This window comes from Medicago sativa, chromosome 8 (genome assembly GCF_051527215.1).
Source record: "Medicago sativa cultivar Bolivia chromosome 8, Bolivia_mono, whole genome shotgun sequence".
Classification (NCBI taxonomy): Eukaryota; Viridiplantae; Streptophyta; class Magnoliopsida; order Fabales; family Fabaceae; genus Medicago; species Medicago sativa.
The window spans coordinates 3,826,096-3,896,980 of record NC_140756.1 but is presented as its reverse complement, the minus strand read 5'-3'; the positions used below and the strand labels follow the sequence as shown (position 1 = coordinate 3,896,980).

The 70,885-nt window shown below is 35.0% G+C and overlaps 5 protein-coding genes, 2 long non-coding RNA genes, 1 other non-coding gene and 2 pseudogenes across 47 annotated transcripts; 3 read left to right on the top strand and 7 right to left on the bottom strand.

Annotated features, from left to right (window-relative positions):
* Positions 1-1,701: 1,701 nt before the first annotated feature.
* Positions 1,702-3,358, bottom strand: LOC146896247 (WRKY DNA-binding transcription factor 70-like). Of its 2 annotated transcripts, none has more exons than XM_085731384.1 (3): positions 2,887-3,358; positions 2,460-2,564; positions 1,702-2,311 (listed from the first exon to the last, which is right to left on the bottom strand). In XM_085731384.1, exons 1-3 carry the CDS (start codon positions 3,174-3,176, stop codon positions 1,783-1,785), a joined length of 924 nt encoding a protein of 307 aa, XP_085587510.1. In that variant the 5' UTR covers positions 3,177-3,358; the 3' UTR covers positions 1,702-1,782. The 2 variants fall into 2 exon arrangements, with proteins under 2 accessions (XP_085587510.1, XP_085587511.1); XM_085731385.1 differs by having other exon boundaries at positions 1,702-2,299; positions 2,887-3,310.
* Positions 3,359-11,296: 7,938 nt separating this feature from the next.
* On the top strand, positions 11,297-12,839 carry LOC146896246 (uncharacterized). The gene has a single exon (XM_085732954.1). The coding sequence runs from the start codon at positions 11,355-11,357 to the stop codon at positions 12,837-12,839; it is 1,485 nt and encodes a 494-aa protein (XP_085589080.1). The 5' UTR covers positions 11,297-11,354.
* Positions 12,840-22,075: 9,236 nt separating this feature from the next.
* Positions 22,076-23,171, bottom strand: LOC146896245 (uncharacterized). Its single transcript, XR_015021096.1, has 2 exons — positions 23,000-23,171; positions 22,076-22,539 (listed from the first exon to the last, which is right to left on the bottom strand). It is a non-coding gene; the product is annotated as an uncharacterized LOC146896245 (long non-coding RNA).
* Positions 23,172-23,583: 412 nt separating this feature from the next.
* LOC146896244 (uncharacterized) lies at positions 23,584-26,421 on the bottom strand. The gene is made up of 5 exons (XR_015021095.1): positions 26,305-26,421; positions 26,046-26,176; positions 25,901-25,941; positions 25,539-25,659; positions 23,584-24,040 (listed from the first exon to the last, which is right to left on the bottom strand). It is a non-coding gene; the product is annotated as an uncharacterized LOC146896244 (long non-coding RNA).
* Positions 26,422-28,017: 1,596 nt separating this feature from the next.
* On the bottom strand, positions 28,018-32,159 carry LOC146896243 (uncharacterized). 37 transcript variants are annotated; one of them, XR_015021069.1, is made up of 12 exons: positions 31,743-32,159; positions 31,304-31,554; positions 31,000-31,202; positions 30,813-30,910; positions 30,306-30,367; positions 30,120-30,170; positions 29,871-29,978; positions 29,389-29,445; positions 28,900-28,985; positions 28,706-28,776; positions 28,513-28,583; positions 28,018-28,414 (listed from the first exon to the last, which is right to left on the bottom strand). XR_015021069.1 is itself a non-coding variant. In XM_085731374.1 (12 exons), exons 7-12 carry the CDS (start codon positions 29,878-29,880, stop codon positions 28,238-28,240), a joined length of 378 nt encoding a protein of 125 aa, XP_085587500.1. In that variant the 5' UTR covers positions 29,881-29,978; positions 30,120-30,170; positions 30,306-30,367; positions 30,813-30,910; positions 31,000-31,202; positions 31,304-31,554; positions 31,743-32,159; the 3' UTR covers positions 28,018-28,237. The 37 variants fall into 37 exon arrangements, 10 of the variants coding, with proteins under 10 accessions (XP_085587500.1, XP_085587501.1, XP_085587505.1 ...); XR_015021074.1 differs by having other exon boundaries at positions 28,755-28,776; XR_015021079.1 differs by having other exon boundaries at positions 28,921-28,985.
* A 2,066-nt stretch (positions 32,160-34,225) lies between these two features.
* On the bottom strand, positions 34,226-37,442 carry LOC146896242 (uncharacterized; annotated as a pseudogene).
* Positions 37,443-38,760: 1,318 nt separating this feature from the next.
* On the top strand, positions 38,761-38,867 carry LOC146896241 (small nucleolar RNA R71). Its single transcript, XR_015024358.1, has one exon. It is a non-coding gene; the product is annotated as a small nucleolar RNA R71 (small nucleolar RNA).
* A 2,789-nt stretch (positions 38,868-41,656) lies between these two features.
* On the top strand, positions 41,657-44,413 carry LOC146896240 (serine/threonine-protein kinase STN8, chloroplastic-like; annotated as a pseudogene). Its single transcript, XR_015021604.1, has 4 exons — positions 41,657-42,399; positions 42,977-43,150; positions 43,334-43,738; positions 43,836-44,413. The product of XR_015021604.1 is annotated as a serine/threonine-protein kinase STN8, chloroplastic-like (transcript).
* A 43-nt stretch (positions 44,414-44,456) lies between these two features.
* LOC146896239 (subtilisin-like protease SBT4.4) lies at positions 44,457-48,088 on the bottom strand. Its single transcript, XM_085733000.1, has 2 exons — positions 47,591-48,088; positions 44,457-46,360 (listed from the first exon to the last, which is right to left on the bottom strand). Exons 1-2 carry the CDS (start codon positions 48,060-48,062, stop codon positions 44,628-44,630), a joined length of 2,205 nt encoding a protein of 734 aa, XP_085589126.1. The 5' UTR covers positions 48,063-48,088; the 3' UTR covers positions 44,457-44,627.
* Positions 48,089-61,007: 12,919 nt separating this feature from the next.
* On the bottom strand, positions 61,008-63,823 carry LOC146896238 (mannan endo-1,4-beta-mannosidase 6-like). Of its 2 annotated transcripts, XM_085733003.1 has the most exons (6): positions 63,683-63,823; positions 63,071-63,148; positions 62,518-62,980; positions 62,295-62,417; positions 61,832-62,043; positions 61,008-61,714 (listed from the first exon to the last, which is right to left on the bottom strand). In XM_085733003.1, the coding sequence occupies exons 1-6, from the start codon at positions 63,736-63,738 to the stop codon at positions 61,282-61,284; spliced, it is 1,365 nt and encodes a 454-aa protein (XP_085589129.1). In that variant the 5' UTR covers positions 63,739-63,823; the 3' UTR covers positions 61,008-61,281. The 2 variants fall into 2 exon arrangements, with proteins under 2 accessions (XP_085589129.1, XP_085589128.1); XM_085733002.1 differs by lacking the exon at positions 63,683-63,823 and having other exon boundaries at positions 63,071-63,257.
* Positions 63,824-70,885: the final 7,062 nt, after the last annotated feature.

Sequence of the window (70,885 nt, the reverse complement as noted above, 5' to 3'; positions counted from 1 at the left end):
AAAAAACAAGTAGTTGTCATCTGAGCCGAATCTATCTATCTATCTATGTCTGCATATAGTAACAACGTAGGTAAGTAAGTACCATTTCAATTCACACTGTTTCTTGTTTAAAGTCAATTACAGCTGGGTAAAGCAGGTGTAAAATATCATTAATTTAGCAATACAAAAAAATTTGAAGAAATTCAAAAGATTAAGGCATGAATTCGGAACTATCAATACATATCGCTTCGATAGTAAATATTTAAATGAAATTGTTGGGATGCAAAAAATCTATCAATATTTATAAATGATGATAGATTTAAAAGGGTGTGTTAAATTATTTGCTTCATCATGTGAGATGGTTCATTGATTTTCAAAGTTGTTAAGTTGTTAACTCCTATATATCAATGCATTATAAACATCAACGTTTCCTTCATTTTTAAGTAAATTGCTAAACCCAGAACCATCTGAGGACTAATTGAAATATGAAATAAAATTACTTCAATGATTGTCCAAAGTCCAAACACTTCAAATTCAATGATTCATTTTCCAGAAAGATAACACCCTTTTAAATCTATCATCATTTATATATGCATGCAAAACTATACTGTTAGCAAATCATAGTGCGGGTTAAGCTCTTACTTTATACCTTAAAAAAAAAAAAAAACTACTTGCTCAAATATTCATAATTACCCATAATTTTCTCAAAGAAAATATATAATTTAAGTGGAGATACGTACATAAGAAGTTTTGTCTATAATAAAAAAGAGAGAAAGCATACACATATACCTTGCCACATATACAACCAACTGCCACAATAGTTTGATTTGATGGCATAGATAAAACTTTACTTTTTCATTCTAAGCTTCCCAATTTTCCCCCCTCATATTCTATATACCCATATCACCGTTATTGTAAACAGGTTAACCACACAAAACTCCTTTGAATTGCTTTATCACATGCCACCTTGGTTGTTTATCTTTTGCATCACCTATAATTAACCATATAACAAAACTAGATACTAGAGCTAAAAAAAATGTATTTTTCTTAGATTATTTAAGTAAGAAACTAAAGATTATATATGTTCGATCTGTTTGACTGACTTGTACATTTATTTGTGATGTTTTTACTAATTCAGGGAATGCTTAATTAGCACATATTTTCTTATAATCCTCTTGTTTCTCCAAATGAAAATCCAATTTATGATGACGTATCCAATTATTCATTTTTATTTGATGATCCTATTCAAATTGATAACCCATTTCACATTGTTAACTCCTCAAATGATATTAATATTGAATAGGAAATTGCAGCTGTTGAAGCTAGTCTACTCGGCCCCTAAACCATCATCCATTCCTATGCCAACTTTTACCATATCCATCATCTACCTCAACAACTGAGTCAATACATGACAACTCTAATAACCTCTCAATATCATGCATCATGCAAGCAGCCATTCAAATACTCAGATATCTAAAACTGTTCTTCTACCTAGTTAGTTGTTAGTTAACTCTTGCATAAAAGACATATATATATATTGATCATTGTATGTGAATTCATTCTGTTCCATTTTGAACAAACAAATTACAAGCTATTTATTATTACACAATTACCTCTTTTCTCTCTTTTCTGTTACCATTATATTACCAAAGTCATCACATGCATTGTCCCAATAATGAGGTTACTCAATATATTCTTCTCTAGATTAGCAAGTAATAGCAATTAGATACAAATCCATACTCGTTTTATTATTCTCTTCTCATGTACAATATACAAAATGGCCGGACATGTAAAGGTTATCTACTATAATTGAAAGCCATGAAAAGGGTGAAGGAAATCAGTATCAAGTTCATCAGAATCATACAAGAGACCATACAATATTATCATCATATCCCTGTGATCATCAGATTCAAGTGTAGTTGATGATGATAGAGTACTACGAACATGCCTTGTAGAAATAGAGTTATCTAAAATTGGTTCAGGAGAGAGCAGGTATTCATCCAAGGAAGGTGAGTTCTCCTTGCAATATTCCACTGAATGTGAGGAATTAAAAGACGAAGATGATGATGATGATGATGATGATGTCGACGATGATAAAAAGGGACAATCTTGTTCGGTTGGAGTTGGGAAGGTGTTGTTAAAGCTAAGCAATATGGAGGAAGTAGTATTATCATGAGGAGAAGTGGGTTCAAATATGATACTGTCTAATTTGTTACAAGTGTGGTGGCCGTAATAGGTGGTCTTATACAAGGGAGGCTTCTCTTCAATTCTCTGCACTTGTTTGGTTGCTTTGCATCTTTGATTAAACTTGTGAGTACACCTGTAGTAGTCCCTGCATATATATTAATTCAAATCATTGGATATATATTAGGCCCTGAACAAACTGTGAAAAGTTATTAGGAAACAGATCGATGAGGAGGAATTATATATAGATGAATTAAGTTGGAACTAATTATAATTGATTTGAGACATATACACACCTTGAGTATTTGGAATTGAGGATTGTTTTTTGACCATACTTTCTCCATTCATGCCCATCATCTGTTGGTCTTTCTGACACTTCCTCACACGTTTCTGTAGTTTTTCTGCAAATTAACAAGAAATTAATTCTGTTATCATAATTTTAATTTAATATCCACTCCAAAAACTTAACCATGATTCTATAGAAAATGTTCATATTCCTAGCTAGCAAACAACATGACTGTTTTTAAAGAGTGTTAATTAATTCAACTTAAGTAGTTTGAGTTTTAACAAGGAAGATAGTGCCACACAATGAGAATTTCATGTTAAACTATTATAACAAATAATAAATTTAAATTCATTAGCTAAATTCATGACCATATATATATTAATAATATATTGCAAATTAAAAGAAATGATTGATATATAATTAATCATTATAAGTACCTTCTTTTGTGAGATCCTCTAGCACCACGGATGGAACTAGTCTTGTAACTATCTTGAGATTCCTCTTCAGATTTAATAGTTAAAGAAAAGTTTTGTTCCCTTTGATGATGTTTGTTCAAAAGGAAGAGGGTGTTACTAAATGAGTTGACAACGTTGCTTACAAGATGTTGTGCAAATAATGGGCTTGCTAATAATTTATCATTAATGTTGTTACTAAGATGTTGTTCAAGCTGCTTAGCTAACTCACGCCCTCTCACAAGCTCCTTCATTGCCTCATCTCTATCATCCATATTTTCAACTCTCTCACTTTTCTTTTTAATTTCTATCTTTTTTCAATTAAAGCTAGCTAGATATATACTACTATCTAGCATATTATTATTATTATTATTATTATTCCCTTCCTTCCATCTTCCTAATGCTCTTGTATGTGTGTTTATTTAAATCATTAAGTACTCACATTGCAACTTGCAACATTTTAAACTAAAATACAAGTTCACTTGCTCCTTCATTAATGTTGTTACTAATAATTTATCATTTTAAACTAAGATGATCCACATAGATCTTAGCATCTAACGACTATAGATGAGCCATGTGTGTATGTGTGAATATGGATTAGGTGATGTCATAGTCATTATGTAACTGGATGACGTCAGCAGGAAACAACTAAATGTGCAATGCCAGTGAAATGGTTTGCCCTTCCTAGTAATGCGGATCTATCTTTGATATATTAAGGTCAATAATTAAGATAAGGACAAAAAACAGGTGGTTGTCCTGTCATCTTGAGCTAAACTAGACCGGATCAATCGTGCATATATAGTAAAGAGAAATGATATTTTGACAACCACTTTTTGACAACCTTTGGATAACTTTTTCTTTCATACTCACATGATGTTGTTATCCTCTCTCTTCTTTTTTCTCTCTCCATTGTTTTTGACCAATAAGAAGTGAGAAAAACAAGGTTGTCAACAAAGTTGTCATCAAATGGATGTCAAAATATCATTACTCTATAGTAAATAACGTATAATTCATTTCACACTATTGTTTAAAGTCATTGAGTTGAGTCAATGAACGTCATATATATATATATATATATATATATATATATATAGGGTTTTGTTACAAGCCACCCTTTGGTGGTGTCTTTTAACAAGTCACACCTTAAGGTGTGATTTTCACTTTTTAGTTATAACTTTGCTAAAAGACACCTTCATAAAAGTAAGTTGGTGTCTTTTCGTAAATGCTCATAGAGTAACTTGATAAAAGACACCTTCATAAAAGGTGTCTTCTATCATAACCTATATATATAAGGGATCCATTGACTCCAAGAGTAAGTTTAAACACTTACTCCAAATCATGACCCTTCATTTTAATAATAACTAATGGTTGTGATTAATTCATAGTAATTGTTAAGGTGGGGTGTTTTCCTTTTTTTCTTCTTCTTCTCTCTCTCAATTTTCATAATCGTTCATTTTCCTTTTCTTCTCTCTATCAATCTGCAAAAGTTAATTAATAATAATCTCACATGAACAATAAATTATACTCTCCCATACTAATTATCTACCATACCTTTGTTTTGCTTTCTTCCATTGATGAAAAAATCCGAATTCCCTCTCATGTATCGTTTCACTCTTTCTCGTGTTCACGTTTAAGTTTGTTCTTCTTTTGTTCTTTCCTAATTTTTCTTTTATCAAAGGGATAATAGTATTTTGCCATAAAATTAAGCCGTGAATGTCTTGAAATCTATCATATGCCTTTAAAATATCTCAACAATAATTTTTTATTAGATCCAATTGACGAGTGTGATATTAATTGAATTAGATTTCATTGATAAAAAAACTGAATCAGATTTTTGTTTATACGTCGAACTAATATCATATCTGATTGAAACGTGTAATAAGCATTACTAGTACAAAATTATGAATAAATTATATGTTAGTGATGATTTACGATTCTTTGAAATTGAATGGATACACATGTTCATAGCCATAGGAATACTCATGGTTCTTTGAAATTGAATAAATTATGAATAAACAGTAGTTTTGCTTACTGTTTCTCACCCTTGCATTCTAATGGGTTGTTTAGAGAGAGGGTGTACCATAGGAATTAGTTGCAATTAATCACAATCATTAATTATTATTAAGATTAAGGGTTGAGATTTGGAGTAACTCAAAAGAGTTACTCTTGGAGTCAATGGATCCCTTCTCATATATATATGAAAATTGCTGTTGACACATTAGCTTTGGCTAGGACACACATGTAAAAGACGTTTTTACCCCTTCGGTAGTTAACTGCCGAATTATGAAACCGGCTGCAGTTAACTACCGAGGAAAACTTCGGCAGTTAACTGCTGAGGAAATCTGAAAACTTCGGCAGTTAACTGCCGAAGAAACCTCAAACCTGTTTTTTTTTTGACAAAAACCATTAATTCTTTTTATTCTTTAAACCTAAATTTTCCTTAATTAAATTTAATTCTTTAATCCTTTTAAGGAATTAAACATAATTCTTTTTATGATTTCATTCATGTGATTTTGTTGCCATAAATGAAGAAATACGAGAGATGAATAATATCTGCAATCAGTAGTTAATGGACCTAAAATGATGATTCAATAAAAAAAAATGCAACAACAAAAACGTTACAAATGATAGAATAATTATATTTGTAATTATTAGTAATTAATTATAATATTTCAGATTTTTTTTGTTGTTGACAAATTATAATATTTCAAATATTATTCATCTCTCTTTCAAATAATTATATTTGTAATTATTCTATCAATAATACCTTTTTTTTTGTACAAATAAAACCACTTTTCTATTCTTAAAAAAAAAACCCTCTTTTTAATTAAGAAACGTGATTGAATATGCAGTAATTATAGGATCTCATATTTTTTTATTTATGGCAACAAAATTATATGAATGAAATCAACAACTTTATAAAAAGAATCGTGTATTTAATGACAACAAAATCCATATTTCTTCATTATGGCAACAAAATCACATTAATGAAATCATAAAAAGAATTATGTTAATTCCATAAAATAATTAAAGAATTAAATTTAATTAAGGAAAATTTAGGTTTAAAGAATTAATGGTTTTTGTCAAAAAAAAAAAACAGGTTTGAGGTTTCCTCGGCAGTTAACTGCCGAAGTTTTCCTCGGTAGTTAACTGCAGCCGGTTTTATAATTCGGCAGTTAACTACCGAAGGGGTAAAAACGTCTTTTACATGTGTGTCCTAGCCAAAGCTAATGTGTCAGCAGCAATTTTCTATATATATATATATATATATATATATATATATATATATATATATATATATATATAGGGGAATGTTATAACACACCCACTCACTTTTGTGAAGGTGTGTTTTAGCATTGAACACCTTTAATATTTTGACAAAAAAAGCCCTTATTTTTCCTTTTCAAAAACAAATAAGCTGAAGGGCAATTGTGTAACTCAACAGCCCTTATTATTCCACCTCTTCTCCCGCAATCTATTCACACCATTATTGTTGTGCTTAAAGCTACAACGCATGCCGGCTCTTCAAATCACCACCACATTGTTTAATCTTGTTCCAGAGAAGAAATTCGTTTTTTTTTTTTGTTCTTTCAAAAACATGATGTAGTTTTTCAAATTGATTCCAAACAGCCAAAAAAAATGAAAGCCATCAGAACCACCGGAGTCACCGTCGTCGGCGACGAAGAATTCGTCAGATCACAAATATGTTGTTTTTCATTCTCTCACGGCGGTGAGGTTGAATTTGATAGAAGTTTCATTTTGCAGCATGGAGAAAGGCAATGGAAATGGGAGATGAGATTGTAAACAGAGGAGGGAACATAGATGAGTAGCAAGAACCCACAAGAGAGAATGAGTTGAAAACTAAAAAAAAAAATGTAATGGTGTTAACTTTTTTTTTTTTGACAAATGTAATGGTGTTAACTGTAAAGTAGATCGGGTGGAGAAGATGAGTAGTGGAAAAAAAATTAAAATTAAGGCTGTTGAGTTACACAATTGCCCTTTAGCTTATTTGTTTTTGAAAATGAAAAATAAGGGTATTTTTGTGAAAACATTAAAGGTGTTCAATGCTAAAACACACCTTCACAAAAGTGAGTGGGTGTGTTATAGCATTCCCCATATATATAAAATTGAACTTTTTTGGGTTGTATATTACTTATTGGGTTATGATAGAAGACACTTTTTATGAAGGTGTCTTTTATCAAGTTACTTTATGAGCATTTGCGAAAAGACACCAACTTACTTTTAGGAAGGTGTCCTTTAGCAAAGTTATAACTAAAAAGTGAAAATCAGGTGTGACTTGATAAAAGACACCACCAAAGGGTGGCTTGTAACAAAACCCTTACTTATTTATGTCTACACTTAAATTATACACCCTCCGGTCAATAGTATAAGCAAAAATCAACATTTTAAATTTATTCATATTATAGACCCACATATCATTTAATGAATGAATTTAAAATGTTGGATTTTGTTTATATTAGTGACCGAACGATGAATTCAAATTTTAACAAAACTAGTGATCAAAGTTTGTTTTCAAAAACCTGTATTTTTCAATAAAATCGAGTAATAATTAAGTTATTTAATAATTTTAAGGGGTAACATATAAATGAGCAAAGTGTTTAGAATGAATGAATAGCATTGAAAAATGTTGGCAACAATCAAATAGAGACAAAACATACACAAATCCGGCCACTTATACAACCAAGTGCCACCACCATAATGATTAAAGGTAAACTTGTTGCCTTGACTGCAAATCATCATCTTTTGGATATCCGAAGGCTAAAATTGTTGATATCCTACATTACCACATCATCTATTATAGTGCGTGTCGTACCTATTTGAAGACACAAGTGTGACAAACCAGCAGTTAAGAAAGTTAGGCATACAATCCAACAGAACAAGGCTCCATATATCAATTGAATTATAGGGGAATTGTAGAACAGAACAAGGCTCGGCCAAAATGTGTCGATCATTGCATATTGTAAGCCTCTTTCCTATGACCTCAACCATACAGTTTTTTATGCTGCAAGAGTACTGTCTTGTCTTGTGGCTCAAGTCTTTGTCCAAAACACCAACAAAAATGGTAGGGGCAGATGTGTGGAAAAAGCTGTGCATAATATATACCAGAAGAACACAAGAAAGACACTGCCTTGGAGTCAATCAAAATTTTATAAAGGATGCAATGCAACTATTTCAAAAAGAAAATTTATAGAAAGACATATTAAAATTTGAACAAGGATTTCATCAAGCTGTAAGATCAGTCTATTGTAGAAAGACAATCTGTAGGCAAAAGCTAACATCCAAATATGAATAAAATATTTTTCATATATCTCGATCAAATGCCCGCGATTAGGCAAAAATAATATTAAAAATAACAGTTCAGCTCATGTTTCTGCCTAAAAGCATGAAAAATAACAGTTAACCATATGTACATATTTTACACTGGACAAAAAACCTATAAGAAAAATCAATGAGAGAACAACATCCAAGGAAAACTATACGTACACCATAATAGAATTAAAAAAAGACAGCATTGTGGTAGAAGTTGACAGAACTAAATAACCAACACGCCGATAGAGCTGTTTGGGGCAGTTTATGTGTGTTCGGGACTTTTTGGCCTCGTTTTCGGGTGTTGCAGCCGCAGCTGCATTTTCTGGTCTTCTGACAGGTTCTGTCTATGCCTGTGCAGCAGCTGTTCTTGCTGGTTTTTTATTCGAGTTACCGGTTTTCGGGCCTTTTGTATCTGTCCATGTTCACCTATTTGCACTTGTATGTTTGGTGTTTCTAATAAATAAGCTGTTTCAAAAGAAAAAAAACACGCGCTGATAATCAAAAATCAAAATTGTCCCATAGCCAAATCTGATGCCAACACGCTATTCAACCATTTGGATAATTGACATATCATTTGCCCTTTTCCAAAGTAGTCAATTACAAACAGGAGAGATCATAATGTTAGCGGCCAACACTCGGGTGGGATTTAGTTCCACATCGGATAGATAGGATTCTTGAGAAGAATTTATAACCGTACAAGTCGGTTTTGTAAGGATGAGTTAGGTCTCGATATTTGTTACACATAAGTCTCATTTTGAAAATCACTGGTCAGCCCCCAAAACAAAGTACAAATATATACTATTTATGAAGAACGTGATTATGAAGAACTACAAATATATACTATTTATGAAGAACGTGATTATGAAGAACTCACCATATGACTCTTTACCAGATCAACAATTACTGCTTTTTGTAAGACTCTTTACCAGATCAACAATTACTGCTTTTTGTAAGGTCAAACAAAAAATATTTCAAACTCAGATGTGATTATGAAGAACTCACCATATGACTCTTTACCAGATCAACAATTAGTGCTTTTTGTAAGGTCAAACAAAAAATATTTCAAACAGTTGAATATGCACCTAAATTAGCCCAAGCATTAGTTTTCCAAAACATAAAAATATTTCAAACAAAAATTTCATATAAACAAGGATAATATTGCCTGATTCCAGTTCTTTCTCCAAGATATAGACCAAACTGTTTCCATCAATAATGAGTGCCAATTGAGTCGTGTTTTTTTGCTTCTTATTTTCCTAAATTCCACTTGGGCATGCTCGATGACTTTGTATCATTGGGAATATCAAGATCACCATGTCTAGCATTGGTTTTATGCGATTATGATGTTATCCACTTGAAGATCTCACACCAAATTTGTCTCTAGCATAAGCCAAAATATTTCTGCATTCAACCTCTGAGGTACCATTTATAATTATCTGCTGCGTATTTGCGCACAGAAGTTTGCAGGAAAGACCAATTGAAATTGCAGTCTCTAGCTTATCACCTTCTTGCATCTTGTCCTCGACTCTAATTGCCCCAAGTAGGTTTAATTTGAATTCTACAAGAGCTTCTTTTTGACGTAGTTTTGTAGTTCGGTCAATCAATGATCAATGAAGTGCTAGCCTCTTCATAAATGCTTTGCCAATCCTTAAATTCTGCATCTGAAAGTTCCCTTGAGGCAATCTCATTCTCACCACTTCTTTAGCTTTCTGGATATCCGAAGGCCAAAACTTTTGATAAACAACTTTGCAAATAAAGCAAGGAAGCAAAGAATCGACTGTTATAAGCAAAATTGTTATTCGATATGTAATACTCCTGAAAAATAGGTATAGAATCCAATATCATAATGCAACCATATGTAGTGAGTATAGATCCTCATACACGACCTGATTGACTATAACAACTATAATAGTCCACATCCTGCCCTTTCTCCATATACCAATTGAACTGAACCATACAGTTTGGATGCTGCAAAAGTTGGTAGGGACTGATGCGCACTGCATATCACAGAATAGAATACACCACTCCAATTTGTCAGTGCAGAAGTTGCGGGAAAAGAAGTGCATAATATACACCTACAGACAAGAAAGGCACTGCATTAGAATCAATTAAAGTTTTATAAAGCCTGCAACTATTTCAAAAACAAATAACTTCTACCATTGAACCCAAAAATTGGATACAACCTACAACATATCACAATTTAAACAAGGATTGCAAGCTGGAAGACCAGTCTACTCTAAAGGGCCTATTTTGTACACATGGTTAACATCCAAATATGGATAAAATCTTTTTCAATTATCTCAATCAAATGTGTACGATTAGAAAAGTAATATTATAAATAACAGTTCAGCTCATGTCTCTGTCTAAAGGCATGAAAACCCAGATAACAGAATTAACCACATGAACATCAATAATTTACACCAGGCAAAGAAGTTAAAACAAAGATAATTGAGACAATAGTGTCCAAAGAAAACTGTGTGCCCATGAACCAAAAGTTATTTTTTTCAAAAACTGTGTTGACTGGATGACTATGAAACTACTGTTTTAAGTTCCTAATTTTTAGGATCTATTATCTTTTTATGTTATTGTTAGGAACTATTTGTTACCAATTTTTTAGGAATTTAGTTTTCAAATAATAGTTTCTTTATGCATTATTTTAAGCTTTTCTTTATGTATAAATATGATGGTTATCATTCAATAAAAATATCCCTTTCATGTTGTTCACATAACATATTCTTTTCCACGTTAAACCTTTCTATATCCAACAAATTGGTATCTAGAGTCTTCTTCTTGGAGGGACTTGTGAGTGAAGTGAGTGAAACCCACCATAATAGCTTAAACACTATTTTCAATTCATCAAACAGATGGATTCTGATACATCCTACAAAGCCCTACCACTACCTGTGTTTGATGGTGAAAACTATCATATATGGGCAGCAAGGATGAAGGCGTATTTAGAGGAAAATGACCTCTGGGAAGCTGTTGAGGAGGACTACGAAGTTCTTCCTTTGTTAGACAATCCAACAATGGCTCAGATAAAAAATCACAAGGGAAGGAAAACAAGAAAGTCAAAAGCAAGGGCTACTTTGTTTGCTGCTGTCTCAGAAGAAATCTTCACCAGAATTATGGCCATCAAATCAGCATTTGAAATATGGAATTTCCTCAAAACTGAATATGAAGGAGATGAAAGAATTAGGGGGATGCAAGCACTTAATTTGATTCGAGAATTTGAGATGCAAAAGATGAAGGAGTCTGAAACAATTAAAGAGTATGCAAATAAACTTATTAGCATTGCTAACAAAGTAAGATTGCTTGGTTCTGAATTATCTGATTCAAGAATAGTTCAGAAAATACTCGTGACTGTCCTTGAAAGATTTGAAGCAACTATCACTTCCTTGGAAAATACCAAGGACATGTTAAAGCTTACCGTGGCAGAGCTTGTAAATGTTATGCAGGCCCAAGAACAAAGAAGAATGATAAGGTCTGAAGGTTTAGTGGAAGGAGCATTACAAGCTAAATTAAAGAACTACAATGGTGGAAGGAATGAGAAAAGAAACCAGAGCAGCAATACAAGTCTCTTTTCACCTTGTCCATACTGCAAAAAAAATAACCATCCACCAAATAGATGTTGGTGGAGACCAGACATAAAATGTCACAAGTGTGGTCAGTTAGGACATGTGGAAAGAATATGCAAGGCTCAACATCAGGGAGAAGCTAAGGCTGCTGAAGATCAAACTTTGGAGGAGCAACTCTTTGTAGCATCATGCTTTGCCACCAACACCACCCGAGAGAGTTGGCTTATAGATAGTGGTTGCACAAACCACATGACTTATGATCGTGAGCTCTTTAATGATCTGGACGAGACAACTATTTCCAAAGTCAGAATTGGAAATGGTGCACTTATCGAAGTAAAAGGCAAGGGAACGGTTGAAATTGAAAGCCTTTCAGGTTTGAAACTAATTTCTGATGTCTTATATGTTCCTAAAATTAATCAAAACCTTTTGAGTGTTACTAAACTGCTAGAGAATGGTTATAAGGTGTTGTTTGAGGATAAAAAATGTGTGATTAAAGATGCAAACAACATAGAAATGGTCAATGTTCAAATGAAAGGCAAGAGCTTTGCCTTGGATTTGATGAATGAGGAACAACATGCAGCTGTACACAAGGAAGGAAGGATTCAGGTTGGTGTTGCGTTCCTCCACCATCCATCTATCGTGAACGCTGCGGGAGTGATGAGTTCCGTCGATACAATCAATGGAAACTCTGCAAAATCTGTCAAAGAACCTGTTCCAGGGGAAAGCCTAGAACCAAAACAAGGTGTTACTGAAGTAAAAGCACAAGTTGATGTCATATGGGAACAATTGAATAAAGGAGTGTCCAATAACTTTATTAGCAGTTTTAAAAGCAAGCCTAAATCTTTTGTTGTGGATGCTGTCCTTGAACAAATCAAGAAGAAAGCAGAACCTGAAATTTTTGTAGGCTATAGCTCATCTTCAAAAGTCTATAGAATCTATCTTCCACAAAGCAACAAAGTAATTGTTAGTAGAGATGTCAAATTTCTTGAGTCAGATAGTTGGAATTGGGAAGATTGTGAGAAGTTTGAATTTTAGGAGGAGAATGAAGATGTTGATGATTAACCTGTTAGAGGAACTAGATCACTTTCAGACATCTACCAAATGTGCAACGTTCCTGTCATGGAACCAGAAGGATATGACAAAGCTAGATATGAATTCTTGTCACAAATGCTTGGTGTATGCAGTTTCAGAGTCAAGGAGGAGTGTTGACTGGATGACTATGAATCTACTGTTTTAAGTTCCTAATTTTTAGGATATATTATCTTTTTATGTTATTGTTAGGAACTCTCTAATATGCTCTATTTGTTACCAATTTTTTAGGCATTTAGTTTTCAAATAGTAGTTTCTTTATGCATTATTTTAGGCTTTTCTTTATGTATAAATATAATGGTTATCATTCAATAAAAATATCCCTTTCATTCTGTTCACATAACATATTCTTTTCCACGTTAAACCTTTCTATATCCAACAAACTGATATTGCCCCACGAAGCTGTTGAAAGGAAATGGGAAACCAATTAGTATTCAATCTAAAACAATTGTTTATGTACCTAAATTAACCCAGGCATTAGTCTTCAACACATAAAAATATTCCAAACCAGAACTTCATATGAGGAAGGATAATCTTACCTCTAACTCTAGTTCCTTCTCCAAGATACAGACCAAACTGGTTCCATCAATTATGAGCGCCAATGGAGTGGTGTTTCTTTCTTCCTTTCTTAGATTCCATTTGGGCCTGCTTGATGACTTTTTGTCTTTGGGAATATCAAGATCACCATGTTTACCATTGATTTTGTGCTTTAGATTCTGATGTTCTCCACTTGAAGATCTCACACCAAATTTGTCTCTAGCATCTGCCAAAAGGTTTCTGCATTCAACCTCTTAGGTACCATTTATAATTATCTGCGGCATATCTGCACTGAGAAGTTTACAGGAAAGACCAATTGAAACTATAGTCTCTTGCTTATCACCAGTAAGAACCCAGACCTTAAAATTCGAGCTATTCGTAGAGACTTAATGGCTTCTGTTTCACCCTCTTGCAGCTTGTCCTCAACTCCAGTTTCTCAAAGTAGGTTTAGTTTGCATTCTACATGTGCTGCTTTTTTACATAGTTTTGCAGCTCGGTCAATCAATAAAGTGCCGGCCTCTTCATACATGCTTTGTCAATCCTTAAGTTCTGCATCTAAAAGATCACTTGAGGCAATTACAAGAGTCCTTAAACCTTGAAGAATATTCACTCAAATGACTCTGAGTTGGATGCATAATGCTAATGTCGCTTGCATAGTCATTTGCTAAAATGCAAAACTTTGAAGTATTAACACTTTTAAACATTGTCGGGAAATCCAAAAGCAGTAGACATCCTCTTTTGCACACTATCAAACTCATGCAGGCCCAATACATCAACCTATATATATGTAAACAACTTAAAAAGTCCAACATTCATTACAAATAATAGTATAACATGTTATTTACTTGACCTTCTCACCATTGACGTCAAAAAGGACGCCGTTTGATAAAAAATGTGTGCATCTGTAAGCAGAGGCGGTAGAAACTAGAGCTTGTCCATCAAGAGATTATTCCTAGTAAACAATACTTTCTATATGTTCATTTGATTCGCTTGTTCCAGAATATGACAAGTTTCTGCCAATAAGAATAGAGATCACAGTACTACAAGCAGCTAATATAAGGAAAAATTCACAAGCAACTAATGTAAAGAAAAACTCATATGCAGCAATTCTTTCATTTGTATTTGGTTCTTTCTGAAACAATGCTATCAATTCAGAATCAACATCAGTTTCAGATTTGAGCCACCTACACTGACCACAAACATCCGTGGCAAAACATCACAAACATCTGTAAACATATGCATCAGAATATTTGACAAAACATCATAAGTTCGACAATGATTTATGATGAGTACTCATGCAGCCAATGACTTGGATGGTGATATATAATTTTTTTTTGCAAAGGAACTCTGATATATAGCTGAAAAATGAGATTCATAATAGAAATATTATTGAAGAACATGGAGATAATGTCAGGAACTTCTAAGAGGAGACAGAAAAATGAAGACTAAAAGGAAGCTATTCACACCTACAATAGAAACAAAGCTTTAGGTATAGTGAACTAAACATAATAAATAGGTCAATAACATCATTGATTTCAATCGTTGCGTTACATGATATCATAGCTTGTACGTTTCCACACTACATCACCCCAAGTTTAACCTCAAGGACAAGAGGTCCAGTTTTCGATACTGACAAAATGTTGGATGACATTTCAAGAGATCTTTCCATTAAGGGCAGTCTTAAGTGCTTTCAATCTTGAGTGGATCTGGTATGGAGTCGTCGTAAACCCCTTGAAGGCCAAAATCTCAGGCTGACCTTCACAGAATGAGTTACCAACAGCAGTCAGTTGTGCCCAATCATCTGGTGCATTCTTTCCAAACTTCCAAACTACCCATGGTTGTTGGGGAATTTCTTCCTTGGCTGCCTCCTCAACAGCATGGTGCACACGAAATGTGAAGGCAGAGGCAGGAAAACAAATATCACCAGGAATGAAGTGCGAGCTCGTTAGGGTCTCATGGTCATCTTCAATGATAGTCAAGCAAATTTGACCTACGGTTGTTTTATCTTGGTTTTCGGGTGTCAAACATTGATTACGTTTGAACCTTTCTAACCGGTGATATCTTATTTTTTCTTGGGAAGGGAAAAAGTAAGCAAAACCCTTGAGAATCGAGGTTCGGGAGTTGTTTTCGCTACGGGAAGGTGTTAGGCACCCATAACGACTATAGTATCCTATAGGAACCGTCTTTAATTTCTACGCGCGCGCTTTATTTTTAAATGCTATTTTGAAATGTGATGTTAAGCCTAAGAGTTTTCTAAGTGAAGAATTGGGGAAGAATGTTTTTGGATTTTTATTTTAGTTGAATTGAAGGAATTTTGTTCCTTGCCTACGTACCCGTTTAAGGGATCAAATCCACCGTAGTTCTCTTCCAAAAAATGTTTTTTGTTTTTGTTGGTTGATTTTAAGTTTGAAAATGGGATTTTGAAGAATGAGAGAGAGAGGCCTCAAGGGCATAAGATTTGGAAAATGTGAGGTTTGATTAGTTATTTGCAAAATGTGGTCTAAGTATGATTAAAGTTTATTGAAATTTGATTAAGAAAAAGAAAGGAAAAATTCAATGGGATTTTGATCCCAAGGTTTATTAAGAAAATGGTTTGAGTGATATTGTTCATATTTTTTTGGAAAATGATTTTTCTAAGTATAAAGCCTAAACATTCATCTAAACATACAATCCTAAACATACATCTAAACATGCATATTCTAGCTGTATACCCAAAGTGATGTGTGTGCATGTGTCGGTGCTTGTGTCGGTGTACATTATTAGAGTCCATTGTCCTTATTACATCATGCCCTAGATACATTCTATGGTCTTGCAAGAAATTTAAATTGCATGAAAGTAAAATATTACAAGAACTCCTAAATCTTTACATTCTAAGTCTTGGTACAAAATAATTTGCAAGAAATAAAGTGGAGGGGAAAGTGAAGTGTGAGATGCTTATGGATGTATGAAACATAAAGTGAAAATGGGTTAGTAATACCAATGATATAGAAACAAAATGACAAGTGCATGGTGAAACAAATATAACTTGCAAGTAAAGTAAACTAACAATTTTAGTAAAAAGTGACAAAAGGACTTGAAATTCAATATACTTCTAAAGCAAGTTTGAGACCTAAATTCTCACAACATTGGAAATTTTAGGTGACTTATTTCAAGGAAAGAAATATGAGAATCAAGGAAAATCGACATGCCAAAGATTATAAGATTTTCAAGTCCTTTATGCACTTTATTTCACAAGAACATTTCACATTATTTACAACACAAAGTCCACAAAAATCTAACTCAAAACAGCAAGCACATGCCACATTTAATAGGCAAATTCACTCCAAGAAATCACATGTTCAAAGCCACAATTATGTAACAAAATTTCAAGTTCAAAACCACATCAAAACTTCACAAAAATGTTAACAAAAAGTGGCAAAAATGGCAAAAACAAGCACACATTATTTTTGAAGTAGGTTTGAACACGTAATTACATTCCAAAGAACAAGTATCAAGTGCTGAAAATTGACCACATCAACATTCCAAAACACTTAGAAATTCTTATCAAGATTCGAGTAAAAATGAATGCAAAGTACTAATCAAGAATCAAGATAAAAATTATATATTGTGATCAAGATTTGGCATGTAAGATACATCAAGAATTATCAAAAATGCGTCAAGAAACTACTAGAATCTTTGTGGAACTTTTCAAGAAGCTTTTGAACATGAGAAGAGGTGTGAAAATCATTTTGCAGTGTACGAATAGCAGGAAAATTCACCAAAACTGAAATTGGTAACATACAAGGGCCCAAGCCCATATCCAAGGGACAAAACCAGGTTAGGAATATGGGTATGGATCAGGGTCATGGGTTATGGACATGGGTTAAGAAAAGAAAAATAAAATAAAATTGGAAAAGGTACAAAAGATGATTTTGGCACAGGTTCACGTTTTCTACTTGTGTTCTTCTTTCTAAAAAACACTCTCCCTTCTCTTTTTAAAACAGTTCCAGCGGTCATCTTCTTCAGTGAACAAAGCATTTTCCGACGCGGTGGCCGGCGGTGGCACCACCGCGTCGGAGTTTTTTAAACTTATCTTTTTCTAAATTTTTTTACATCAAATTAAAGCTCTTTCACTCCTCTATTCAAATCTTCACACAAAATTGCCAAAAACTAAGCATCAAAGCCTGGATCTATGTATTGCTAATCGAAAATTTTGAGCAAAAGACATGAACAAACGAACACTACAACAAATGGTGAGAAAGAAGGGACGAAATACCTCCGTTTCGCGAAGCTTCACCTTCGTCCACTCCAATTCCGAACTGGTTGTTGCTGTTCTTCTTCCTTGATTTAGTTTGTTCACTCCTTCTTCTTGTTCTTGCTCGAAACCACCTTCACCAAGCTTCTCGAGAAAATCCAGATTTTCGAACAGCTTTCCTTCATTGAATTCTTCGTCTGGATCTGTTGTGCAGTTTAGGTGTTTGAAAGTTTGAGTCGGATGGTTGTGTTTCACCGTTTGAGTTCGATTTTGCTATCGCCGGTGGTGCTTGAATCCGATTCGGTGATGATTTTCCGGTGATGGTTTTGAACTCGTAATTGGTGTGGTCGATGAGTGCTGGAAAATTCAGTGGTGAATTGTGTGAGTTTGTGACGGATTATGATGATGATGATGGTGGTTATGGAGGAGGTTGAAGGTGGTTATGGTGGAGATGTGGTGGTTATGGAGGTTGTTGAAGCTTTTGGTTATGGTGGAAGTTAGTTAGAGGAGAGAGAAAGTGGGGAAAAATAATTAGGAATTTTGTGTAAAAATGATTGAAAAATAAAATTGGTGAAAAAAGAAAAATGATTAGTGTAAAAAATGATTAGTTGAATGAACCTTGACCAACTTTGACCTATTTATAGGTGATGTGGGAATGCTTGGACCAATGACGTGATGCCATGTGGCACTTGACTTGTAACAAACATTGACTTTGACTCTAACAAACTTAAAAAAGGATTAAAATGCAAATAGCAAAAGTACGAGGACTAAAATGAAAATTAAACTAAGATTGAATTAAGAAAGTAAATTGAAAATTAACGTAAAGCGAGACGATTAAAAACAACGAAGCAAATAAGAGATTTTATGTGAAATGACCAAAATGCCCCTGAGGGCTAAAACGATTCAAAATGACTCAGATGCAATTTTTAAATGGATTTTTAACAGGGAATTAGAACAAAACCTTATACAAACAAAGTTAAAAGACTCAGAGACAATTTTTAGAATTAAACAGAGCTTTAACACATGAAAAGACCAAAATGCCCCTAGGGGCAAAACTGACTCAAAATGACTTCAAATGCAATTTTAAAATGGATTTTGACATAGAATTGAAATGAAGACTTATTCAAACTATTTGAAAGGACTCAAACAAATTTTTGAAGACTGAAGGAAATTTTGACATAGGAAATGACTAAAATGCCCTTCTATGTGAATTTTGCAAGTAATATTGAAATAGAATGCAGAGAAAGATGGAATTGATCAGAGACAGTTCAAATGACTTGAAATGCAAGAAAAGAAGAATTGAGTTAGTATTTTTAGGTCCAAAATTAGGGTATGACAACGGTGCCGACGAATGTTTCATGAAGGGGGAGTAGCTGGAACCCACTTTGAGCGTAGAGCATTGTGCAGATACCAAAGAGGAGACTGATATTGAGAGGAAGACAACAATTGGAAGAAGGAAACAGCTCGCCAATGCGCACCCCATTAGCGTCAAGTAAATAGTGCTGATCGCGTGAGAGATTTTCACAGGGGCCATAGACTATACAGACAAGCGAAGGACATAAACCACCAGCTATGATAGGTTGAATTTCAGCAGGAAATTCCACCAAATGTCTTTGCCACCCTCAAGGCTTGCGAACATCCTCGCCACATAAACTGCCAAGCAAGGATAGTTTTGGTAAAACGGTTGAGTATCAACTGAAACACGGCCAAACCAACCGGTAGTATTACCGGCACATTGTTGTCAAAATCCCAACTTAAATCCTAAAATCTAGGATTTTGCGACTTTCTTCACCTTCAACGACTTAAATCCATAGTAGAATCCCAAAATAGACAAAATCCATCGATTTTGATTGCGATTTTACGATTTCTTATAAATTAAGTCATTTATGACTATATCATTTATAACATATATTTAGTATTATTTTTTTTGGTAAAATCCATCGATTTTGATTGCGATTTTTCAATTTCCTCTATCGATTCTAAAAGTCCTTGAGTAAAATCCTTCGATTTTGATTGCGATTTTATGAGTCCCGATTTTTCTATTCCCTTTCGACCTGAAGTTTGACAACCTTGCCCGACATTGCAATATGAAGGAACCTTCCGCATCCGAAACATGATATTAAGACTAGAAGGAATGGTAGTGTTTCCAAAACCAGCTAGATAATGTGCAATCGACGGTGGAACCTCTAAGTTCAATGATTTAACCTGATGCATGAAAGATAATAAATCAAAATCGGTGACCTCTATTCCGTTGTTAATATAGAGATACAAGAGCCTCCAGTAACAAGCCATTGCACAGTAGTATCCAAAGGCACATTTAGGCAAAGCTACTAGAATAGCCAGAGTTGGCCATAAAGGTGGTGTAGCAGACAGAGTGATGAGTCATTAATTAGTCTATTTTATTGCATTATTTAGTTTAGTTTTATTTAAGATTTGATTTTATTTTATTGCATTTTATTTCCTTTTTGAATATTTTACTTTAAATTGCTTTTTATTATATTTTAGGAACGAATATATGGTGGAAGGTGTCTTGGAGCAAAAGAAAGAGGACTGGAGCAAATACAGTCCGAAAATACGAAGATACGGGAAAAAAATATATTCCCACATAGTCAGAAGCTTGGCACGGCCCGTGCCAACATGTGGCACGACCGTGCCACCTCCCAGAAGCCTCTTTTACTGCTTTTATTCGAGCCCAAGTTACTCTGTTGTAGTTTTACTTCTTTTCTCTTGTAGTTGCTTAGATTTTAAGTCAATTGTAAAGCTAGAAATAGAGTAGCACTCCATCATAAACATTCATCTTTTGTTCTTGGAATAAAAGTTCACTTTTATATTATTGTTCTTTTACTTTATTGCTTTCTCTCTTCTTCCTCCATGTCTACAATGAACGTTAGTGAGTAGACTCTTCTTTGTCTTGGGATTGTTGGAAAAGTCTAATGACATAATCCTAAACAAACCAAGCTTAAACCCTAATTTCTATGTAACCCTAATTTCTAATTTAGATTCACCGTTTTAACGTGGATTAACAATTATCAAACTGTGGAAGCGAAAGCGGAGGGTTTGATAATTGTTAATCCATCATCCCAAACATCAAAGTATAAAGCGTGAGCGAAGCTTTGATGTTGGAACAAGTGAATCTAGACAATAATTGCAAAGGCAGCGAAATAGTCTTTGCAATTATTGAGACACAAGTAGTTTCAATCCTTATAAGCATCTTCTAGTAATCAAGTCAGCGAAATAGGCTTGGTTACTAGAGGTAAACTCTCACCGGACTTTCATCGGAAAGGTGAGGGGCTAAAGGGAAACCGGTCTTTAGAAATTAAGGTGTAAACCATGGAATTAGAAGTTAAAGTATTGTCTAGTGAAAGATTTGTTATTATGATGAACCAATAATCCCAAGGCTCTTTTATATTATTGTTATTTACCTTCATCAAATAAACCTCCCCTTTATAAACTTTCTTCTCTTCTAATCATTCTCTAAAAGTTAATCGAATTCATAACTCCCTAGTGGAACGATACTCTTTTACTACTATTACTTCGATAGACCGTGCACTTGCGGTTTGGCTCTATCACAGAGATAATCTCGGTAAGAGCTTCACAACTTGGTTGAAAATATAGGATGCCTAGACAGGGTTGCAATGTAATATCAGTCATCCCTGGGATCCACAATGGATCATTGCGTTCAGATGACGATGAACCGTTGAGAGGAGGAGATGCCACAACAGTCCACTGATTTCTGTTTCGGCGTCACCGACGTCTACTGCATTTGGCGCCTTGTTGGTCTGACATGGTTGAGGAGAAGAGAGATGAGAAAACTTGGAAGAATGGGGGGATTTTATGGAAGGGGAAGACCAAGAGATGGAAGGAGTGGAAGGGTTTTAACTTTTTAACTAGACTTTTGACCCGTTCGACGCACGGGTCCTATCGACTGTAATGGAGACCAGTACGAAACACAGGTGAATTATATGTAAAATGCATTTTATTTTCGGAACAAAAGTTTTATTGTTTTGAATTTATATTTAAAATGAATAAAATTTTAGCTATGAATTCAATTAAAAAACAATCACACACTTAAATATTTTGTATTGGTTCTAATTTATTTTTTTTTCTCATAAAGTTATAACGCCCTTGTTTTATCCTCGGAGCAAAAGTTCAACCAAGAACAACAACATCATCATGAACTTCCATACATACAAATACATATTCACTAATCACAATTGGAATACCGACTGAGGGCTCATGCGATGTGCGTCTACGTAAAGAACCTAAAAAGAATTTACCTTAATATACACCACATCAAGGCATTTGGGTCTTTTCAAAACTTAGCTTCCATTTTAGTTCCAATGAATTCCAAGAGTTTTTATTCAACTTAAAAAAGAGAAAGTATATACTAAAATAATTTTAAAATGAGCAATTATAACTATGGAAATCCATTTGTTAAGGAGAATTATATTTACATTTGCTAAAAAAAGGAGAATTATATTTACATAGAAGTTAAAAGACAAATCTAAATTACAAAAATAACAATGACTAATGTTCAAGCCACTTTCCCAGCTACTTTGTTACTGAAATTACACCAAAACCAACACCTGTTACCAATAAGCCATATGCCAGGTATCCCACAACAGCAGATTCATGTCCATCACAACTGCTTGGAGAGCAACCAACTTATAGCTAAACATGTTAATTTATATAGTTCAAGTTTCAGTATTGGTATAACGGTATAACCAGCCAATTACCTTTCCTAATTGCAATGCTGCTCAAAAGCTGTGTTTAAATTATATAAATTCAATGATCTTAGAAAATTTTACTCCATTCTATTGTGTCTTAGGTGTGACTTGAGTTAGTTCGTTCCTTTCCTTTTTTTCCACTGCCGAGCTGAAAGATGCAGTGAACAGTTACAACATTCAATGATAATGGCCTTTGGTGAAGATCATAATATTGAGATTTAGAGTAGCCATATTTGCCATAGTTTTTATGTTAGGATGTGAGTAATTTGTTCTGGATCCAACTGTTTAGATTGCTTGATTGTAGGAAATATTGGCTGCAATTAATAAAGATCTTTGGTTTTTGTGGAGATTATTTGGGAAAAAAAATCTAATTTGTCACAATATTGTTAGTTTAAAGAAGCAAAATTGATCATTTACATATGACCGACCTTCCAAAAACTGACATAGATTAGGCAGAAGTTTAAGGATGTGCCTATTCGTTTTGGTTAAAAAATCACAATTTTGTAAACCGAAAACAAATATGAACGGAAAACTCATAAATGATTTCGGATATGTGAACAAAAGTCAAAAATATGAAACCCTCAAAATCTTACTGTGACTACACATACCTTTGATTGGTTGAATAGTCTCTGTAAGTACACCACTGAACTTCAGACACCATCATAAGCCTCTATAGTCATCCAAACTACAATTCCTTCAATTTTTCTTATGCACATCACAGAAAAAAAAAAAAAGTCTACACAATAGCAAACAAAATATTGGTATTATCTATCAAACTTGTTGCAAGGAAGCTTAGGAATCCATTCAAACAATAACCAATTTCCTTATTATTTTTCTTGTTTAGATTATATTTTGATAAAATAAAAAATATCAATAAAAAACTACTCAAACATCAATTTTCAATAAAGAAGGAAATCCTATTAGATTTGTGACAGTGAGTGATGAAGTTAAACTCAAGAGTGAAAGATAAAGTTAAATAGACACACATATTCCAAACAAAAAAAAAATCACGAGTGAAAGATAAAGTTAAACTCAAGCATTAATTTTCTGAAATCATCTATCAATGGAATACTTCGATTTTTAGTCATTATAATACAGAATTGTAAAATCTGTTTTAAATATATGATGTAATAGTATAGTTAAAAAAAAGTTACATTAACAACATCATAATAGTTATGGATTTATGATCAAATCTACAATAGCATCTCTCCTTACATGTAAATCAAATGAGAAACCAATTAACCTTGCATTCATAATCCACATAGACGATTGCTTTTCTCTATCTAACAATCGCATTCCATATAGTGGATTTGATCATAAATTTGAAACGGGATCACTGCAATGACAACTGATATAGTGGATTTAGCAGTAAAATCAAGGGAACCTAATATATCTAGATACATGAGATAGCCTATAAAATAGGTTAGTGCTCATTTAGAAAATTTATTCTTAACATGGATCTCTTATCGGTTAGTGCTCCACAACAATTGACATAAATACCTTGCTGTAGTAGTGACAGCAGCAGGCTGAAGCCGCTATACGATGACGATGTCCGAACATAAGTAACAACACTACTGACAGTAAGAATTGCTAATGAATTGATTTTCACAACAGAAGACAAACCACGGGAAGAAGAATTACCGCAATAGCTGTAATGAAAAAAATGTAAATCATGGAAGAGGACAATTCATGAGAAAAAGAATAAACTAATTCAGGAGAATTGTGACTATATTTTGAAGGTGAGAAAAACACAAGAAGGTGGGGTTGAATTGTATCAGCTTTTTCTTCGTTTTCTCCTAAGCTGAAAACACTGGCCAGAAGCAAATAGAGACTGCTTCTGAAGTGATGTTCATAACTAACTTGCAGCGGATAAAAACAGAGAGAGAGAGAGAAGAAAGACACAAAGCAATTATACAGGTTCCTTCCACAAACCGGAAGTAGTCCTATCCCCCTTGCACTTCCAAGCACTTCCAAGGAGAGTTCACTATAATGTAATATCTGATTACAACTGCTCACTGCTACAACTAGCAAGAGACTTCAAATTGCTCAAGCACAACTGCAAGAGACTTCCTATGCTCCTGAACACAATCAAGAGACTTCTAATGCTCAAGCACAACTTCAAGAGACTTCTAATCAAATAGAATTACAAAGAAAAATGTTTGAGGTTGAACACTTGATATACAATCATTGGTGTTCACAATACAAATCAGATACAGACTCTTAAGACTCTAGAATTTCTAAGATATGAACTTTAAAACAGAAATTCTAAGTGAACTTTGAATGCAGAACAATTTCAGCAGAGTTTTGGCACTTGTAAATTGTTGTTGAGTCCACACCAATCTCTAAGTCTTCACTCCTTTATACAGAGGTGTGAAAGAGACGTTGTGAAATTGTCAGCACATCAAAAAGAGTCGTTTGAAGCTTTGATCAATCACCAATGATCTTTTGCCTGATATGGTTGTTGTCCTATGAAGGATCAATTTCAAATCCATTCCCATTGTGAAGGAACATTGTTGCAGGCAGAGCTGTTTTTCTTGTCTTGTAGCAGAGACAGAAACAGAGTAGTGGAGGTAGTGGTTGTACACTTTGTCAACGCTTTTTGAAGATAAGCATCCAATGCCTTCAAATCCTCTCAAATTGACCGTTGCTTTACATTTCCAGTCTTCTGCAATGCTTAGATGAGTTTAAAACCATTGAACATCCCTTGAAGCTTTAAGTCTTGCATCTCCTGATGAACTTCAGCTTCTGATGATCTTCAGCTTCTGATGAGATGCTTCTCATGAACTTGCTTCTGATGACGTCATCACTTCAGGAGCACTTTGTCTTCAGAAGCACTTTTAACTTCAGGAGCACTTCTCTTCAGACGCTTTAAGCTTCCTTTTTGTTGATTCCTTAGCTCTCTTTTGTTCATCCAGAACCTATTTAAGATGTCAAATTTTGTCTATGGTCCTATACACTTGAACAAATATTAGCTAGTCCAATTGACAATTTTTAATACCATGTTATCATCAAAACTCTCAAAGGTTTATTGTTAAACACATTTTGTTCCAACATATTTGAACATCAATATATTTATACTTGCAAATGATCATATCATAGTAAGATAGCTTTGAAAATACAGTAAAAATAGAGGTAGAATAAGCATACCTATTCAAAGTTGAAAACTTGTCTGCATGTTTGTTAGCAATAGTCTTCAATAATAATCACTTCCCTTTTACACGACACCACCTTCAGAACATGCCACCTCTGTTCTTCATCTATTAATGGCCTAAAAATTGAAAATAAATTAATCTTTCAATCGTTGAATATACTCAGAAATATATATCCAACAATAAACTGAAGAAAAATTGCAATTCAAGTATTCAACAATACACATATCACAAACAACACACAAAGCTTTAAATTATTATAAATCATTATAAAAAACAAATAGAAATAAATATTTTTAGATGAAACCTAAAAACAATCTAAAGCAAAAGCATTAGAGTAAAAGAATAAGCTGCATTGACCTATTTTCGTTGAGATTCAGTTTTCATCCTTTCCATCTTTACTGAAAATGAAAACCAATTTTTAGTAAATTTGATCAAGAATATAGAACAAAAAATGGGAAAGAAGAAAAAATCTCAATAACCGTAGATTAGTAGCTTTTAGTACCGACACTGTTGTCCACTACGGATCTGCCTCCTGTGTGATAACCTAAATCTCAATCACCATATTTCTGTTTTGTTTTTCAATATGATAACTTAAATCAAAAATAGGGGAATTCAGATATGAGATGAAGAAACCTGAAAGAGTAAACAGAAAATGAATCAAAAGAGAATCTGGAAGCATAGAGAAGATTTGGAACAACAATAGAACTGTCATTCTTGTTGCGTTTTTCACTGGTTCGTTGATGTTGCATATTGTTCCTTACCAAGAAGAATTTATTCACATGAGCAAAAGGGTTTCACGCTGAAGAGATATGGCGGTGGTTGCGATGGAGGTTTGGTCGGAAGTGGTGGTGTGGCTGCAATCTGAAAACCTCATCTGAACAAAAGGGAAATAGAAATTAGGGAAAAGAGGAGAGAGAGAGAGAGAGAGAGAGAGAGAGAGAGAGAGAGAGAGAGAGAGAGAGAGAGAGTGATATCGAAAAGGCATGGAGAAAGAACACATGAGCAAATATGGACATGGGAAACAACATGGATTTAAATTTGCATAGAGAAAACGAAAAGGCATGTTGGGAACAGAGAAATGCATATATATAAAAAAAAAGTATTACCAGAGAAGAAGCGAGTTTTTTGTAGGAGGTATTGAAGCAGTAATTGCCAAAGATCCTGAAATGAAAAGAAAAAGGAGTGATTGTGAATTTATATGGAAAGCGGTGAAGAAAAAACAAAGAAGGAAGAGAGAAAGGTTTAATGGGAACGAACCTCGAGAAAAATATGGATAGGTAAAGAAAAAAAGAGGAAAATATTAGGGTTTTTGTTGATGTAGCATGGATAATCACAAGCTAATGCAAATTTAGAGGCAAAATTTTAGGGTTAAGGATTAGCGTTTAATGATGACAAATTTAGAGCCAAAATTTTAGGATTGAGTTGTTGCAAACCTAATAAGGGATTAGTGGAGGGGAAAAAATTAGGTTAAGTTGCTGCAGACTTAACAAAACTAGATCGCCGCCCCGTGCACCGCACGGGTCTTATGAGCAGAAATAATTTGAGACTGAATAAAAGTAATATTTAGGAATGGATAATTTAAATAATTAAAATTCGTAAACAACAATTATCATAGTCATTAAAAGTATGGTTCGGTGAAATATCATATAGCGACCCAAGTAGGGATGTCAATGGGTACCCATGGGTACGGATAGTATGATACCCGTCCCCGCCCCGTTGGATAAATATGATACCCGTACCCGCCCCATACCCTCGTGGGTACCCACTATGCGGGTACCCACGGGTATTGAGGTATCCATGGGTATTCATGGGTACCCATGGATTTTTGAATTTTTTTTTTTTTTGTACAAATAATAACTTTTATTAATTACCTACCAAAAACTTCAACTTTTAAACATTCATACATAATCCATTCAAAATTTCATAAATCATACATAATCCATAGAAAATTTATGATTCTTATATAATCCATAGAATATGTTTTATGATGTGAATGAAGTGAAAATGGTGAACTTAATAAGATGAATTAAAAAAATTAAAAATAAAAATAGGTTATTAATGAGAAATCTTAGGTGGGCGGTAAAATTTCCTTCAATAAGGTAACAACTTTAAGTAATAACATAAGATATATAAAGATAATTTAGTAATTTACTTAACTCATTATCGGGTATGGGTACCCGTGGGTATGGATACAATCAAATCCATGTCCATATCCATATAATAATGGGTAGTCAAATACCCGTTATTATACCCGTGGATACCCGTTTAGCTACCCGCCCCATGCCCGTGACGGATTTTACCCATGGGTACCCGTGGGCATGGGTATTTTTGCCACCCCTAGACCCAAGCATGTTGCAACAAATACATAAACGGATTTCTCTATAGTTAGATGAATTAAACCAATATCAGGTAGCCACAACTATAAGCTACAATTCCAAAGTAGTCTAAGCCTAAAGAGGAATGTAGAAATAATATGAGAATAAAGCATTGTTTACTGTATCCACAAAATGATAGAAACATGTGGTTCCCAAGTAGTAGATTCTACATGGAGCAATTGTAAATCTCAACTATCTATATTCATCTATTCAATACATTAATGCAACGATATTTGGGTTGCTTCATACATAGCTTGGATAGAGAATCAAAGCTAACATGTCTACATAGTGAAAATACAGGAAGATAGTAATTTTCCTCTTATAAATGAACCAAATACTCCTTGCTAGAAAATTTTCTGCTATAGTAAATAATATACATGTCTACATAGGGAAGAAACATGTATTGTCTACTATATTTATTTTCCTCGTGTATATACAACCCATGCTTGAGTCTACTCTCCTCTCCCTTGAAGCAAAATAAAATGGAAAATGGTACCTGTAATAGAGAAAAGATATTAAAACATTAAGGGATTTTAATTGAGACAAACAAAACATAGTTTTTGATGCATAAGTGTAAACTTTATGGAGTGTAACATTCAACTGCAGAATACGACAAAACCACAATAAAGACCACAGAAAAATGTATAAGAATGTCCAACCTTCATCTACAATCAGTAAAAATAGCAGACACTTCTAAAGAACCAAATCATTATGAGTAAAAGATAAAAGCAAAATGAAATGGTCTCAAAGCTTTATTAAATTGTAAAAAGACGAAGGAACGACATACTGCAAAATCAAATCAACACAACACTTCCAGTTCTTGATACTATCCATACCTTGAGCTTTTCAATATCATTCCTAAATTCAAATAGAAGTAATTAGTAAACCAAATAACATAATATGATAGTTAGCATCACAAACAAATTACGTAAAGAAATAAAATCAATCATTGAGAGATTCCAATGGAAAGAACTTCACTACCTGGCTCCCTACATCACTCACCTACCAGCTGTTGAAGCACTGCCACAATGTCCCCATCTCCCAAATACATACCAGCCACTTAGAATCTAAAAAGAATCACTACATAATTAGTGTCCAATTCTTTACAACTAATTCAATAACTAAGAAGAAAATGAATGAAACTGAATCATGGCTTAGTCATGGACATAGCAAATAAACATCAAATTATTGTCAAATCATAGTAAATTCACATTAGATTTTCTATACTCTACACAATATGCCAAGGAAGAGACTTCTGATCTAAGTGGTACTATAGTCCCATAAACATAATATGCATCCTCCATTATAGACCACCAAAAAAGAGTGATAAACAAAGAAAAATCAAAACAGCAAAACCTGTTATGGGCTAAAAAAAAATCAAAGGATCCCCAATTTAAATAGGGAATAGAAAAATTTAAGAAAATTCATGTAAAATCATAAGGTGAAACCGATATCTGTGGCCAAACATACCTCTCTACTTGGGCGGATAGGAATTTCAGTTTCACCATTAATCTCAACAACAGCCAACTGCGATACAAAGAAAAATTCAGATCTACCAAAACAACATATACACCTCATTTCATTAAAGGGGAAAAAAATCGACATGCCCAGTTCACAATCAACCTTAAATCATGCAAATTATCCCACATATGGCAAAATTAACACTTACCCATCACAAACTAACCCATAAAACGCTCTAAAAGCCAATTACAAAAATCATACCTAGCCTATAATTCTTGCGATACGAATTTTCAACATAGTGGAAACATATCCATTAACAAAGTCCAAAATCACCCACAAAGTAGTGGAATTCGTTGATGCTGCATATGTTCCTTACCAAGAAGAATTTATTCACAGAAGCAAAAGATCCAGCGCTAATTTTTGCAATGATTTTTGAAATCGAAACCCTAGCTTAAAGATCCAGCGCTAACAGTGATGTCTCAAGAAGTTACCTCTCACCATAGACTAAGTCACTCAACATGAAAGGGCTGTCAATTTTTGAAGAAGACATTGAGCCAAAGCAGTAAATCACCAGTGCGTAAGCTATCACAACGAGTTTTCTGCCAACAATAAAGATTTTTTAGAAAATTCATTTCAGAAAGAAAAGAATAAAAACCAAGATAGATGGAACAATCAAGAAGATGGATTAAAGAAGCAAACAAAATGCACAGTTTTTCAATTCAAAACTTAAAACCCATTACCATAAAGATACTCTTGCTCATTTTGCATGTTCACTTTCTCTGCCTCAAATTCTGAAAATAAAATCCCCAACAAAAAATACACAACATAATGAGATAAAAACTATAAAAAACTAAATCAAAACAACAAAAAGGAAAGAGGAAAATGTGAAATAGCTGAAGGAGAAATAAACATGTCATAGGTGTCACCTTCCCATCAAAGCATCATTCTCCATCATCTTCAATGTTTGAACTAAAACCAAGCAGCAGCACTATCCATAAATTAAGGAAAAAAACAAAATTCTTAAAACTAAAAGAGAGAACAAATAAGATGAAATAAATGGTGGAGGAGATTTTGAGGGAAAGTGATTAAAACGGTAAAAAAGAAGATAATAGAGAGAGAGAGAGAGAGAGAGAGAGAGAGAGAGAGAGAGGAGGAACAAAGTTCAGAGTGAAAAGAGAGTTTTTTTGCGAATCAGAGAGAGAGAGTTAAATATTAATGTTAAGGATATAAGCCAAATCAATGAGGAAATCACTTCTTTGTAATTTCAATGCATTTGCTTCAAATAACTATACCGAAATGCTGTCAAAAAGTATTCCGACTCTTGTACAAATTGTTATTTACGTGTACAAATCGTGCAAGAAAATATCGAACCAAAATATGACGGGGATTAAGTGAAACAAAACAGAAATAAATATAAACATGTCCTATAATACCTCTTCAGGATGGTACTCCACATGATAAGTGCGCCAATTAAGTCTCAAAAGTTGAGTATAGGCTGGATTGGATCGTGCATATTCCTATTGTACAACATCTGTAATATAGAAAGATTTACACACGGTTAAAAATTTCATAAGCACTGGAATTGAAACTAAGAGGATAGATGGTGTGAAACATATCAACCTCTGCAGCTGTGAAGGGCCAAGTCTGTCAAATTTCTTGCTGTTAAGATATCCATGGTGACAGTCTCTTATAAAATTGTGGAACCTTTATGATAAAGGTAAAACAATCTGTTTTCACATATATACATAATCGAGATTTGAAACTAATAAGAGCGGAGATTTCTTATTTCCTTCATGGATTCCAATTGGCATGTTCAATGAAAACTGAAATTTACATAACATATCAGTACCTTCTATTTTAACATAATAGCAATAACAATATCTCAAACTAAAAATCAAAGTCAACAAATCAGTAGCTAAATCACCTGTTATATTTACAATCACATACTTTAAAAACCAAAACTGAATCGTCATAGTTATAGTCTCTTTAGTTTTTTGAGAATCCAAAGGCACATTATCATGATAAAAGTGCGGCTTACTTCACATTGACGCTGACGCTGACGCCGACAGTGTTTAGATGACGAAGTTGTTGAAGAGGACGACCAATTCACACCTTTCGTTGCTCCAATCGATCCCAATCGTTTCTATTTAGCTACTTGTTTCGATGCCATTTACACTTCTCACCGAACCAACAAAATTCAACAAAATAATTAAAAAAAATAATAATAATCAAAACAATTGAGTGTGATTTCATTGAATTCAACTATAATCGCAAGCGTGAAATTTATTAGAGTGACAAAAAATTGATGAAAAATACATAAGGAATATTATTAGCGTAAGATAAGATAAGAATGGAAAACTGACCTGAAAATGATGACGGGGCGATTTCATGAATCCGAAGTTGGCAGAATCGGGAAAACCGGACCACATCTTAGAGGTGGTGGTTCTCTTCAGGGTATGGTCACTCTCAACTCACGGTTCTCGCAGCGGATTCCGTGATGTGGCCGTAACTGGAGGCGATGAGGATGAAGAAAAGCAGCGAAATCACTGATTGAGAGAGGAGAAGAGCAACGGTTGAGTGAGAAGAGCGATAATGAGAGAGAAGATCAGAGGTTCTGATTTAAGAGTAAGTGTTGGTCGGAATCAGAACGGCTGCGGCGGAGATGAAATGGCAATAGGTGATGGTAGGGAAACGGCGGATGAAATTGCATGAGATAGGAAAAGGGTTGAGAGAGAAGTGAGGATGGGAATGGTTTCTCATAAGCCGAGATATGCAACCGTAAGCATTGGAAAAGAGAATGGGGTGTTAAATGGTCAATTGCATTGGAACAATAATAGCGCCAATTTGTTTCGGAAGTAGAGATAAATACGAAATAGTTGTTTCAGAAAACAGAAGAGATAAATATAAAATAGTTGTTTCGGAAAAATAGGGCTATAGATAAATATGAAATCGTTTTTTCGAAAAACAAAATAGATAAATATGAAATAGTTGTTTTGGAAAAACATGGCTATAGATAAATATGAAATAGTTGTAGGACCAATTTGTTTCGGAAGTATAGATAAATATGAAATAGTTGTTTCGGAAAATAGAAGAGATAAATATGAAATAGTTGTTTTGAAAAAGAGAAGAGATAAATATGAAATAGTTGTTTCGGAAAATAGAAGAGATAAATATGAAATATGATCAATGGCTAAAATTGAATGGCGCCTAAATGCGCAAGATCCAATGGCTTAGAAAAGTGGAGGAAAAAATGGGGGGAAAAAATTAGGTTTAGGGTTAGCTTTACGGGTTAAGCTTTAGTAAATAAGATTAATAAATAAAAATTAGGTTAAGTTGTTGCAGACTTAACAAAATTAATAAATAAGGATAAGGATTCCTTCAATGCATTGGTACCCAACATAAGGAAATAAATGTATTTTACACCAATTACTTGTCTTTACTCTTTACTACTCTTATCAGTCTAAAATCCCACACTTAAATAAATTTGTTGGAATACTAAATTATTCATTTGTTTGTAAATGCATTTAATATTAACTTTTTGAGAAAGGTTTACCTGTGTTTTTGTGACACTAATTAAAGAAACGAATATAAAAATATTTATGGATAACTAATTTTTTTTTTGTAACAATTTGTGGATAGACGGGTATTCCTCTCTATTCACTTTTCAGTTGTACATAAATATTGTATATAAAAAGAGAATAAAATATTTTTGACAAATAATATTAAAATAATTGTTTTATAGTGTTTAATATTGTTTTTAATATTGTGAATTATTCTTCCTGTTGAGCTGTCGATTATCTTATTTTATTGAGATTTTACTAAAGTTTTAATTAATAATTCAAATAATACCATAAAAATGATAAAAATAGTTTACAAGAAAGGGTAAAATCAGAAAGAAAAAAGTGCATTCCAAAAATATTATAGAAGAAAGAGAATAAAATATTTTTGATAAATAAGATTAAAATAAAGTTTTTTATAGTGTTTAATATTGTTCATATTATTGTCAATTGTTCTTTCTATTGTGTTGTGGAGTGGTCCTATTTTATTAGGATTTATCTAATTTTTTAATATATAATTCAAATAATATCATAAAAAAGATAAAATAGTTTAAATAAAGGGATAAAACTAAAAAGGAAAAGTCAACCCAAAATGGTGTATTATCTCTTTTTTGTTCAAGAGTAGTGTATCATCTTTATATATTATTATAGATATAGATAAAAAAAATGGATGCATTAATTTAGACTGTATTTTTAAAAGGAAATTTTGACTAGTTTTTATTTTTTTTCTTCGTTTTTATCCTTTATTTAGACTATTTTATGAGGAATACTACCAACACACATGTTAATACATGATAGGCCAAACCGCAAGCGCACGGTCTATCGAAGTAATAGTAGTAAAAGAGAGTATCGTTCCGCTAGTGATTTGTTCAATTTAACTAACCTTTAAAGAATGATTAGAGGAGAAAAAGAGATTATAAAGTTGGAGGTTCAGTTGTTGAAAGTAAATAACAATTAATAAAAAGAGCCTTGGGATCGTTGGTTCGTCACAATAACAAGTCTTTCACTAGCCAAGACTTTAACTTCTAATTTCATGTTTTACACCTAATTTCTAAAGACCGGTTTCCCTTTAGCCCCTCACCTTTCCGATCAAGTCCAGTGAGAGTTTACCCCTAGCAACCAAGCCTATTTCGCTGACTTGATTACTAGAAGAAGCTTATAAGGATCGAAACTACACATGTCTCAAGAATTGCAAAGACTATTTCACTGCCTTTGCAATTCTTGTCTAAATTCACTTGTTCCAACATCAAAGCTCCGCTTTCGCATTATGAATTGATGTTTGATATGATGGATTAACAATTATCAAACCCTCCACTTTCGTTTCCACAGTTTGATAATGGTTAATTCATGTTAAAACGGTGAATTTAGATTAGAAATTAGAGTCACATGAAATTAGGGTTAAAGCTTGGTTCGATTAGGATTATGTCATTAGACTTATCCAACAATCCCAAGACAAAGAAGTCTACTCACTCATGTTCATCGTAGACATGGGGGAGAAGAGAGAAAGCATAAAATAAATAACAAGAAAGTAAATAAAAAGATGAACTTTATTTAGAAACCAATTGTCACTATTGAATTCCAAGAATAAAGATGAATATTTGTGATGGAATGCTACTCTATTTATAGCTTACAATTGACTTAAAATCTAAGCACCTATAAGGGTTAATCAGTAAAACTAAAACAGAGTAACTTGGGCCCGAAGAAAAAGCAGCAAAAGGCATCCTGGAGGGTGGCACGGCCGTGCCACACGTTGGCACGGGCCGTGCCAAGCTTCTGACTTGTGGGAGACATATTTTTGTCTCCGTATCTTCGTATTTTTGTACCGAATTTGCTCTAGACTCCTTTCTTTTGCTCCAAGACTCCTTCCATCATATATTCGTTCCTGAAATAAAATAAAATGCAATTTGAAGTAAAACATTCAAAAAGGAAATAATATTGCAATAAAATAAAATCAAATCTAAATAAAACGATACTAAATAATATTTTAAAATAGACTAATTAATGACTCACAAACTCCTCCACACTTGAATCTTTGCTTGTCCTCAAGCAAAAGACAATAGACATAGCAGCAACAAACAGATTTAACATGGCAATACAATTGAAAAACTCAAGTCTCTCTTAAGGATTAATTTCAAAGTACACTAATCACAATCTCAAGCATTCCTTATGAACCTATTCAACCCAACATCAAGTCTCAAGTGAGTGTGTGTGTGCAGTCCAACCCTTTTCTTGCTCCTGTATAAGACATATATTATGAGGAACAGGTTCTATCCTTAATGCTAAAGTAACCGAGAAAAGTCTTTTCTTCATTTCATATAAGAGAGATGGGAATTCAGTTAAAATTAAACTATATTAACAATTTAAGCACAAGGGGTTGCAGATTGCTTAGGGGCTATCTATCCTCGTAGGAAGTCTTTTTGGAGGGGATGTCCTTTCCCCCTAGATTCAAGATCTCCCTAAGTAGTGCTGCAAAATTTTTATTCATCTCCGCGCAGGAAGTCTTTTTGGAGAGGGTGTCCTTTCCCCCTAGCTTTGATCAATTTATTTCCTCTTTTGAGGGATTTGGAACTTAAGCTCAATTAGGGAGTCACCACCACATTTAGGAAGTCAGAGAGGGAGTGTCCTTTCCTCCACATGTTGGTGCCATTCTCCCGCCCCATTTAAGTTTAACACATTATAAAAGAATAAAACAATAAGGCACATTAATTATTTCCCACACAAACTTATACTTCTTTTACTCTGAAGACTTTTAAGGGTCTAAGTTATTACTAAAGATAGAACGTGCTCCTTAAAATACCTACTCATACACTTACTCAAAGATTGCAACCGAGTGCTTTTCTCATTGGAGAATTTTCACAATAAAACAAGATGTGGGTATAGCAAGAACACTAAAAAAACACAAGAAATCATTTTCATGTACAAGAAACAACCTTTTTAAGAGCAGACAAACAAAAAATTTTATGCCACAATTTCCATTAAAAACAAGCTACTTAATCATGCCTTTCACCATAAAAACAATACAAAAGAATAAAGTTCAAGGGAGTTTGAAAACACTACGACTCTAGACACTTTATTAGGCCCCCCCACACTTAGGGGAAGCATTGTCCTCAATGATTCAAAAGAAAATTAAAAGAAAAGAGAAGGAGGAGAAGAATAAGAAGAAGAAGAGGGAGTAGAAGAGAGAGTAGGAGAAGGAGAGAAGATAGAAGGGAAGAGAGGAAGAGGAAAGCTCACAATTTATTGAGGTCCATAAGGAGGACCTTGTAGATTGAAGTGGTTCATCATCCTTCGGAGCATTTCATTATTTTCTTCCGTCATGCGGTTGCCCCTTTGGACATCATTTCTTAGCCCCAAAAGTTCAATATCTTGCCTTTGTTGCTCGGTGCTTATCCTCTCAACCTCGGTGTGCATCCATGCCCATCTTTCATTGTCATTTAGCTCTCCGGCTTCTTGGTCATGGTGCTCTCCCTCATGGTTCAAGTTAGCATCTTCTCCTTCATCAAGATTTTGCTCTTCATGTACTTGGTCATCATCAATATACAACAAATTTGCTTCCACCTCGATGCTAGTCCGAGATGGGTTAGGAAGTAGTAATAAAATAGGCACATTGAGCTTGAGTCGGTATTGCATGGGTGGACGAAGTTTAATGAAATTCATAGCAATGAGGGTGTCAATGTTCAGCCTATTATTTCCCTCAATTGGTTTGATCCCCTTATCCTCACCCACTCCAAATTGCCTAGCTATGTATGTGATGATTCCTCCCACCACTATGTCTCTTTTACCGGTTGGTCTAGTACCGACGAAGTCTAGGTAATCAAGCAAGTAAAAACACGTGTTGATGGGGTGGTTATAAAGCATTGTCCATAACATGAATTGCTCATCGGTTCTAGTGTTCCCTAGCTCGGTTCTACCCCAAATAGTGCAAGCCATTACCCTCTGAAGGTACCTAAGTACGGGGTTGTGAATATTGCTAGCTTTATTGGCTCTAGTGACGAAGGTTGTAAGACCGGTGATACGTTCCCAAAAGGAAGCGGGATGATAGGCATCCGGCTTTAGACTAGGATCCCAATGATCATGGATATACCCCTCGTTTGCAAAGCCTAAGGCATCACAAAAGTGTTGTAGAGACATATCATATTCAATATTCATGAGCCGGAAGGAGACTCTATGGTTAGGGTTATCAAAATTCAACCTATCTTTAGTACAAATAATAGAACTCAAAAACTCATAGGTGAAATTCTCATAACCCCTCATAGGGCTCAACATATCAGTCCATCCTAGTCTTCCTATCAACCTATAAACATCATCTCTAAGCTCTAGCACATTCAAAGTTTGAGAATCAGGATATCTAGAAGGATGCAAGGGTTTAGTGATTATAACTTTATACCTATCCCTTTGTGAGTTGTCCTTAAACTGGATTCCATGATTCTTGGCTTGTGCTTGCTTCTTTGGTGGAGGTCCGCCTGAAGACCTTGCCGGTTCCTTGCCACTTCTCCTTGAAGCCATTGACCTTAGGATGAATTTGTGAGGGTTGGGGGAAGGTTAAGGTTTTGAAAGATTTTTAGAGGGTTTGGCGAATTATGGGTTTGGGTGGATGAAAGTTGTTTTTGATGGAAGTGTTTTGATTAGAATGAAGTTTAGAATGATTTGGTGAAAGAATTGAGTGAATTGGTGGAGTTTTGAGGGATATATGAAGGTATGAAGGTGGATGGTTATGGAGGTTTTAGAGAGAAGTTTAAAAGATGAAAGATGTTGGTGTTTGAGAATGAGGAAGAAGAAAGAAAAAAAAAATTTGTGTTATAATGGGGTAGAGATCGGGCACGGCCGTGCCAACCTTGGCACGGGCCGTGCCAAGCTTCTGGAAGTTTGGCTGGGTTTTGTGTTGTACAGTCTGGCACGGCCATGCCAACCTTCTGGTCACGGGGGCTTCAAAATTTTCAGTTTTTCTCGAATCATATTTGGACAATTTTCAGTTTGATTTTTAAGCTCTTGGAGCTGCTCGGATTGATTTATACAATAATTTTCTAAAAAAAGTTCCAAGCTGGATTTTTGAGGGACTCTTTGGTTGTTTGCATAACTGGGTGGTGCTGTTTGTTGTCCAAAAAGATTTTGAGGGGTTTGAAAAAAAATTTGGTTGTTTCTAAACCCTTGATTATATTGAGCATAGTTTACTTGCTCAGGACTTCTAACAACACTACCTAGTTGGCAATCAATGTCAATATGGTCAAATATACCACAAACTTCACAAAGAGGTGATATAGGGGCATGTGTGACGGCACTGGTATTTATTTTATCAAATTTTTGTGTGAGTGCGTCAACCTTAGCAGCTAGATGATCAAGGGAAGAAATTTCATACTCCCTCCGTTTCAAAATACATGTCCAATTTTTGCAATGTGCACTATTCACTTGACTTACTTTGACCATACTTTTTTACTAATGTATAAATATAAATATTAGCATGTAAGATGTTGTTTGATTTGTCTTGACAAATATTTTCAAAATATTAAATTTTTATAATTTTTTACTTTAGATAATTAAAGATATTAACGGTCAAAATTGTGCATTGACATATGTGAAGTGGTTGACTTGGACATGTATTTTGAAACGGAGGGAGTACATACCTGCCTCTTTTTTAGAGGGTGAAGAAGCAATGATGTCTCTCTCACTTGTCCACTGATAGTGGTTTTGTGCCATATTCTCGATCAAAGCATATGCTGCTGTGTAAGTTTTATTCATCAAAGCTCCACCTGCAGCTGCATCAACATAAATTTTTGTGGTATACAAAAGACCATTATAAAAAGTGTGAATAATAAGCCAATTCTCTAAACCATGATGGGGACAAAGTCTAAGCCTTTCTTTGAAACGCTCCCACGCATCGTAAAGAGATTCTCCATCTTTTTGAGTGAATTGTGTGATTCGATTCCTTAATTGAACAGTTTTAAAATAGGGAAAGAATCAGGCAAGAAAAGCTTGCTTCAATTGTTGCCATGAAGTGATAGAACCAAATTCCAATGAATGAAACCAAGCACTAGCTCTATCCCTCAAGGAAAAAGGAAAGAGGTGCAGCCTTACAGCCTCTTGGTTTGCATTCAAGGTTCCACTAAGTCTTAAAAAAGTTGAAATATGAAAATTCGGATCCTCAGTGGGTGATCCGAAAAATTGATGTTGCTGCACTAAGTGAATAAGTGCAGGTTTTATTTCAAAATTCTTACCAACAGTTGGGTACACAATAACATCGTATGACTCATCTGAAGATGGGATTGCATACTCTTTGAGAGTGCGTTCCTCGGCCATATCGTTATTATTTTGTGTTTCCAAGAAGTTACCGGTAAAAAGAAAGAAATATATAAAAAGAAAAAAAATAAAAATAAAAATAAAAAAATAAAATAAAGAAAAAGAAAAAGAATTTTTTTTTTCAGTCTAATTGTTAAAAAAAATTAATCAAATTGCAATAACTCCCCGGCAACGGCGCCAAAAACTTGATAGGCCAAACCGCAAGTGCACGGTCTATCGAAGTAATAGTAGTAAAAGAGAGTATCGTTCCGCTAGGGAGTTGTTCAATTTAACTAACCTTTAAAGAATGATTAGAGGAGAAAAAGAGATTATAAAGTTGGAGATTCAGTTGTTGAAAGTAAATAACAATTAATAAAAAGAGCCTTGGGATCGTTGGTTCGTCACAATAACAAGTCCTTCACTAGCCAAGACTTTAACTTCTAATTTCATGTTTTACACCTAATTTCTAAAGACCAGTTTCCCTTTAGCCCCTCACCTTTCCGATCAAGTTCGGTGAGAGTTTACCCCTAGCAACCAAGCCTATTTCGCTGACTTGATTACTAGAAGAAGCTTATAAGGATTGAAACTACACATGTCTCAAGAATTGCAAAGACTATTTCACTGCCTTTGCAATTCTTGTCTAAATTCACTTGTTCCAACATCAAAGCTCCGCTTTCGCATTATGAATTGATGTTTGAGATGATGGATTAACAATTATCAAACCCTCCACTTTCGTTTTCACAGTTTGATAATGGTTAATTCATGTTAAAACGGTGAATTTAGATTAGAAATTAGAGTCACATGAAATTAGGGTTAAAGCTTGGTTCGATTAGGATTATATCATTAGACTTATCCAACAATCCCAAGACAAAGAAGTCTACTCACTCATGTTCATCGTAGACATGGGGGAGAAGAGAGAAAGCATAAAATAAATAACAAGAAAGTAAATAAAAAGATGAACTTTATTTAGAAACCAATTGTCACTATTGAATTCCAAGAATAAAGATGAATATTTGTGATGGAATGCTACTCTATTTATAGCTTACAATTGACTTAAAATCTAAGCAACTATAAGGGCTAATCAGTAAAACTAAAACAGAGTAACTTGGGCCCGAAGAAAAAGCAGCAAAAGGCATCCTGGAGGGTGGCACGGCCGTGCCACATGTTGGCACGGGCCGTGCCAAGCTTCTGACTTGTGGGAGACATATTTTTGTCTCCGTATCTTCGTATTTTTGTACCGAATTTGCTCTAGACTCCTTTCTTTTGCTCCAAGACTCCTTCCATCATATATTCGTTCCTGAAATAAAATAAAATGCAATTTGAAGTAAAAGATTCAAAAAGGAAATAATATTGCAATAAAATCAAATCAAATCTAAATAAAACGATACTAAATAATATATTAAAATAGACTAATTAATGACTCATCAATACACACTTTTCAACACACTTTTTATCCTTTGAAGGAAACTAAAAGTTACTGCTAGTAGTAATTTATTTAGAGGAATGCTTGCAACCCTCCTTTTTCAACACACTCTCAAACATCCACTCTCTTATCGGGTGAAATCAACGTATCCCACCACTTTAAGTGAGTTTCATTTTCAAAATGTAGGACCCACATTAATTTAAGTCAATTAGAGAGTGAGTATTAGAGAGAGTGTTCAAAAGAGAATGTTGCTAGCAGTACTCATTTATTTATGTATATGATGTACTCTCTCCGGTCACTATTATAAGTAAAAATCAACTTTTTAGGTTCATTCATTAAAGGGTTTAATATGTGATTCGTCCCTGGGGGTCGCTTAAAATTTCGTCCATCCAATCACTAATCCTTTTTTTTTGCCCCTGCAAAATTTAATCAGTTAAAAATTCGTCCTTTGACCCAATTTAATCACTGCCACGTCAGCAAATGACCAAAAGGGCACGCGAAAGGACGAAAATACCCCTGGCTTATTTTTTTTTGTTTTTTCCTTCAAAAAATTTTTTTTTCCAGATTTTTCCCCATTTTTTTTTTACGATTTTTTCTCGGAAAAATTTCAGTTTTTTTCAGTTTTAATTTTAAAATTTTTTTCCGAAATTTTTTATGATTTTTTCAGATTTTTTTAAATTTAAAAAAAGAATTTTCAAAATTTTGAATTTTTTTTTTAAGGAAAAAAAATAAGCCAGGGGTATTTTCGTCCTTCGCGTGCCATTTTGGTGATTTGCTGACGTGGCAGTGATTAAACTGGGTCAAAGGACGAATTTTTAACTGATTAAACTTTGCAGGGGCAAAAAAAAAGGATTAGCGATTGCAGGGACGAAATTTTAAGCGAGCCCTATTTGCAGGGACGAATCACATATTAAACCCTTCATTAAATGATGTATTTGGTCAATAATATAGACCAAATACATTATTTAATGAATGAATTTAAAAAATTATTTTTTGCTTATAATAGTGATCGGAGAGAGGAAGTATGTATCCTGCTAAGGTTGAGGCCTTATAATTTTGGACCAAGCAAAGAAAGATAAAGTAAAATAGGAAGACGTGGCAAGAGAGGTGCCTATGATGATGTTACTATGTTTTGAACTTGAAATGAGTGAGTGAATGAATGAGCATCATATCATAACAAAAACAATAATGGTTTCTTTGCTTCATCCAACTCCAACTGTTACAACTATACTTAAGCAGCGAACATCAACAATCTGTTTCTTCTGTCCCTTAAAACATACAAATGTTTCTTTCTTAACTAACACAAACACAAACCGTGTCAATACCAACACTACAAAGTGTAATGCATTTTTTGATAATAATTTCACCAATGGTTTGTTGGATGTTGGTGGGGACCACATTCCTTCTTTGCTTCGATCAGGACTACTTCAGTTTCAAGAATTATCAGACATGCAAAGATGGGAGTTTCTTCTTTTTGGTGGACTCATATGGATATACTTAACTGCAAGACCAGGTGTTCTTATTGGTGCCATTGATGCTTACCTTTTTGCTCCTCTTCAACTTGGTTTTGCTAATTTATCTGGAAGGAGAAATTTGAAGACCGGTGATTTTCTTGTTGGAGATAAAATCGGTGAAGGGTCATTTGGTGTTGTTTATTCTGGTGTTTTGGTCTCAAAGAATGTGGTGGATGTTGAGGTGGACAAGAGAGGAAAATCCAAGGCAACAAGGTTGGAACCCAAAACTAAGGATAAAGTTATTCTCAAAAAGGTATGTATCATTCATTAACCCCTTATTTCTTGTCTAAATAAAATTGAATTTTAGTATAAGGTAGGATTCTGCAATGTGAATGCTTAAAACAACCAAAACAGGCTATAGCATTAGGAGCTATGTACCACAGACACCTCGGATTGAAGATGTGTCCACGGCTTGGCATGACACATATGATTACATTCAATTATTTGGCCACGACACATGTCCTTTACATTCAATTATTACCGGCATGTTAATGTCAGCGTAGTGTCTCTTAGAATTTGGGTTGGACGTAACTCAACCCTACAAAATCGGCTTGTAAGGTGACGATTGTCTGTCACTTATTAACTCATGTTCATGTTCATGTCATATCTCTTTCAATGTGGGTCCCTTCACAATGTCTATCGGGAGCATTTTTGTCTTAAATTTTAACCATCCATGCGGCTTTACTTTACAAGCAACAACTTTAGCTTCCGGAAGAATTGTTGATTTCTGATTTGTTACGTATTCTGCATTCTTATAAAATTCTGTTTTTAATGATTAAGGAGATAAAAAATTAGAAAGTCTATTTGCAGCTAACTAATTGAATATGCAGGTTAAGGTTGGAATTCAAGGGGCTGAAGAATTTGGTGAATTTGAGGAATGGTTCAATTACCGGCTATCTAGAGCAGCACCTGAAACATGTGCTGACTTCCTTGGAAGTTTTGTGGCTGATAAAACAAACTCACAGTTCACAAAAGGTGGAAAATGGCTTGTTTAGAAATTTGAGGTGCCTTGACTCATATTTCGATTGCATTATTTAAAATTAATAGCCTTAAATTACCTAGACATGTCTAAAGTTTTATTGCTTGTACTTCATTTAGGTGGTTTTAAATGTTATCTTAATTTATCATCTGAATCTGGTTTGTTCATTCCTTAACATACACTAATTGGAGAGTTATCCGTATCACAGGGAGATCGTACTCTTGCCGATTACATGAAAGAGCGCAACTTCCCTTCAAACTTAGAATCTGTCATGTTTGGACGTGTGTTGCAAGGCGTAGATTCTTCTAGACGAAATGCATTGATCATCAAGCAAATCATGCGCCAGATAATTACTTCTCTTAAGAAAATTCATGATACAGGCATTGTTCACAGAGATATAAAGCCAGCCAACTTAGTGGTCACCAAACAGGGACAGATTAAACTCATTGATTTTGGTGCAGCAACAGACCTTCGGATCGGAAAGAATTACGTTCCTGACCGCACCCTTTTGGATCCCGACTATTGCCCCCCAGAACTCTATGTACTCCCAGAAGAAACACCAAGTCCTCCACCAGCGCCAATTGCTGCGTTCTTTTCACCAATCTTATGGCAGGTTTATTTTCATATACCCTAATTATGTCGTGAAAATATGATTATTTCATATATTGCATTGGAAGTGCTAAAGTTGTGTTATGTAATTATTGCTGCAGTTAAACAGCCCTGATCTGTTTGATACTTATTCGGCTGGGATTGTACTACTTCAAATGGCAATACCAACCTTAAGGTCTCCTGCTGCTTTGAAGAATTTTAATTTGGAAATAAAAACCTGTGGATATGATTTGAAAAAATGGAGGGAGTATACTCGCCTCAGGCCCGACCTCCAAATTCTTGATAGTGAATCTGGTAGAGGCTGGGACTTGGCAACAAAGCTTATATCTGAAAGAGGTCCCCTAAGAAGAGGACGTTTATCTGCTGCTTCAGCTTTGAGACATCCTTATTTTCTTCTAGGAGGTGATCAGGCAGCTGCAGTTCTTTCAAAATTAAGCTTAAGTAGAAAGTAACCAGCATGATAATGTCAGTATATCATCCTTTTCTAATTCATTTATTTTTTCAGAATTATTGTTGAAGGAATTTTATATCTCAAAGAAGGAACTTTTTTCCTGCCATGTAGATTTATATTTTTCACTAGACAACAAACTCAAACACTAGCAAGAGCACTTGGTGGTTATAGGGCTTAATCAGCCTTCTCTCATCATTTCATTCTGCAAGTAAAACTGCCCTTCTTCAATGTTCTTGTTTTTTTGTTTTATATATATATATATATATATATATATATATATATATATATATATATATATATATATATATATATATATATATAATGTATTTTGAATTATTATGAAATCAAAAAGTCAAGAACAACTATAGAGATACAAAGCATCATAATTTTTTGGAGACTCATTAGTCATACATTTATTTTCTATAATATAGCAATAACATGTTTAGGATAGTCTTTGCACGATGATTGGGCTGTTCACCCTATGGGTGCCATCTGACCAAACAAGTGAGGAGGAAGACACCATTTGTTTTGATTCTGCTCCCCCAACAACATTGACAACAAATGATTGTTTCTCATTCAATGATCTGAATGAGAGAATTTTTGGCTCCACACTAATCTTTATATTTTGAATTGGGATGACAGTAGCAGTGTAGCTTGAGTTGGGAGAGCCAACATTTGTAACTGTTCTATGAATCTTGACATTGAAATTTTTATGAGACTCAACAGGAATCACCAGTGCTGGATAGTTTATATCTTTCACAAAGGATCTATTGGAAGCTCCATGGCAACTTGAGTTTTCTCCACTAATATATTTAATTTTGTTAGTATCATAACCATAATTACAAAGCATCCGAACATAATCTTCCTTAGTGATGTCATAAACAAGTCCAGGGTCAACAGCTTGTTTTGGATTGACATTCCCAGATCCATAAGCAAACTCACCTGCCAAATCATTATAAGTACCATTAACCGGTTTTGCCGTGGTCATGATGGCAGATTTGATAGATGCTGGCGACCAATCTGGATGAAATGATTTCACATATGCAGCAACTCCAGCAATGTGAGGACATGCCATAGAGGTTCCAGATTCTATGCTGTATTTGACCTGTCTTTTGTCATTTATATCATCTGAGGGTGGCGCTAGAGGTGAATATGCGGCCAAGATATCCACTCCTGGGGCACTTATATCTGGTTTCATAATTTCTAGAATCAACGGATTTGGGCCACGAGAAGAGAAAGAAGCAACTGTAGGAGCATTGTTGTCATGGAAGATTTCACTCTTCAAAATTTCAGCTACAGGGTATTTTGTGGAATTTGAGTAAGATTGAACTAGAACATAGTCCTTTGTATCCAAGTTAAGTGTAGGCTTTAGAGAGACCTGAGGAGCATCATTTTTAGAATGTGTAACATTAAGGATTGAACCAATTGCACCATTCGCATAAGCCAATACTTCACCCCCTGGTGTTCCACACAAAACAAGCTTACCGTTCACCATATTTTTGTCTATACACTCACACATTTCAGGTGATCCATATCCTCTTGGGCAAGCTTGAGCATTACGGACAGCTATTGGGAATTTTGTGCCATTTGAGGGGACAATATTAATTGACTTACCAATAAAAGTCTTTCCATTTCCAAGAATGAGCTTATCAATGAATTGACGATCTACGGTAGTTGCAGCAATACTAAATAACCAAGGTGCTACGCTAGAAACACTACTTGGTTTAGGACCGCTGTTTCCTGCGGCCTGCACCGTGAGTATTTCCTTTTCCATGGCATGAAAAGAACCAATGGCAATAGGATCTTTTAGAAATTCTACAGCAATTTGGCTTCCAATTGAGATTGTGATAATGTCAACTCCATCAGCAATGGCATCATCAAATGCAGCTAAAATATCCTTTCCATTGCAGTTACCATCTTTGTCGCATACCCTGTATACGGCAATCTTTGAAGACGGGACACCACCTCTTGCGGTGCCTTTTGCAAGATCATAAAAGCTCACTCCCTCCACCTCTCTTCCACTTGCCGTTGATGCCGTGTGGGTTCCATGACCACCATAGTCTCTTGCACTCTGATCACCGCCGTACGACCTTGCTCCAATAATCTTCTTGTTGCAAGTGAAATTACCACCGCCTGCACAAACTCCCCTCCACTTTTTCGGAATGGGACCAAGGCCTGATCGATCATAGAAAATAAATCTCTTTAACCAATTAAAACACTCAACATATATGGATATCGTCAATCTTTCTAATCATATTGTCTTTTCTTTTGTAAAAAAAAAAAATCATATTGTCTTTTGTTCCTACGATAAAAATGATAAGATTGGTCAATATCCTATAATAATTAGGGTTAATTAAGTAAATGGTCCCTGTAAATATTCAAAATTTTGTTTTTAGTCCCTATAAAATAAAATCACATTTTTTAGTCCCTATAAAATTTTCCATCTGCATTTTTTTATTCCCTATAAATTTTTTCCATCAGTATTTTTAGTCTCTATCAAAAATTTCCATCAACGTTTTTTGTCCTTAAAATGCTTAAGGAAAATGACACAGGGACTAAAATGTGTGATTTTATTTTGTAGGGACTAAAAACAAAACTGTGAATATTTATAGGGATTAAAAACTTAATTAACCCTAATAATTATGACCAACCCCATTTATAAATATAGAGATGTGTGCTGGTTTGATGGTTGAGGTGAGAGGTGGAGATGTGTGATAAGGAGTTCAATGGTTTGATATTCGATATAATAATAATAATAATAATAATAATAATAATAATAATAATAATAATAATAATAATAATAATAATAATAATAATAATAATAATAATAATAATAATAATAATAATAATAATAATAATAATAATAATAATAATAATAATAATAATAATAATAATAATAATAATAATAATAATAATAATAATAATAATAATAATAATAATAATAATAATAATAATAATAATAATAATAATAATAATAATAATAATAATAATAATAATAATAATAATAATAATAATAATAATAATAATAATAATAATAATAATAATAATAATAATAATAATAATAATAATAATAATAATAATAATAATAATAATAATAATAATAATAATAATAATAATAATAATAATAATAATAATAATAATAATAATAATAATAATAATAATAATAATAATAATAATAATAATAATAATAGAAAACAACTAAAGTTTGTCTTTTAAGAAATATCATTTATTAATAAATCTTCATAAAAGAGGAAATTAGTTAGATTTAATAATAATAAGAAATTGTTCTAATTAATTGAACATGTATCATTTTATGAGATGAATATTTCGTACATATGACGATTAAAAAAAAGTACGATGATTACACTAAGATATCATGACCATGACTAAAACTAACATTTATACCTTTATCCGTAAAACTTTCAGATTCTGGCCATATTCCGCCATCTATGACTCCAACCACCAAACCACTCTCAATGAATTGATCTCTTTTGATTGATTGAGGAAATCCAAGGAAGTCCCACGACCTTGTAGTTTTTAGATGATAATTTTGGCATTGAAAAACTGAGACCACACCTCTCATGCCAATAAGCTTTTCCCTTTGTTGGTCATTAAGTATGGCAGCAAAACCATTGAAGCTCCTGCTGTAACTTCGAACTAAGCGATTTTCTGCGTTGCTACCATCAATGATTTGTTGCAACATGCTGAGATGATGAGAGGTTGGATAATATGATGTTCTTTTAGGAAGTGAGCCCATGTACACTATGTAAGTTTTACTGCTTTCATCATCACTTTCTATGGCATCGCACACCAAGAAAATTATTGATAACAAAACAACAGATACAAATATGAATAAAATAGCATTATATTTGACCATTGTTTGCTGTTGTGAAATAGTGAATAGTTTGCTCAAACCCAAACAATGTGTGTATACTATATACACACAAGAAAGTCCAAATTATATCATTTAGTCAATGATATTAAATTTCACTTTCAAAACAAAATCATGAACAAAACCCTCTAAATCAATTTTTTTTTTTTGGAAATGGAAATATTTTTAATTATTAAGAAAAGAGTAGCTTTAATAACAAATATTTTGACCGAAATAATATTAAAATTATATTATTAAATAGACATATAATAACTACTCCTTCCCTACTTTTAAGATTCATTGAATAAATAATATATTTGGTCTATAATATAGACCAAATACATTAAATATTCAATGAATCTAAAAAGTTATTTTTTGCTTATAAATGTGACTGTAGGGTGTAAATGGTAAAAAAACAATAGTGATTCATAAAGTAATATATCATTTGATATATGTATGATAATGAAAAGGATAAATACTTGACAAAAAAAAAATCAAAAGGATAGATAAAGTGTTTAGAATATTTAATTTATAGTTGTATTTGGATAGAAAATTTATTGTTCGCTAGCGAAAAGACTGGCACTCGCGTGCACGTCTTTCCGCTATTTTTATTACACTAACATTTGAAAATTATGAATGATGTTTTTTTAATGAAATTTTTATTTTGATTAAAATTAAAAATAAATATGTTTGTTGCTTTCAAGTTATAACAAACCAAATTAACCATGATTATCTTTTTTTAATACTTAAATTTATTCTTATCTATTTGTTACATGTGTTATTTGTATTGAAAATTGAAAGAATTTTTGAAAAGAGAAAAAGTCAGCCCAAAAGAGCTGAAATAGGTTATTTTCTTTATATATAGTATAGATTACTAATTCAAATAGAACAATTGAAATACATTATGGTATTTTTTTTTTTGTTTTCTTTTTAAGAAGGCAAACCAGTCCATCAAAATTAGTACCGGGAAAAATGGAACCTAAAACATATTAACCATAAATTTACAAATCATATTAAGTATGTTGTAGACAAGACCGGTTGAGTTATCCCAGCTCTATTAGAATGCGAAAAATAGTTTTTATTTTTTTATTTTTATGGATATGCATTGAAGAGCTAGGAGATTCTTTAATCCACTAACTTTTGTTTGTTACTAGTTCCTAAAAGAAGTTAAAAATTTGAGTATCTCAATATTTATAAACGTATATAAGGTGATAGTTATGAATCATTATACAAATCATGTATACTATTTATATATTTTATGCATTAACTGAATGGATATATTTTATGTCCGCAAGAGTCGAAATTGACCTTGCTTGATGATTTTTTTTATCAAAAGTTTATGGGGTAGCACACCTTGTGGGTATTCTTATCAGGCATTTAATGGGGCGTCGGGAGGCTTAGTAACTATTTGGGATACTTCGGTGGTGGTGGTTTGGTGTACATACAGTTTCAGACATGTTATGATTATTGAAGGAAGGGTCATTGCTACTGGTCAAGAATTTTTTATTGCAAATGTGTATGTTCCGTGCGATACGTCGGCTAAACATGATTTGTGGAACAACATTACAAATTTTATTTTAAATATTGGAGATGTAAGCCTATGCATTTGTGGTGATTTTAACTCTGTTCGATCGGAAGCAGAGAGGAAGGGTAAAAGTGCAGTGTTTCGACAACTGGATACTGATATCTTTAATAATTTCATTGATGACAGTTTCTTGATCGATTTACCGTTATGTGGCAGTATGTTTACTTGGTATCGCGATGACAGTATTTCTATGAGTAGATTGGATAGATTTTTGGTGTCTGTTAAATGGTGTGATTCATGGCCAAACTGTATCCAGGTGGCTCATCAGAGGGGACTATCTGATCATGTTCCGTTATTGCTGCATGTTGATGATACAAATTGGGGACCTCGTCCTTTGAGATTGATGAAATGCTAGGCGGAATATCATGGTTATGAAGAGTTTGTCCGAGCTAATTTAAATTCTTTCAGCATGGATGGATGGGGATGTCATGTTTTGAGAATGAAGTTAAAAATGATTAAAGCTTGTTTAAAAGATTGGCATATGCAACATACAAAAAACATTGAAGGTAGGATTACAGATGCTAAGAACCGAATGGATTCTCTAGACTCTAAAGGGGAGGAAGCCGAGCTTGCTGAAGAGGAAATTAGGGAACTCCATGATTTATCGATTAATTTGCACTCTTTGTCTCGTGTACATACAAGTATGAATTGGTAGAAGGCGAGAATGAATTGGGTTAAAGAAGGGGATGCTAATTCAAAGTTCTTTCATAATATTATGTCAAGCAGACAGAGAAGAAATTATATTCATTTGATACAAGTTGATGGCGTTCCTGTATAAGGGGTTCAGAATATTCGGACGGCGGTATATAATCATTTTGCAACGCATTACCGTGCATCGACAGCTGATCGGCCTGGTGTGGAGGGTTTAAATTTCCGAAAATTAACCCTTTCTCAAGCAAGTAGTTTGGTGCATCCATTTACTTTGGAAGAGGTGAAACAGACAGTCTAGGATTGCAATAGTTTTAATAGTCCTGGTCCAGATGGCATAAACTTCGGCTTTATTAAAGATTTTTGGCAGGAGTTAAAGGATGATTTTATGAGATTTTTATTGGAATTTCATAGAAATGGGAAATTGTCAAAGGGGGTCAATTCGACGTTTATAACATTGATTCCAAAGGTGGATTGTCCCCAAAAGCTAGCTGATTTTCGCCCCATAACTTTAGTTGGATGCATGTACAAGGTTTTGGCTAAAGTCCTCGCGAACAGGTTACGAACAGTCCTGGATTTTGTGGTGTCAGCCACTCGATCAGCCTTTGTTCGTGGAAAACAGATTCTTGACGGTGTTCTTATTGCTAATGAGGTGGTGGATGAAGCTAAACGGTTGAAGAAAGAGTTGTTATTGTTTAAAGTAGATTTTGAGAAAGCTTACGACTCAAGAGACAAACTCTATACAAACCCTAGTGTTTGCTCCCAAGAGACAAACTCTATACAAACCCTAGTTTTGTTGTTGCCTTTCTAAACCCTTGTTTCAGCACCCTTTGTCTCAAGATTTACTCTGATACAAGGTCTATATATATAGTAAAAGTATCACTTAAAATTTGGTACAAATCTGCACTGAAAAATACGTTTCTGTTTTTCGTTGCCAGCGCACCATCGTGCCACGATTTTTCTAGTGACTTGCCTCAGAACTGAAACATCTAATCGTGCCACGTTGCCCTTCAATCGTGCCACGATTCCTGGAGAACCTGATTTTAAGTTAACTCTCACAATTCTCCACCTTGACTTCAAATCAGTGATGATGCCACTTTAACATCAACCACCATTGCTGCTCTTTCCCTTGCTTCCCACTACACCATGTAGCTCCACAAGTTTACTCCCTAACCTCTTCAACCATCGGAATGCCTTCCGCCCTTTTGAAGATCCTTGTATCCAAACTACTCAAGGAATTTTAGGTAGTTCCACAAGTACACACCTTAACCTCCTCAGCCATCGGAATGTCTTCCGCCTTCTCGAAGATCCTTGTATCCAAACTACACTAGGAATTTCAGGTAGTTCTACAAGACTATACCATACCTCTTCAATACGGAACATCTCCCGCTTCCTTGAAGATCTACTTGTGCCCAATCACCCTTGGCTTTTAGAGTAATCCACAAGTATACACCTTAATCCCTTCAGCCATCGGAACGTCTTCCGCCTTCTCGAAGGTCCTTGCAGTCCAACTACACTAGGAATTTTAGGTAGCTCCACAAGCATTCACCATAGCATCTTCAACACAGGACATCTCCCGCTTCCTTGAAGATAACCTTGCATCCAATCACCCTTGGCCTTTTTTTTAGGGTAATCCCTTAAGCCGTGCTATACATTCTTCAACCTCCGGAATGCCTTCCGTCTTCATGAAGAAATCCATTGCTCACCACTAGAGCATAGCACCCAAGGTCCTCCATAGTTGTACCATTACAGGTGACTTCGACTCCACCTCAAGTTGAGCGTACTCTATCTCAACTAGCAAATGCGTACATCCCACTATGTCTTCAACCTTGAAACTCCACCTTAATAGGTAGATCATGAGTATTGTTGTCTCCGCCTCTCCAGACCGATCATGAGTATTCTTACCACCGCCTCTCTAAGATGATGTTGAGTGTTTAACGTCTCTCCAGACAATCACCGCTCCACTAGGCATCACTCCCAAGGTGAGACACATCACCTTCTTCATCCTCCAAACAACATCACACCGTCAGAGCACTTGCATCCTCAAGACGCACCTCAATGTTCTCCAAATCACCAATGATTTTGTTGAACTCCACAAGTAGCTCTATGTTGTACTTTGACTTTACCATCTTGAATGAGTAAAGTTATTGCTTTAGGACTTGTCGATGAGCCAAAGACTTTGTCATAGACAAATATTCAAACTTTGACCACATCGATGTCGCGATTGTTTCCTTCACTACTTCTCTCTAAACTTTATTCCCGAGGCACAAGACAATGGCACTCCTAGCCTTGTTCACCATCTCGGTCTTCTCCGCTCGTGACATGGTGACCGGTAACGAACCTTCACCCTTCAAAGCTTTCTCACACTTCTGCTGTATTAACATCGCTTCCATCTTTACCTTCCATAACCCAAAATCGTTATCTCCGGTAAATTTCTCAATATCCCACTTCGAACCCATGGTACTTGATTATCCTTTGACCCTTGCCCCACGGTGGGCGCCAATTGTTGTGAATTCGTTGTGAAAACTCACACCAATAAATACTTGATGTGTGGAGCAAGGGATAGTCAAGCAACCAAAACAAAGTGTATGGAAGTTATAATCACAAACAAAAGTAGAAAACAGAGAGAGAAAAGAAGAGAGAACACAAAAGAATTTGTTGACCCAGTTCGGTCCAAATTGACCTAGTCTGGGGGAGAGAGCAGCCATCCGTTTCACTATAATGATGAGTAACTTTACAAAAGAGATATCAATGAGTTACAAGAATAAGTCTCCCGTCTAATTCTACCCAAAGCCCCAATCTCTTCTCGTGACCAAGAAACTCAATCCTAATAGTGTTTCCCAAGGTGAATCAACCCTCAAACCCTAGTGTTTGTTCCCAAGAGACAAACTCTATACAAAACCTAGTTTTGTTGTTGCCTTTCTAAACCCTTGTTTCAGCCCCCTCTGTCTCAAGATTTACTCTGATACAAGGTCTATATTAATAGTAAAAGTATCGCTTAAAATTTGGAACAAATCTGCACTGAAAAATACGTTTCTGTTTTTCGCTGCCAGCGCACCATCGTGCCATGTTGCGATCCCATCGTGCCACGATTTTTCCAGTGACTTGCCTCAGAACTGAAACATCTAATCGTACCACGTTGCCCTTCAATCGTGCCACGATTCCTGCAGAACCTGATTTTAAGTTAACTCTCACACATATTTTCCTTGTAATTTCTCGTTGTGAGTTTCTTTTTGAAGTATAAAAAAATAAATAAAATGTCTCAAAAAATCGAAAATTCAATTCAATATTTTGATAAATTATGGAGAGAGACCAGGATTGAGGATATGAAGATAATATCAAGTCCTTCTTGTGCTCTTAGAGAGTTTCAAAGAAAAAGGAGAGAGGAAATGATGGAAAGGATTGATAGAGGAATTGCTGATATCTCTAAAATACTAGAGGAAAACCTCCTTCAAATCTAAAATGATTATAAAAAAGAGATAGAAAAAAAGGAGAGTGACAAAGAGAAAAGGAAAAAAGAGATAGAAGGAGAAAATGAGAAAGAAAGAAAAGAAAAATTAAGTCATGAGGAAGAATGCGAGAAGGAAAGAGAAGAGACAAAAGAATGTGATGAAACAGAAGTAGAGAAAAAAGATAAAAAATGAGACGAACATGAAGAGAAAAATGTTGGGAAGTATTGGTCCACTATTACATTAGTACATTCTTCTAAGTTGGTTTGGGTTTTCAAATGTTGGGATTCTCCTTCTAATATTTTTCAATTTCCTAACATTTATTTATGCCATGAAGGAAAGAAAGTGAATGAAGAACACATTTCTAAACAAATGGAAGAAAGTTATGTGCTCTGGAATGTCAACAAATCACAGGGGGGAGAAAATCCAACAAATTATTCCAATGAGAATGAAGAGTTCTTGATAGACGTTTGGCAAGTGCACCAAATACTATCGAAGTAGTAAAAATATCGATCCCACGAGGACTGTTTTTAACTTCAATAATTCAATCGCGTTATAAAAATAGGATGTATAAAAGTTTATTTTAGTTTGCCACTAGGCAGTAGATTTGGTTTGATTTTATGAAATCAAATAAAAGAATTAGATTTGATTAAGAAAATATGGAGAGAGATGAGATCAGGCCTTCGAATCCTCTATGTTTCCCCTAATTGGTTACTGCACCTATTGTTACTAATAATTTTCTAGTTTCATGATAGTTAACAAATTAGCCCTAATCAATCCCTTGAGTTAGGACCCTTTTCTTGAACTATAGCCCTTAATTCCTTAGGTGGTCTAATAATCTTTGAAGGTTTTATGAACGTTAACCTAATATCACTAATAAACGATTATCCATTCCTAGACTAACCATGTTTATTAGAACAATTCAATTAGGTCTAAGTCGAAAGCTATGGTCAGTAGTCATTCGTTCTCACAAAATCATGTTTATATTTGATCAGGATATAAAAAGCATTAAGAACAATTGAATTGAATAAAGACTAGAAATTCATTAATAAACAATAGAGTTTCACAGCAACATATGATCAATTAGGGTTACATAGATTCATCTCCGACCTAATATCTAAGAGATTTAGCTACTCGTAATTGAGTTTACAAATAGCATAATCAATGAAAGAATTAAAACATACATAAACTGGGTTAGAGATGATGAAATCCTCTCCGCTGCAGCCTTCTGGGTGTTAAAATCGCACTTTAGCTCTCCAAAATCGTAATCCCCTTTGTTTGAGACTGACTTCAGCTTAAATAGGCAAGTTCTGATCGCCCAAAATCATACCACGATTAGAGAAATCGTACCACGATTGCATCTTTGAACCCTAATTTCCTTTAAAGCCCTTCTTGAAATCGTATTGTGATTGTATGGATCGTATTACGATCCAACTCCTTCAAAAACATGCCTTCTGACTTCAATAAATCGTATTGCGATTGCAAAATTGCAGTACGATTGGCTTCATTCCAGTTCTTCCAAATTTGTTGCTTTTAACTGCTCCTGGACACTTAATGTTGCTTAGAACTCTATCAAAAAGTCAAAATAAGTCCTAAAAATTACGTAATGACAGCATGTCATCACAACCCCAAACTTAAACCAGTCCTTGTCCTCAAGGAATTTGCTTGCAACAGTGACAAACGACAGTAAAATAACAGTTACTTGACAAAACGATAGTACCCAAAAGTTCATTCTCCTTCTAGCTAAAGATGAGCTAGTTTGACTTGTTCGCATCCACCAATTCACAACTCCTCGCATCAAATTGAAATAGGGTTCTACCAGTCGACATGCAGGTCTACATATTACCATACGCTTGAAAAGTTTCTAAACATCAATCAAAGTCAATATCATTACACACTTTTGAGGTCTTTAGGGTTATAACGGGGCTTAGGTGAAAGGTGGGATATATTTGGATAAGTTGGCTACACAAAATTTGAGTTAGGCATTCCTACGGAAGTTAAAGCACAAAATTCAATCCTTCATTCATTCACCTTGTGGAAATGCAATCAATGCAAAGGTACTAGAGAATATTTTTAACATTTAGGGACAATCGAGTTTGAAGTTACTCGGATTTTCAATGTTTTGTCCCTTTTTCAGCATTCATTTTCATTTTTTTTTTCATACACCATTTTTGTGTATATTTTACATGGCAATTTCATATTTCTTTCATCTTTCATTTTTGTTCTCTTATTCTCTAGTACCCCCACCCCAAACTTAGTTGGTTGCAAATTCCAATAGCAACCCCAAACTTAATCTTTAGCAACATTCTACAATGCCTTAACTCAGAAAATACATTAAGGGACAAGTCCTAAAAGTCTCTAGGCTTGTAATGTAGTTTGTCACCGAACAAAAAGTTCTAATCCTACCGGCTCACAATTGGTTAAGAAAGGATAAATTAAACAAATTAAAACAGGGTAGACTTCAAAAAGGCTCACAGGACCAAGCACTTTTGCATCAGTGTGTAATTAACAAAGACCAATCAATAATAGAGAAACAATGCAAGTTCTAGAAACGTAGATGCATGGAAAACTAATCTAAATATAAGTAAATTGAAAAACAAAATTTGGCAATGAACCTTATGGCTGAGATTTCTAGGAGTATGTGACTACCTAGCAACGCCGTACACTTCGCCTTTGAATCAAGTCACCCCTCCTTTAGAACTTTTGGAATACCGTTTCATCAAACAACTGTTACTAAACTGGAATAGGTCACATGAAACAAAACAAATTCATTAATAATAAACAAGTGCAGGAATAATTACATAAACGGGGGGTATAACCGAGTTAAACCAAAATAAAAATTAAAGACAAAATGTTTGACTCAACAATAGAAATAAAATACTGAAAATAAAGACATAATAAAAAGGATGGGTTGCCTCCCACCAAGCGCTTTCTTTTACGTCATTGAGCTTGACGTTTCAACCACTGTTAGGGTGGCAAATATGTCAGAAAGAACACATCATCCTTCTTCTTCCTCTTGTTTGGTAGGAATTCCATGAATTTGTAACAAAGAAGTAGATGCTCCCATGTGCTCACAGTTAAACCTTTGGAATTTAAGCTCTCCCACCTTAGAGAAGGACATGCATCCATTTGCACACGAGTGATTTCCTTAACCCCTGTTGGTTCAGACTTCGGGAAAATATCAACACTCCTCACTTTGGGATTTTCTTCCACCCCAACCTTGTGACACTCAATCTCCATCTGAACCAGCTTCCTCTGAGACTCATGTGCTTTCTCAACAAGATCACCACACTGAACATCAAACTTTTCAAATAAAACTTGATTTGACACCAAGAAATCATCTAAAATATTCTGAAGTTGAGTATTGTAATCGATGTTGATCACCTCTTTCTTCCCTTCACCATCACTACCTGGTTGATTCGCCTCATAATGACCACAACTCGAGATTTTGTTGTCCAAAATTTTGATCTTAAAAGATAGCATATATTTTTCATACTGCAACTTAGCAATCTCTTCTGTGTCATAGAGGAGTACCCTGTCTATCATAGCTGCAAAACTTGGATAAACTTTTCAGTAGCACAGTACAATGAGAAGAAAACAAAGAGCATAATATTATTATTTTTTTATAAATATATATACAAAAACATAAATGACAGAAATCCTAAATAATAACGAAATTGCCTTGTTGAAATAAATCAACAGTCCCCGGCAACGGCGCCAAAAACTTGATAGACGTTTGGCAAGTGCACCAAATACTATCGAAGTAGTAAAAATATCGATCCCACGAGGACTATTTTTAACTTCAATAATTCAATCGCGTTATAAAAATAGGATGTATAAAAGTTTATTTTAGTTTGCCACTAGGCAGTAGATTTGATTTGATTTTATGAAATCAAATAAAAGAATTAGATTTGATTAAGAAAATATGGAGAGAGATGAGATCAGGTCTTCGAATCCTCTATGTTTCCCCTAATTGGTTACTGCACCTATTGTTACTAATAATTTTCTAGTTTCACGATAGTTAACAAATTAGCCCTAATCAATCCCTTGAGTTAGGACCCTCTTCTTAAACTACAGCCCCTAATTCCTTAGGTGGTCTAATAATCTTTGAAGGTTTTATGAACGTTAACCTAATATCACTAATAAACGATTATCCATTCCTAGACTAACCATGTTTATTAAAACAATTCAATTAGGTCTAAGTCGAAAGCTATGGTCAGTAGTCATTCGTTCTCACAAAATCATGTTTATATTTAATCAGGATATAAAAAGCATTAAGAACAATTGAATTGAATAAAGACTAGAAATTCATTAATAAACAATAGAGTTTCACAGCAACATATGATCAATTAGGGTTACATAGATTCATCTCCGACCTAATATCTAAGAGATTTAGCTACTCATAATTGAGTTTACAAATAGCATAATCAATGAAAGAATTAAAACATACATAAAATGGGTTAGAGATGATGAAATCCTCTCCGCTGCAGCCTTCTGGGTGTTAAAATCGCACTTTAGCTCTCCAAAATTGTAATCCCCTTTGTTTGAGACTGACTTCAGCTTAAATAGGCAAGTTCTGATCGCCCAAAATCGTACCACGATTAGAGAAATCGTACCACGATTGCATCTTTGAACCCTAATTTCCTTTAAAGCCCTTCTTGAAATTGTATTGCGATTGTATGGATCGTATTACGATCCAACTCCTTCAAAAACATGCCTTCTGACTTCAATAAATCGCATTGCGATTGCAAAATCGCAGTACGATTGGCTTCATTCCAGTTCTTCCAAATTTGTTGCTTTTAACTGCTCCTGGACACTTAATGTTGCTTAGAACTCTATCAAAAAGTCAAAATAAGTCCTAAAAATTACGTAATGACAGCATGTCATCAGTTCTCAAAAGTGGAATTCTTTAAATTTGAAGTTACTTGTGATGGATTTTATAGATTTATTTTTGACCCCGGAGGTACTCAAGCTAAAAATTCGAGGTCGAATTCTTTTGAAAAGGGAGAGAATGATGTGATCCTAGTATTCTCTCCCTTGACAAGAAGAATTAAGTCACAGAAGAACCAAATTATTTTTGGTTCAAAGTGTTATTCTCGTGGGTCATTATATATATGTCTTGTTTTGGTTATATCTAGAGCTCTGCAAGTCCAATTGGGGTGTTATTTGAAGCGATAGAAAGTTACAAAATTATCTACATTTCATATGTTTGACTCAGGAGAAAACTCAGCTTATGTCATGGTCTAAAATGAGCTTAAAGTCCAGGACATGATTAAATTAAAGAGTTAACCAACATCCAAGCAATCAAGAGCAAGATGTAGGGGTGCACACTTAAGGAACGAAAGAGCTTACCAACATCCAAGCAATCTTAAGGAATCTTAATGTGGGGACGCACACTTAAGGAAAGAAAGAGTTGACCAACATCCAAGCAATCAAGACAATTATGCGACTTTTCAATGATGCAATCAATTTGTAACATTTTTGTAACAATTCAACAATCTAGTTATTTATGTTAGCAATATTTGTTGAATTTATGGTTTTCCTTTGTAAAACAATGTGAGCCTTTGTGTATAAAGGGCACACAAAAATTGAATAAAAGGAGATGGATTTTGATAATAAAAAAATCACTTTGTGTGAATTTGGGAGATTTGTTTATGTTTGGTTCTGGATTGAATCATGTTTTGATCTTATCAAGAAACAACGTTTCTTATGATGATCCTCTACCAAGATTATCATATTCCTTGGATTGAGAATTTGTGTTGGTTTTCATTTCCCGTCTATTTCCATCATTCCTTACTTTTTATTACCAACTTTCGTCTATTATTCACTAGTATACAAAATATAAAATTACAACCCCTCTGTTCTTCATCAATGACCAAGAAGAAGAAAGATTTAGATTTTCAATTTTTAAGGTTTCAAATATAATTTTAGTGAATTCCCTAAAAAAAAAATTAGTGAATAAATTTCATTCGCAAGTTGTCAAATGGGCTACACAAGTGAGCCTCTCTCTCTCTCTCTCTCTCTCTCTCTCTCTCTCTCTCTCTCTCTCCCTCCCTCCCTCCCTCCCTCCCTCTCTCTCTCTCTCTCTCTCTCTCTCTCTCGAGATTTCTTCTCATTCATCTACTAAAGAGGGGTGATTTATGATCAATTTTTGACCCAAAATTACCCCTTTAACTCGTTTTGTTAGCATTAATATAAAGGGGTAATTTTGGGTCAAAAATTGTTTTTTTATTGCTATGAAAAAATGAAAAAAATATGCATTTTATAAATATTTTATAAAAAATAGAGTTTTCGCGGGGTTGGGTGTTCAATTTTTACCCCTAATATGGTTTGGGGATGGGGGTGGGGGCGGGGACGGGGATGCCTAAACTCGCCCCGACCTGCCCTGTTGCCATGTCTACTTCGATGCAGTGCAGATCAAATCAATGACTTTAGCGTCATCCACGTTGCAGATCCGTTGACTTGAATATAGTCAAATGTGTAGGTTTTTGTACTTTTCCATTTTATGCTATTAAGATGGATACCGTGAGTTTATTCGCAGATTCATCTTTTTTGTTTTTAGCGAATTTGTATTGTATGATGTATTCTATCAATTTGAATGAAGAATTATATAACTTATTTTTGTAAAAAAAAAACAATAATTTTAGATTAAGATGGAAAGGAAGAGAGAATTAAGGCTTTAACTAGAATTTTAGATTTCAATTTTAATTTTCGGGGAAAATTGTTTTAGAAGTTAAAAGGTTTTCTAAAAATAGGAATTTTCAAAATAGAAATGAAAAAGCATTAATGTATCGTTATTATCAAATTTAAATTTTGAAAGGTGGGTCAAGCTCTTCCAATTTGTCAGTGAAACCTACATATTTAAATCCGTTGCTTTGACGAAGGCATGATAGAATTTGCCTATATTTTATTATGATTTTACTATTTTAAACTTTTTAACATATGCAAATTTGCACATGATAGAAAAACTCTTTTATTATTAATCTCCTTATTTTTATTGTTAACATTATATTCAAGGAACCTTAAAAATAAGGAAATTAATAGGTGTTACACATGAATTTATTTGTATCTTCCTAGAAACTTTATCCACCATTTTTTCGTTTGGAAATTTTTTTCTATTCCACGAACATTATACCCGAAAATAAAGTTTAGTAAACTTGTAACAAATATAGACATATATATATATATATATAATTATTTTTGAAGGAATATATTTATATAATTTTATTCACATGAATCTATGAATATAAGTTAAAACAAACGAACCCGTAGAAAAAACATTAATTATTAAACATAAATTACAATTTTATCCTTAACTTTTGATTTTTTCAAAAACAAAAGTTGGATTTTTTTTATCAAATAAAAAAGCGTCTAAGAAGCTTCTTCGTTTATAAAAGAAGTGGGTCTATTGTAGCGTAATCCCTGTCTCAAAATAATTGTTTTTTTGACATTTTCTTTGTCTCAAAAAAATTGTCACTTTAGAATATCAATGTTGTTTGTATTATTCTTTTTCAATATTATACCTGTATTTATTCCAACTTAACTACTCCTCATCCTCGTAGACTACATTTTGCAACACCTTTTTCTTCTTACAACCCCAGTGGCATCTCTCAGAGCAGAGGGAGTTGAATAGGGCAAGCCTTGTGGATTGAAGGGATATCATGCTTGAAATAGAAGGAGCTTTTGAGAGAACAATTGCATAACCATCATCCATGTAATCTGTTCCATCAGGAAAGAACTGCCACAAAAGGCTTCCAGCCCCACTACCTCCTTTCTTTGTAGAGTTTAGAATTGTCTTGTACACAGTATTTATAAATGTATCTCTATATGTTGAATTATAACCAGGATCTTTTGCAGATACACCAAACTCACCAAAAACAACCGGCATTCCAAGATACTTTTCAGCATCCTCTATGTGGGCTTCCATCCAAGACTTCACAAATGGGATATGGCTATCAGCAACTGATTGTGAAATCCTTCAACAAGGTAAGCCTGAATGTTAGATGTTTAAAGAAATAATGGTTGGCAGAACTTCAGTTCTATCATGTATGTGATAAATACTTAAGTAGAAGCCATCAAGGAAGGAACCTTACCAAGAGTCTGGATATATATGAGCAGAAGCAAAGTCGACACCTAGAACCTGGTGGTTTCTGATAAAATCAGTTCCAACCTGTTGAGCATATGAATTTGGGTTGAACTGAAATCTCTGAGGTGTTGAGGGGCCATAAAATCCTTCTAGGCCAATCTCCAGTAGGTGTTTCGGATCAACGCTCTTAACATAGAATGCCATCTCTTTTATCCATTCCTAAAGAATATATTCAATTGAGTTCAAGGAAGGATTTGATATCAGAAAAATTAACTTATTAGTTGAATGCAATATTATTATTGTGTTTGGGTTTCTTTTTGAAAATATGGAAAAAAATTAGAAAAGAGGGAAATTTTTATTAATAAATTGGCGCTAAAAAGGGGGTGCGTGCGCGCTTTTGTTTCAAAGAGTTCAAATTGGTTATTTTGAGCTCTTTGAACTGAAATAAAAAATATTGAAAACATATATACCTGTAACGTATCACCAGAGGAGTCAGAGGTGCATCGAGGCTCATTCATTAGCTCCCAAGCAAAAATTGTTGGATCTTCCTTATAAGTGATATTTGTGAGTGTGTTAACTCTATTGAGCACAGTCTACACAGCGATCAATCAAGAAATAGTATAGGAACCAAATTAGTTTAAAAGAAAAACAGGAAGCATTAAGTTTTAGGTACATCTCAAGCTAGGAACTTACCTTGACATGGTCCTTGTAGTAGCCTCTGAGAGTTGGATGTGAGAAAAAGTCATCATCAGAGGTCAAGTTAAGGCCAGCAGCATTGCCCCACTTGACATACTGTGCTTTGCCACCATATGCCTCCCAATTGTTAACCAATGATAATATGAGTCTGATTCTGTATTTCTTTGCTTCACTCACCACAAAATCCAGGGCCTTGAATACTACTTCATCATAAAGTGATGGTGATTTCTGAAGGGCTCTCCATTGGCCATCATTGAAGGCCCAAGTCCTACAAACTGTCATACCAACTGAGAATGCATGTTTGAACACCTGAGTGACCCTTCCTCTTGTCGACTCGTCCGCAGCAAATACCATCAACCAGTAAGTGTTGAATCCATTTACATAGAAAGGTTGGTCATTCACTGCAAATTGGTTTCCTTTCTTTTGCACCATCTGCCATTCAGCTTCCTCCATTTCACTCCTTAAACCAAAAACCATATATATTTAATTAAGTGCCTAAAGTTAATTAGAATTAACAACCTAAGACTCTAATAATAATAATAATACGTACCCATAAGTTAAGATGGAATTTGGTATATGAATATTGCTTTCCCAATCTTCATATTCAGTGTCATCAAATGCAGTTGAGCTGAAGGTTTGAGTAAGAATAGTGAGAAAAATGAGAAAGGAAATAACACATAATTGGAATCTCTTGAATATTGCTTCCATATGTTATGTTACCCAGCCAGAGTGTGTATGCATGTATTGGACCACATTGTGATTATATATATATTTGTGATCGATCGATATTGTTTGACACATCAAAGACAGAAGAGTAGTGTGCAAGTTGAGATCAAGTTTAGCCCTAACTTTGAAGCTAAGAAAAGGTTATATATGTATACCATTATTAAGCCGGCAAAACAAGGGTAGGAGTAAAGCAGCAAAAATATGTCAGTCCTAATTCCTAAGGTTCAAGTGGGTTCCACAGAAAATCTAGAAAGAACTTAGGGAATGGATAAAATACAATACAAGAGGGAGAATATGATATATCTATATATCCATCCCTTATATCTAAGATAAACATCTTTATAATAAACTATAGTAGTTGTGAATTGTGATATTGTACTATATGTTTCAATCAGATGCATTTTGATGATAAGAATTGAGAAAACAAAAACCATACCTGTTTATTTGTCTCTGTGTTGTGGCCATGTAGCCAGCTGCAGGTGATTGATCCATTGTTAGGGAAATGCAGAAGAGATTGGAGGATATAGGAGATGGGATTCAATAATTATCAAAGCAAAGCAAAGCAAAAGAGCAAACTAGAAAGCCATGTCGGTTTGAATTGCCACATTTTACTTTGCGTATGACCTTTTCTTGGGAACGGTACGATGTATTATTATTAATACCTCTATACAAAAATCAACACTCACCATTTTGGAACTATTATTAGTTTCAATATTACCCATTCTTTGTTTCTATTCTAAGCCCTTGAGTGGGCATACGTCATTATTGACGACTCATATACAAATCAATAAAACATTTGTGTTTTTTAAACACGACTTCTGATTAAGGAGATAACATCTCATTTATATATTGTATTTTTTGTCATATATATAAATGAGATAACAATAGAGGGATATTCTTGCAACACAAGTACGGGTGTGTCATTAATCACTTAGATTACCATATTAATTAATAAAATGAAGTACTCTAGGTGGATATTGCCTTGCAATATTTTAGTGGTTAACTTAGTACTGTAAGTGGTTTTTTTTTTTTTTTTTGAAACGGCAAAACTTTATTAACGCCACCCTCGCAAAACGCGAGGAGAGGACGGAAGAAGAGAACAAACGGTGCCGCATATAGACGGAACACCCCACCCAAATACAAAAAGCAACAATAAGCCACCCCAAAAGAAACTCCTAAACAATGATAGAAAGTGACAGAAAACAAGCTATGTGCCTGCAATCCGGTTAAATCACCACCAAAATACACAGCCAAAACTCAAAACTAGCCACAAACACACCCAGCCGCAACAAAAACTCCCAAGGTCCAAAGCAGAAAGGGGAACAGCAGGAAAACAGAAAGCACAATTGCAGGAGCTCTGAAGCACCGGTACTCCAATTTGCAAAACGTACCAGTACCGGGTACTTCGCTGGTACTGGTACTCGTACGGTACGCGTACAGTACGCACCCATGACGCACCAGTTTTATTTTTTTGTTTTTTTTAATGTTGGTACGGTTATGGTACGGCGGTGGTACTCTGAGGGTACTCATAACATTTTTTTTCTTGAGAAAAGGAGGCTTTTCATGAGAATTAATAGCAATTATAGTTTTTTTTTTTACAAGAGTGACAACAACATTTACTAGACTACTGCTACTACTTACTTAATGTCCACCTTTTCTTGTCTGCCAATAGTTGCAGAAGTAGAAAAGTCTAACACTCAAGCCTTGTTAAACCATTATTTTACCGTGCAATGTATATTTTTATCTTCCTTTTTCGTATTGTATAAAATGCAATCCTTGTTAAGCTTTTGTTCTCACTTGTCACTTGATTATACTATATTTGCAATATAATTTCCTCATGCTATGTTATTTAAATTAAAAAAAAATATATATTATCCTAACGTACCCGTACCTGTGTTTTTTGAGAAATGTCGTATCCCGTACCCGTACCCGTACCGGGTACCGTACCCGTACCCGTGCAACGTAGGGCAGGAGCCAATACACCATAGCAGCTGATCAGGCGCAATAGCAGACCCAACACAGCAGCACCAAACCGCAACAGCTGCTGTCCAAAACCAGCAGAAGCAGCAAGACAGCATCAGCAGCCCCCATCGCACCTAAACCGCAACAGACTCCACCAAGCTAAACCAGCCGCAATATACACTCCCTTGGGCACCAACACCATTCGTAGTACATGCACATAGGTATAGAGATTCTATACAAGGACCAACGCCACGACAAAACCTTTATGTCATCCACAATTTCGTCCACCTCCGTGATCCGGGAATTAAACACACTATTATTCCTCGCAATCCACAACACCCACACCGTAGCATGCCAAATGAGTCTCAGGCCCTTACGAATTCTCTTATTCCGCTCACCTTCACTCCAACACTCCCAAAGCACAAATAAATTAGGCGGAATTAACAGAAACCTCTCCCACCACCGCATGATGCCTTGCCACACCCTACCCGCTATATCACAATGGAGAAAGAGATGAGTTGAGGATTCATCCACCCTTTCACAAAGAGCACATAACCGAGAAGCCTCCATTGGTAAGACATTTCTAACCGCAAGATTAACCTTAGTCGGAATTCTATCATAGAGGAGCTTCCAAGAGAGCGCCACCACCCTCGACAGTGCCGGACTCTTCCATATTTTTCTAAACACTCTTTTCTCCGGCACACTCCACAAATCTTCCCTCAACACCATGCCCTCTAATTTTCCATATGCTGACTTAACGGAAAAGAATCCTGAGTCCTCCAAACCCCACTTCCACCTATCTTCCTCATGAGACAAAGACATACCTTCCAAATCTAACATAAGATTTGCAAAGAGTTGCTCCTCCCAATCAAAAAAATCCCGCCTCCACGCAAAATGCCACACCGTTGAAGAGCCTACCACTTCCCCTAGCTCACCTACCAACGAATCTTTTTGATTAGAGATCGAGTAAAGTCTAGGGTATTTACTCCTAAAAGTCGTATCCCCTCTCCACTTGATATGCCAAAAACTAGAGTTCCTTCCATTACCAATGATTCTAGTTAACTCCATATTAAACCACCCTTGGGCACCAAAATTCTCCAAGTTGACCATATCCTTCCACCAACGAGAAGCACTCCTCCAATTTTGAGCCATCCCGCCATCCAACATCATAGTCACACAATGGCCGTATCTCTCCACCAAAACATCCTTCCATACGGCTTATTCCCCATCCAACAACCTCCACTTCCATTTTGCCAACAAGCTAACATTGAGGATTCTAACGTCACGCACACCTAGTCCACCATAATCCTTGTGTTGGCACACCGATTTCCAACTCACCCAACTAATCTTTCTACCGGCTCCCACACCTCCTCAAAGAAATTCTCTTAGGATTCTCACTATTCTCCGCCAAACTTTGGAAGGCATCTTCAAGAAAGACAAATAAAAAATAGGAATCGCATTTAATACCGAATTTAGGAGGATAATCCTACCTCCCAAACTAATGTATTTATGCCCCCAAGAGTTCAACCTCCTACCCAATTGCTCCACCATCGGCTCCCAAGTCGCAACGCTTCTTGGATTAGCTCCAACCGGAAGCCCCAAATACTTAAAAGGAAGGCTTCCTTCACTACAATTCAAGAAATTACAAGCCATTTCGGAACATTGACACCAATCAAACAACTCTTAAAAAAATTAATCATAAGACCCGTCGCCATCTCAAAACCTCTTAGCACTGCCTTCAAGGTCCAAGGATTATCAACCATTGCCTTACCAATACAAAGAGTGTCATCGGCATATTGAAGGTGAGAAACCTCTAAACCATTCCTTCTAAACTCAAAACCTTCGAAGAGTTTAAGCGAGACCACATTTCTCATGACCCCACTAAAGCCTTCTGCCACTAGCAAAAAGAGAAGAGGTGCTAAGGGATCTCCTTGCTTGAGGCCTCGATGGATGTTTATCTCCTCCGTAGGGCTACCATTAACAAGAATCGACATACTTCCCCCACACACACGCCTTCATCCAAGCCACCCATTTCGGACACATCCCTACTCTTCCCATCATATACTCCAAAAAACTCCAATCCGCCGAATCATAGGCTTTCTCAAAGTCCACCTTAAAAATCAAACATTGCTTCTTCATTTTCTTCGCATAGTCCACCAACTCATTCACCACTAACACCCCGTCTACTAAATTCCTACACTTTAGAAACGCCGATTGAGTTGGAGAAATAATGGAATTCATAACCCCCACCAAGCGCCTAGCCAAAACTTTAGCAAGAATTTTATATAGACAACCAAGCAAAGAGATGGGACGATAATCCTTTAAAGCCAAAGGAGATGAAACTTTCGGAATCAAAGCTACAAAATATGCCAACATACATTTAGGGAGCACCTCATTACCATGAATTTGATCAAACATTATCCGAACTTCATCCTTGATTAAAAACCAAAACTCCTTCACGAAAGCAAAATTAAAACCATCCGGTCCTAGACTTTTATTCCCATCACTATCCCTAACCACCGCTTCAATTTCCATCATCGAAAAAGGAGCAATCAAAGCCTCATTATCCACCTCGGAAAGCACATTAAACGGAACACCATCCAACCTCGGTCTTTCCCAATTTTGAGCTTCCACATGGTTGGTAAAAAACTCCACCACCGCCTTCCTAATCTCCACCGGTGAAGGAATCCACACATCATTCACTCTAAGCGCTTTCAATGAATTTCTAGATGCTCTAGATTTGAAACAATTGTGAAAGAACTTTGTATTTGCATCCCCTTCCTTAAGTCATTTTGAGCGAGACCTTTGCACCATCATAGCATTCTTGCCCTTTAGAAGCCTCCAAAGCTCACCAAACTTATCCTTACGGTTAAGAACTTCCAAATCACTCAAACCACCTACCTCCCCCTTCTCGTCGAGCCCCTTGATCTCCTCCGTTAACACTTCCACCCTCTCATCCATCCTCTCATATTCATCCTTGTTCCACTCCTTAATTCTATGCTTGAGAAATTTTAACTTTTCTTTTAGCACAAAACTCATCCAACCGCCCACATTATGCCCTCTCCAAGACTCCTCCACCACCCTTTTAAAGTCCCGGTTTTGTAGACAAAAATTATTGAAACGAAAAGGTTTTGGACCCCAATCCCATCCTCCCACCTTAAGCAAAAGAGGACAATGATCCGAAACATCTCTCGGAAGTACCCAAAGAGATGTCTCTCCCCACAATTGAGACCACTCCGCCGAAAGAAGGACCCGATCTATACGACTCATCGCGATACCATTGGGGTGACACCACGTAAACCTTCTACCAGGCACACTAGAGTCTTCCAACTCCGCCTCCCCCAAAAAGTTATTGAAGAGAAACTTTCCAACACATGCGTCGAAGACATCTCAACATTTACCCCTCTTCTTTCATCCCTCCTAAGGACCGAATTAAAGTCTCCCAATACACACCAAGTCCCTCCACCTCTCGTCTTCCTCTCATTCGTAATACTATCCCACATTCTTCGTTTGGCCGCCAAATTGCATTTTGCATAAACATTAATAACAACACATCTATGCTTCAACACGCCCCACTCCAAACACACTCCCACATACCCTTCCCTTTGAAAAGTAAACAAAGTAGTCGCACTCGATTTACTCCAAAGAGAAAGGATACCCCCACTATTGCCAACCGACGGACAAAACACCCACTCACAATCCTCACTCCCCCAAAGATTATAACAAAGTGATGGTGTTATAACCTCTAGCTTAGTCTCTTGGATTGCCATAAACTCCACTTTATTTAGTCTAATTAAGTTCTGAATTTTTTTCTTCTTCACCCTTCCCCCCAAACCTCGAGCATTGAATGTCGACATAATCATTGGTCCACATTGATCCTCTCCCTAGAAACCTTCTTCTTGACATCAACACGTTCCAACACTACCAATTTCTTCGGCATGGACCCCTCCACCATAGAAAAGGAGTAACCCGCTTTCTTTTGAATTCCAAAAACCTTATCCGCCGCAAGTCCCTCCAAAATCTCTCCATCCGCCAAACCCACCGCCAATTGCGTTTCAGGGACAACTTCCCCAAAACTGCTAGAGAACATCCGTAAACCAGAGACGGACGTACGTAAGCCGACATTTTCTTGCGCCTTAGTGTTGGACAACCTACTCATCACCTCCCCACCTTCTTCCTGATCACGAGGGCAAACCTCCTCTACCACTGCCACCTTCCTTTTCATTTCCTTTGACAACATCCTCCTCCTCCTTCTAGCCTCCCTCCTATCCTCCAATACATCCGGGTTCTGAGTATGATTGGACATCACTCCATGGGCTGACCCAAACCTCTCCGAACGAAGCTTCCGCCGTTGCCGCTGCTTAATGTTGATAAGTTTCTCATTATCATCAAAATCCTCTATAGAATTACTGTAATGTGAACAATCAGACTGATAGGGCCAAACCGCAAGTGCACGGCCTATCGAAGTAATAGTAGTAAGTAGAGTTATCGTTCCGCAAGGGAGTTGTTCAACTTAATTAACTTTTAATGAATGATTAGAGGAGAGAAAGTTAATGAAAGAGAGTTTGATTGCTGAAGGTAAAAAACAATAATAATAAAGGGCCTTAGGATCATTGGTTCATCATAATGACTAATCCTTCACTAAACAAAACCTAAACATCTAATTTCATGATTTACACACTAATTTCTAAAGACCGGTTTCCCTTAGCCCCTCACCTTTCCGATGAAAGTCTGGCGAGAGTTTACTTCTAGCAACCAAGCCTATTTCGCTGACATGATTACTAGAAGATGCATAGAGGATTGAAACTACTCTTTGTCTCAATAATTGCAAAGACTATTTCACTGTTTTGCAATTATTGTCTAGATTCACTTGTTCCAACATCAAGACTCCGCTCTCGCTTTATGAATTGATGTTTAGGATGATGGATTAACGATTATCAAACCCTCCGCTTTCGCTTCCACAATTTGATAATTGTTAATCCACGTTAAGACGGTGAATCTAGATTAGAAATTAGGGTTACATAGAAATTAGGGTTTAGACATGTTTTGTTTAGGATTGAGTCATTAGACTCCCCAACAATCCCAAGACGAAGAAGTCTACTCACTCATGTTCATCGTAGACATGGGGGAAGAAGAGAGAAAATAACAGTAAAGTAAATTGCAAAGAAAGTAAAAGGGAAAATAAAGACTTTTATTAAAATAGCAATTGAAATAAACAAAGTAAAAGATGAATGTTTATGGTGGAGAGCTACTCTATTTATAGCTTTACATCTGACTTAGAAACTAAGCAACTAAAAGGATAAAACGGTAAAGCTGCAACAGGGTAACTTGGGCTTGAAGAAAAGCAGCAAAACAGGTCCTGGAGACGGGCATGGCCGTGCCACATGTTGGCACGGGCCGTGCCAAGCTTTTGACTTTGGGGGAACATATTTTTATCCCGTATCTTCATATTCTTGCGCTGTATTTGCTCCAGTCCTCTTTCTTTTGCTCCAAGGCACCTTCCACCATATATTTATTCCTAAAATAAAATAAAACACAATTTGAAGTAAAATATTCTAAACTAAAATAAAATGCAATAAAATAAAATCAAATCTAAAATAAAACTAAACTAAATAAGGCAATAAATAAGACTATCTATGAATCATCACAGACTCATCAGAGAGAAAACGAATATGGC

Bases quoted from the DNA above. Each gene is read 5' to 3' on its own strand.
- LOC146896247 (XM_085731384.1), bottom strand. From the start codon at position 3,176: ATGGATGATAGAGATGAGGCAATGAAGGAGCTTGTGAGAGGGCGTGAG. The intron at 2,565-2,886 runs GTACTTATAATG...GTTAATTTGCAG, and splicing joins AGAGGATCTCACAAAAGAAG to AAAAACTACAGAAACGTGTG. The intron at 2,312-2,459 runs GTGTGTATATGT...ATATATATGCAG, and splicing joins CTCAATTCCAAATACTCAAG to GGACTACTACAGGTGTACTC.
- LOC146896246 (XM_085732954.1), top strand. From the start codon at position 11,355: ATGGCCATCAAATCAGCATTTGAAATATGGAATTTCCTCAAAACTGAA.
- LOC146896243 (XM_085731371.1), bottom strand. From the start codon at position 29,523: ATGTCGATTTTTTTCCCCTTTAATGAAATGAGGTGTATATGTTGTTTT. The intron at 28,986-29,388 runs GTATGTTTGGCC...GATTCTTTTTAG, and splicing joins CTATCCGCCCAAGTAGAGAG to ATTCTAAGTGGCTGGTATGT. The intron at 28,415-28,529 runs GTATTCTGCAGT...TCTCTATTACAG, and splicing joins GTCTTTATTGTGGTTTTGTC to GTACCATTTTCCATTTTATT.
- LOC146896239 (XM_085733000.1), bottom strand. From the start codon at position 48,062: ATGGTCAAATATAATGCTATTTTATTCATATTTGTATCTGTTGTTTTG. The intron at 46,361-47,590 runs GTATAAATGTTA...ATGATCGATCAG, and splicing joins TGAAAGTTTTACGGATAAAG to GCCTTGGTCCCATTCCGAAA.
- LOC146896238 (XM_085733002.1), bottom strand. From the start codon at position 63,228: ATGGAAGCAATATTCAAGAGATTCCAATTATGTGTTATTTCCTTTCTC. The intron at 62,981-63,070 runs GTACGTATTATT...TTTTGGTTTAAG, and splicing joins AATTCCATCTTAACTTATGG to GAGTGAAATGGAGGAAGCTG. The intron at 62,418-62,517 runs GTAAGTTCCTAG...ATCGCTGTGTAG, and splicing joins ACTACAAGGACCATGTCAAG to ACTGTGCTCAATAGAGTTAA.